Source organism: Moschus berezovskii, chromosome 16, assembly GCF_049115385.1.
Source record: "Moschus berezovskii isolate FMDL1 chromosome 16, NW_MosBer_1.0, whole genome shotgun sequence".
Taxonomy (NCBI): Eukaryota; Metazoa; Chordata; class Mammalia; order Artiodactyla; family Moschidae; genus Moschus; species Moschus berezovskii.
The window spans coordinates 44,472,896-44,537,125 of NC_142475.1; the positions used below are offsets into that span (position 1 = coordinate 44,472,896).

Sequence of the window (64,230 nt, forward strand, 5' to 3'; positions counted from 1 at the left end):
TTCCAAAAATAAAAGCAAAGGGCACACAGAATGGGATGTGGGAGAGCAAGAGATTCTGTAGACCTTCAAAGAGCATCTCCACAACCCACACAGCCTACTTCCCAATAGTGTTAACTCTGCATTTTTACAGCGTAGCATGTGTGTAGTTTTTGGCTATTGCTGGTATTATTATTTTGGTATTACTGGTATTATTTGGCTATTACTGTATTATTCGGGGTGGCTGGGATGGGGTGGGAAAGAAGGGAGATGGGTTAGGATCATTTTTGTTAAAATTTGGGGAAACAGTGAAACAAAGGAAAGAACAACTAATGATGATTGGGTTCTGTGTCCAGAATATTGTATCCTTTCAAAAAATGTCATTGGCAACCTAAATGAGGACTGTGAGAGACTATTTAAAAGCTGTGAATGCCTGAAACTTAGAAGCCAAGGTAGTCCCTGCCTGAGCTTAATGCTGTTCCCAACAGAAGACTAAGAAGCTACCTAAAAGATACATGCATCACAATGCTCATAGCAGCATTATTCACAACAGACAATGGAAACAACCTAAATGTTCATCAACAGATGAATGGATAAAGATGTGGTACATATATACAATGGAATATTACTCAGCCGTAAAAATAAGGAAATATTGCCATTTCCAGCAACGTGGCTGAAACTAGAAATTATCATACCGAATGAAGTAAATCAGAAAGAGAAAGTCAAATATCATATGATATCACTTATATGTGAAATCTAAAAAAAAAAAATATACTAATGAACTTATTCACAAAACAGAAATAGACTCACAGACATAGAAAACAAATTTATGGTTACAAAGGAGAAAAGGGAAGGGGGAAGGATAAACTGGGAGTTTGGGATAAACAGATACACATTATTACATATAAAAAACAGAAAGGTCCTACTGTATCTTGTAATAAACTATAATGGAAAAGAATGTGAAAATATATATATACATATATAGATATGAATCACTTTACTGTGTATCAGAAACTAACACAACATTGTAAATCCACTATATTTCATAAAAATAAATAAATAAAGCATTGAGCCTGGAGCCAGGGAGATCTGTTGGAAGAATAATGGTCCCAGTGAATGATCACAAAGGTTTGAACCAAGCCAGTGGTGTCAGGGATGGAGAGAAGGATACCAAGACATGTTTAGGAACAGAATTGAGAGAACTCAGGCTGAGTGATGAGTTCCTAAAAGAAAGGGCAGAATCAAGAGTGGCTTGGGTAACTGCGTAGAGGCTTTTTACCGAAACTGATTACAACAGGAGCGAGTTGGAGCAGGAAGGAGGGGCAGGTAACAGGTGCCGCTTCGGTCTCGTTTAAGTTAAGATGACTCTGAGACATCCAAGTTCAAATCTCTAGTAGCCCTGGGAGTACAGAAAGATAGTCGAGCCAGAGTTACCTGTTATATCTCCAAAAGCTTAACTAAGGAGATAAGAGAGGATGTACACATGGAAACAATTAGTGAACAAAGAAACGTGGAGCATTTAAGATGCTAAAATTCCTTAAGTGGGATAATCAGGGTTCGAAGAGGAGGGAGAACCATGCCAGCTAGCACAGTAGGAGAAAGGAAGCTTGTCCATGAGGAATGGGAAGAATTTGGAAGAGCAGAGGAAGGACACTTCAGTGGTCAGAACTCACACACACCAAGTCAGAAGGCAGAAGTGGAAACTTAGGCAGAAGTTAGGTTACAGAGTACGAGCATGATGACTAAAAACCTAGGGAAGAGCAGGTTACCAAGGGTCCAAAAGTCAGGAAGAATGAAGTCTCATCATAATGGAGAACAAGAGTCTGTTACACATTTTGAAGAGAAGAATGTCATGATAGAAACATTTAACCACTCAATTCAAATGTAGTCTAGGAGATTCATCCCATGCATTTTCACATCTGTGCCCAACACAAAATTATCATCTCTTCAGGAAAGCCTTTTGATCATCTACATTTATATAAAGAAATCTTAAAATGGAGAATTTCCCAAAGATATAGCAAGGTGAAGAAGCACAGTAACAGTGAAATTTCATGATGCCAAGTATCATTACAATAAATTACTCTGCCTAATGAACACGTCCACGTTCTACAGATGGTCCATAATAACAGTGTTCTGTTGAGCAGCTTATAACATGCCTTCTGTCTGAGAGATCCTGTTTAACACATGCTTTCCTTTATCCTTGACCATGGGGGTCACTTGCAATGGTGACTCTGAAATACTCATGAGCTACCCCAAATCTTGGATCACAGATGAATGACAGGAACAGGAATTCATATTTTCTTAATTAACAGTTGAGTCAAGAATCTAATAAGGGTTTTCCTGCTCCTCTGGGTCGGGCAGTTAGCTTAGGAGTCAGTTTGAATAATAGGGAACCAACTTCTTCCACTCAGTTCCTCTGAGTTGAGCAGACTGACAAAATACCCCTACGAACCATCAAGGCCACTACCTCCATAGCATCACAGGTAGGTATGTGACTAGGGATGGTTGCTGTGATTGGTTCAGGAATGGATACATAACCTGAATTAACCCAGTGAGACACAGGCAGATACTGCCAAGGACTGAAAGAGCCCACCTCTTCTTCCTTGCAAATTAAATTCTGACTTTCAATTATTGGGTGACCTTAGCAATATCCAAGGGTTCATATCTAGCCCCTAGGGGATAAATGTCAATAAGCCTAAAACTACCAAGTAATTGTATTCCCTTTGAAAAGGATTGGTAAAGCATGAGTGTGCAAGATAACTGACCCACGAGACCCAGAGGAGGAATTCTGTAGAGTTTTTCTGCATTCTCAAAAGACACGAGCAGGGACTTACTCTTTCCTACCTTTGGACATTGTTATATGAAGATGTGATATCAGGAGCTGCTCCAACCATCTGAGATTACAAGGAGGAGGCCCACAGAGAAGCTGACCAAATGCCCTCACATGATTGATCCCCTACATCAACTCATTTTGGAACTGCCTCTATCTCTGGGCTTTCTGCTGTGTGAGAAAGTAAGCCCCTTTGACCCAGTTTTCTGTTACTTGTGGCTAAAACCATCCTGAGTGATTCAGGATGAAACCTGGAACTTTTGCTGCCACTCTCAGAAAATGGAAGTTCTTCTTCCACTGATGTGACTAATCAGGTGGGATGTGACCTTGGTGTTCTCAACCTCTATCAGGGAGGCAGTTATCAGAAAAGAAAGTCAACAAGAGAAGCACTGTTTGGAGACAGACAGATGATATTATTTGAACATCTAGGTCCAGTTTTTTTCCATGAAGTTACCTCCAAATTTTTCAGTTACATGAATCAAAAAATTTCCTTTTCCTTTCTTCCTAGTTTATGTAGCTTCTCCTTCACTTGCAATTTAAAGACATCTACATATACACAGGTATGGAGAGAGAAAAAAAACTAATTGAGATAACCTAGAAAACCTCCAGAAGAATGTCAGGTAAGTCGTAGGCAACTGATAACAACAGTGGAACCTAAATCTATGCTTTCTGTACTTCTTTTATCCTTCAGTCAAATCATCACAACCAAGAATAACATCAAGTAAGTGCCAATAGTCTCCAACTTCCTCCACCTCCCCAATTCCAAATGTCCCACAAGTTTGAACTAAGACCCAGCCAAGCATCCATACCAGCCCTGAAAACAAGGCAGAAGATAAAGAAAGCAAGGTGGTCAATTATGTGACCTTTCCTTCCTTCCCTCTCTAAAGAAAGTTCTTTTCATGTATTAGAGTCTTTTACTATAAATGATTCCCAGCTGTTTCATCCTCAACTGCTGCCAAATGGCTGAAAAAATTCCAGCATTTTATCAATCATATCACATTCACAGGTCACATCTGGTTCAGTCCTCTGTCACAGCACATTTGGTTTATATGCTAATGTTTATCTGTGCTCCGAGATTTCAAGTCCCTCAAGACTAGGAAGAGTCTTCTTCATTGAACACTCGGTGCCTAATACAGTACCCTACACACTGCAGGCATCTAATGATACTTACTGATTGAACAGGTGAGTGAATTCCCTCTCAAGTCTCCCTTAATTTATATGAGAAAGTAGGGGTGTTCCTTAAAGATGTGTCAGGCCAGGGAATACAAATACACCAGATTATTTATCAAGAGCAGTTCTTAGCTGTAAGCAGCAGAGGAAACCCCTGACTGATTAATCAGAAAAGAAATGTATTTAAGAGATATTGGGTAGCACATAAATTGTTAGGAGGTCTGGAGAACCAGTGCAAGGCTTACCTTTAAAAACAAAGACTAATTTCACACCACAGAACTGGCCAGTTGAGGAAACCAGTGTCACCAAAAATGGAGGCTCCATTCCCATCATGTTGTCTTACAGTCTTCACATGTGAATTGTAGACTCATCCAGGTGCATCTGATTGCAGAGTCTGGCTTCATATTTGCTTCCTCATGGCAAAAAAGACTTGTAATCTACATCTATTTCTATATCAAGGAGGTAAAAATTCATTATAAGAAAGGTGTCTCTAAATATAGAAAGGCCACCCAAAAGATGAACAGTCATGAATGTAATACATGCTCACTACTTTGGAACTTAGAATTTTAGACACAAAGCCGTCTGTATGTGTCCCACCCATATTTGGACCAAAACCCTGAATGAGGCAACAACTGACCCCAAGTCCCTCAGAGAGGGCTCTTCAGACTGTCCTCCAGGGGTCTGCTCTGCCATCAGCCACTTAGGCTGACCTTAAGGCAGCAAGGAAACCAGAGAGGAATGCAAGAAAAGTGTATGAGTTTAGTTTGAGAAGTGTGTCTCAAACAAGTGTTTGAAAGTAAATGCTAAGGAATTTGGATCCACTAACTCACAATCTTGGGAGGGAGGATGAGAAGGTAAAAAGATATGATACCAGAAGAGAGCCCAAAAGGTTGGAAGGTGTCCAATATGCCACTGGGAAAGAGCAGAGGGCAAATACTAATAGCTCCAGTAAGAATGCTAGGCCAAAGTGGAAATGACACTCAGTTGTGGATGTGTCTGGTGGTGAGAGTAAGTGAAAGTGAAGTGAAGTTGCTCAGTCGTGTCTGACTCTTTGCGACCCCATGGACTATAGCCTACCAGGCTCCTCCATCCATGGGATTTTCTAAGCAAGAATACTGGAGTGAATTACCATTTCCTTCTCCAGGAGATCTTCCCGGCCCAGGGATTGAACCTGGGTCTCCTATACATGAGCCACCAGGGAAGTCATTCCACCATAGTCTGAAGTGAAGTGGCTCAATCCTATTCGACTCTTTGTGACCCCGTGGACTGTAGCATCCATCCATGGCTCCTCCGTCCGTGGGATTTTCAAGGCAAGAGTACTGGAGTGGGTTGCCATTTCCTTATCCAGTAAAAAGTCCATTGGTGAAAGTAAAGTCCAATGCTATAAAGAACAATATTGCATAGGAACCTGCTGGAATGTTAGGTCCATGAGTCAAGGTAAATTGGATGTGGTCAAGGAGGAGATGGCAAAAGTGAACATCCATATCTTAGGGATCAGTGAACTAAAATGGATGGGAATGGGCAAATTTAATTCAGATGACCAATATATCTACTACTGTGGGCAGAATCCCTTAGAAAAAATGGAGTAGCCATCATAATCAACAAAAAAGTCTGAAATGCAGTACTTGTGTGCAATCTTAAACAGGACAGAATGATCTCAGTTCATTTCCAAGGCAAACCATTTTTTTTTAATTTTTTATTTTTATTGGAGGCTAATTATTTTACAATATTATATTGGTTGGTTTTGCCATACATTGACATGAATCCACCCCAGGGGTACATGAGTTCCCCCTCCCGAACCCTCCTCCCACCTCCTTCCTCCCCTTATCCTCCCTCTGGGTCATCCCCTCATACCAGTCCCGAGCATCCTGTATCATGCATCAACCCTGAACTAGCGATTCGTTTCACATATGATAATATACATGTTTCAGTGCCATTCTCCCAAACCATCCCACCCTCACCCTCTCCCACAGAGTCCCAAAGACTGTTCTATACATCAGTGTCTCTTTTGCTGTCTCGTATACAGGGTTATCATTTGCATCTTTCTACATTCCATATATATGCATTAGTATATTGTATTGGTGTTTTTCTTTCTGACTTACTTCACTCTGTATAATAGGCTCTAGCTTCATCCACCTCATTAGAACTGGTTCAAATGCATTCTTTTTAATGGCTGAGTAATACTCAAGGCAAACCATTTAATATCACAGTAATCCAAGTCTCTGCCCCAGTCACTGATACCGTAGAAGCTGAACAGTTCTATGAAGACCTACAAGACCACCTAGAACTAACATCAAAAAAAGACATCCTTTTCATCATCAGTTCAGTTTAGTTCAGTTGCTCAGTCGTGTCCGACTATTTGCGATCCCATGAATCACAGCACGCCAGGCCTCCCTGTCCATCACCAACTCCTGGAGTTCACCCAACCCATGTCCATCGAGTCGGTGATGCCATCCAGCCATCTCATCCTCTGTCATCCCCTTCTCCTCCTGCCCCCAATCCCTCCCAGCATCAGAGTCTTTTCCAGTGAGTCAACTCTTCGCATGAGGTGGCCAAAGTATTGGAGTTTCAGCTTCAACATCAGTCCTTCCAAGGAACACCCAGGACTGATCTCCTTTAGGATGGACTGGTTGGATCTTCTTACTGGAATACAAAAGTAGGAAGTCAAAAGACACCCGGAGTAACAGGAAAGTTTGGCCTTGGAGTACAAGGTGAAGCAGGGCAAGGGTTAACAGAGTTTTGTCAAGAGAACATGTTGGTCACAGCAAACACCCTTTTTTAACAATCAAGAGACAACTCTACACATGGACATGACCAAATGGTCAATACCAAAATCAGACTGATTAGATTTCCTACGGCCAAAATGGAGAAGTTCTACACAGACAGCAAAGCAAGACCTGGAGTTGACTGTGGCTCAGATCATCAGCCTCTTATTGCAAAAATTCAGGTTTAAATTGAAGAAAGTAGGAAAAACCACTCGGCCGTTCAGGTATGACCTAAATCAAATCCCTTATGATTATATAGTGAGGGTGATGAATAGATTCAAGGTATTAGATCTGGTAGACAGAGTACCTGAAGAACTATGGACAGAGTTTCATAACACTTTACAGGAGGCAGTGACCAAAACGATCCCCAAGAAAAAGAAATGCAAGAAGGCAAAACGGTTGTCTGAGGCTTTACAAATAGCTGAGGAAAGAAGAGAAGTGAAAAGCAAGGGAGAAAGAAAAAGATATACTCAACTGAATGCAGAGTTCCAGAGAACAGCATGGATAAGAAGGCCTTCTTAAATGAAGAATGCAGAGAAATAGAGGAAAACAATTGAACGGGAAAGACTAGTGATCTCTTCAAGAAAATTGGAGATATCAAGGGAATATTTCATTCAAAGATGGGCATGATAAAGGACAGGAACAGTAGGACCCAACAGAGGCAGAAGAGATTTAGAAGATGTGGCAAGAATACACAGAAGTATACAAAAAAGCTGAAACTGCAATACTTTGGCCACCTCATGCGACGAGTTGACTCACTGGAAAAGACTCTGATGCTGGGAAAGGTTGGGGGTGGGAGGAGAAGGGGACGACCGAGAATGAGATGGCTGGATGGCATCACCAACTCTGTGGACGTGGGTTTGAGTGAACTCCGGGAGTTGGTGATGGACAGGGAGGCCTGGCGTGCTGTGATTCATGGGGTCACAGAGAGTCGGACACGACTAAGCGACTGAACTGAACTGAACTGCTGCTGCTGCCAAGTCACTTCAGTCGTGTCCGACTCTGTGTGACCCCACAGACGGAATCATTCTCCGGAATCACCGGAGTGGGTTGCCATTTCCTTCTCCAATGTGTGAAAGTGAAAAGTGAAAGCGAAGTCGCTTAGTCATGTCCGACCCTTAGCGACCCCATGGACTGCAGCCTACCAGGCTCTTCCATCCATGGGATTTTTTAGGCAATAGCACTGGAGTGGCTTGCCATTGCCTTCTCCGGAACTGAACTGAACTGATACAAAAAAGGTCTTAATGACCAAGATAACCACAATGGTCTTGTCATTCACCTAGAGCCAGACATCCTGAAGTGTGAAGTCAAGTGAGCCTTAGGAAACATTACTACAAAGTTAGCAGAAGTGATGGAATTCCAACTGAGCTATTTAAAACCCTAAAAGATGATGCTGTTAAAGTGCTTCACTCAATATGCCAGCAAATTTGGTAAACTTGCAGTAGCCATAGGACTGGAAAAGGTCAGTCTTCATTCTAATCCAAAAGAAGGGCAATGCAAAAGAGTGTTTCAACTACCATACAGTTCAGTCACTCAGTTGTGTCCAACTCTGCAACCCCATGGACTGAAGCACACCAGGCTTCCCTGTCTATTACCAACTCCCAGAGCTTGCTCAAATTCATGTCCATCGGGTTGGTGATGCCATCCAACCATCTCATCCTCTGTCATCCCCTTCTCTTCCTGCCTTCAGTCTTTCCCAGCATCAGGATAACTACCGTACAAGGGCACTCATTTCACATGCAAGCAAGGTTATGCTCAAAATACTTTAAGCTAGGCTTCAGCAGTACATGAACCAAGAACTTACAGATAGATGTACAAGCTGGATTTTAAAAAGGCGAAGAACCAGAGATCAAATTGCCAACATTTGTTGGATCACAGAAAAAGCAAGGCAGTTCCAGAAAAACATCTATTTCTGCTTCATTGACTATGCTAAAGCCTTTGACTGTATGGATCACATTAACAAACTGAGGAAATTCTTTAAGATATGGGAATACCAGACCACCTTACCTGTCTCCTGAGAAACCTGTATGTGGGTCACAAAGCAACAGTTAGAATCAGACATGGAACAACCAACTGATTCAGAATTGGGAAAGGAGTACAACAAGGCTGTATTTTGTCACCCTGTTTATTTAACTTCTATGCAAAGTACATCATGTGCAATGCCAGGCTGGATGAATCACCAACTGGAATCAAGACTGCCGGAGAAATATCAATAACCTCACATATGCAGATGATACCACTCTAGTGGTAGAAAGTGAATAGGAACTAAAGAACATCAAGAAGCATTAAGAAGCGAAAAAAGCTGGCTTAAAACTCAACATTCAAAAATACTAAGATCATGGCATCTGGTCCCATCATTTCATGGCAAATAAATGGGAAAAAAGTGGAAGCAGTGACAGATCTTATTTTCTTGGGCTCCAAAATCACTGAGGATGATAACTGGAACCATGAAATTAAAAGACGCTTGCTCCTTGGAAGCAAAACTATGACAAATCTAGACAGTATATTAAAAAGCAGAGACATCACTTTACCAACAAAGGTCCATATACTCAAAGCTATGGTTTTTCCTGTAGTCATGTACGTATATGAGAGTTGGACTATAAAGAAGACTGAGCATGAAAGAACTGATGGTTTCAAATTGTGGTGCTGTGGTGCTTGTCTCCCTTGGACAGAAAGGAGATCAAACCAGTCAATCCTAAAGGAAATCAATCCTGAATTTTCACTGGAAGGACTAATGATGAAGCTCCAATCTTTTGGCCACCTGACGTGAAGAGCAGACTCATTGGAAAAGACCCTGATTCTGAGAAAGACTGAAAGCAGAAGGAGAAAGGGTTGACAGAAGATGAGAAGGTTAGATAGCATCACTGACTCAATGGACCTAAATTTGAACAATATCCAAGAGATAATGGATGACAGAGGAAACTGGTGTGCCTCAATCCATGGAGTTGCAAAGAGTCGGACATGATTTAGTGACTGAATAACAGCAACAACATATCAAAAAATCAAACAGCAAAGAATGCTGTTCAACAGGGATGGAACACCATTGCTGACCCAGCTCCATACCTCCCCCACCTCTCTGATGGACCCCATTGCATTCTGACATTTTTAGTTTTAAGTCCTCTGGCACTTGTGTATTTAAACCTTCTCAGCTAAAAAACAAAATATTTTTATTTATCTATCTTTCCATTTTCCAAACGTTTATTATGACAGATTCTCCAAAAATGCTTCTTGAACAACACAACACAGACTTTACAAAAGCTTTAACTGTCTATAATCTCTGCCTTTATTGATTTGAACCCCATGTATCACAATTGCTGAGAAAGACTTGTTTCCTGTGAAATAACTTCGATAATTACAGCATGCCACATAATACATATAATGCTCTTTAACCAGCATAACTACATTTACCCTCATAGGCACTCGTTTTCTGTAATTACTGCTTATATGAAAATAAACCTCGGCTGAAAGCAAGGGAAAAAAAATCAATGTAAAATAACACCTCTAACTTGCCAACCCTGCAGAGATGTTTACCAATATGCACACACCATTTCTGTGCGCTGCCCACTGAGACAGCACCAACAGTTCACAAATTCCTCTAAGAATAAATCTTATTGACAAAGGCAATGAAATGAAATTGAAAAGTGCTGTCAGCTCAGCGATTTGCTGACAAATTATCCACAATGATCAGTAACTCCTGACTTCAGGAGTTCTAGAAAAACCCACTACAGTGAATGCTAACTGTGTTTTTGGTGTCCCATAGTGAGGACATTATGCATTATCATTACCTTTTGTCTTTAATGGAAGGAAGCTGTTGTTATAGCAAGACACAGGCATGAATTCTGGCTCTGTCTCTGGTTATCTGTTGGACTTGGATAAATGATTTCACCCCTCCTGAACCAGAGATCAAATTGCCAACATCCGCTGGATTGTGGAAAAAGCAAGCGAGTTCCAGAAAAACATCTATTTCTGCTTCATTGACTATGCCAAAGCCTTTGACTGTGTGGATCACAATAAACTGTGGAAAATTCTGAAAGAAATGGGAATACCAGACCACCTGACCTGCCTCTTGACAAACCTGTATGCAGGTCAGGAAGCAACAGTTAGTACTGGACATGGAACAACAGACTGGTTCCAAATAGGAAAAAGAGTACATCAAGGTTGTATATTGTCACCCTGCTTATTTAACTTATATGCAGAGTACATCATGAGGAACGCTGGGCTGGAAGAAGCACAAGCTGGAATCAAGATTGCTGGGAGAAATATCAATAACCTCAGATATGCAGATAACACCACCCTTATGGCAGAAAGTGGAGAGGAACTAAAGAGCCTCTTGAGGAAAGTGAAAGAGGAGAGTGAAAAGGTTGGCTTGAAGCTCAACATTCAGAAAACAAAGATCATGGCATCTGGTCCCATCACTTCATGGGAAATAGATGGGGAAACAGTGGAAACAGTGACAGACTTTATTTTTTGGGCTCCAAAATCACTGCGGATGCTGATTGCAGGCATGAAATTAAAAGACACTTACTCCCTGGAAGGAAAGTTATGACCAACCTAGACAGCATATTAAAAAGCAGAGACAGTACTTTGCCAACCAAGGTCCATCTAGTCAAGGCTATGGTTTTTCCCGTGGTCATGTATGGATGTGAGAGTTGGACTGTGAAGAAAGCTGATCGCCGAAGAATTGATGCTTTTGAACTGTGGTGTTGGAGAAGACTCTTGAGAGTCCCTTGGACTGCAAGGAGATCCAACCAGTCCATTCTAGAGGAGATCAATCCTGGGTGTTCATTGGAAGGACTGATGCTAAAGCTGAAACTCCAATACTTTGGCCATCTCATGCAACGAGTTGACTCACTGGAAAAGACTCTGATGCTGGGAGGGATTGGGGGCGGGAGGAGAAGGGGATGACAGAGAATGAGATGGCTGGATGGCATCACCGACTCGATGGACATGAGTTTGAGTGAACTCTGGGAGTTTGTGATGGACAGGGAGGCCTGGCGTGCTGTGATTCATGGGGTCGCAGAGTCAGACACGACTGAGGGACTGAACTGAAGCCTCTATTTTCCTATCTTAGAACTGATATATATATCAGGATTTTTTGAGAAGGCCAAAATAGGCATTCACAAACAGGAAATTAATAAACATTAATATATTTAACATAAACTCACAGTGTAAATTTCCAGTAGAATTCAGTTATAGGAGTAAATATTACTTGCCAGATACACTGATGTACTTTCTTTAAACTGGGCTAGTCTGCTTTGTAATAGACCAGGAGGTAATCAGATCAAGATTGCAAACTAAGAACACGCTTCTCTCATCTCAAATCCCCATAAACAGTAAGAAAATATTTTAAATTGAAAACAGCATAAAAAAAGACTTGGTGCCCTCAATAGATCAGAAATTATAATAAAGTTCCTAAAATATTAAAGGCAGAGGAGTTTATATTGAAGGAAGAAATAATGGCCAAAACACACAAAAGAGAGAACTGACGAAGAGCGTGAGAGTATCTCAGCTTGGGCTTCAAGCTGAAAGAAAACAGATGAAAAGAGAGGATCCAGGGTCAACCAGCAGGATGACTTGCTGAGGCAGAGGCATCCAGGAAGGCCGAACCCTTGGACCTTCTCCTTGTGCCATGCAGGATCAGGAGAGATTTGTGTCTGTAGACAGAAGCGATGCACAACCAGGAAGATGTTTCTCCTGGTAGTCAGGGCTTGGGTCAGAATTCACTGCCACCCAGAAGAAAGGGGAAGCCTCAATAATTGAGGAGGCCACCTCACTGCCTGGAATTCTGGAAACAAGCCAGGTAATCACATATAGCATGAGACAGACTAACCTAGGAGCCCAGATCCCATATAATCATGCAAACCCAGCAATTTTTTTTTTCTTTTTTAGACTACACCATGTGGCATGTGAGACCATCCCCAAGCAGAGATGGAACTGTGACCCTTGCATTAAGGAGCATGAAGTCTTAACTGCTTGACTATCAGGGAAGTCCCCAAACCCAGCAAATATTTAAGGAAAAGTAACTCTTTAAAACCTTAGTGTGGCTCAATGGGAAGAATTCACCTTCTAATGCAGGAGATGCAGAAGGTCCAGGTTCAATCTCTGGGTTGGGAAGACATCATCTTCTGAATGAAAGGGACCATAATCATTATATGGATAAACTAATATCCAAAGAAACAAAGTTAAAAAATGAGATTTTTTTTTAAAGTATGTATGGTACATATGGGGCTTCCCAGGTGCAACAGTGATAGAGAATCTGCCTGCCAATGCTGGAGACGCCATAGACGAAGGTTTGATCCCTGGGTTGGAAAGATCCCCTTGAGTAAGAAATGACAACCCGCTCCAGTAGTCTTGCCTGAAAAATTCCATGGACAGAGGAGCCTGGTGGGCTTTAGTCCATGGGGTCACAGAGAGTTGGACATGACTGAGCACATTACATATGATTAATATCCTAAGAGGAAGAAGAAGATAATGTCCGTTTTAATAGAAACATATTATAAACAACTGGGGATCTTCAAAAGGAAGGTTGTAATTATTGAAAAAGTCTGAAAAACTCAATAAATGTGCTGAGTAACAGAAAAGATATAACTAAAGGAAGATTACTTAGCTAGAAGATACAACTTAGGATCCTCCTAGAACACAGCTCAGAAAGGACAGATAAAAAGGTGAATATGGGTGGGAAAAAAATTCAAAGGTTTCAACATTTGCCTAACAGGAATTTCAAAAAAAGAATAGAGAAGAAATATTGATAGACACGAGAAAAAAAGATTTCCAGGAAAGATAAAAATCCTCAGAATAGATGGGTTAAACCAAGGTCCACAATTTGCAGATACAGAGGACAAACCAGTGGTCAACAAAGGGGACAGGGAAGTGGGGAGAGGCTTAGAGGAATAGGGGGTTAAGAGGCACAAACTATTAGGTATAAAATAAGCTCCACAGATATATCGTAGGGGCTTCTCTGGTGGCTCAGCAGTAAAGAATCTGCCTGCAATGTAGGAGACTGGGGTTCGATCCCTGGGTCAGGCAGATCCCTGGAGAAGGAAAGGACAACCCACCTCCAGTATCTTTGCCTGGAGAATTCCATGGAGAGAGGAGCCTGGTTGACTGTAGTCCACAGGGTCTCAAAAGAGTTGGACACGACTGAGTGACTAACACTTTCACTTTTAAGTATATATCATAGAACACATGGAATATAGTCAATACTTTATCCTAACTATAAACAGAGTATAACCTTTAAACACTGTAAACAAATCATTACATTATACACCTGAAATTTGTATAATATTGAATCCCAGGGACGGGGGAGCCTGGTGGACTTCCGTCTATGGGGTCACACAGAGTCGGACACGACTGAAGTGACTTAGCAGTAGCAGTAGCAGCGGTGAGTCAACTATGCCTCAATAAATAAAAAGTTTCTCTACTTCTTTCTTACTGACAGACAATATTATCAACCCCCAGCCCTCCAGAGGCTCAACTCCAATGCCACAGAATTGGAACCCTTTCTCAATGGCTGAGTGACATCAGCATGTTTTCAGAACGCTTACTGAACAGAGTTCAGATGCCGATATACTGGTTAATGCTTCCTGCAAGCTTCCTTTGCGAACTTGATCTTTGTCTTCTGTCACCCAATGTTCTGTGCCTTCCCTTAGGACCAATTTTCACCATGTTCCACAGTCTACAAAACTTATCCAGGCACGGAGTGGTCTTTGAAATCAAAGGCACACCATGCTCAGACCTATTCTAAATGCTGGATGAGTTTCTGATCCAAACTTTTGATCTGCCATTTGTTTTCTCTTCCCTCCCTCCTGGAGTCCTGGTCCAGATGGCACTTTTCACTGGTGCTGTGCCCCATTCCTGTCACAGAACAACAAAGGTTTTAATTTCCAAATATGGAAGCAGTGTTGCAGGACTGACGGTATCTACCACGTAAAGTAATTGTCTCCCCAAAATATTTCCAAGGTTTGGATGGCTGTTACCACAACTGATCATTCTTCAAGTCTGTGTTTGTTGACTAAAATATAAATATTTTAGCAATGGATTCACTCATGTTTTAAAGACACTATGCACTTATGAAAACACAAGGCTCATTATCCATAGAATATTTCACGTAGCTTAGGCAAAATACTTCTACATGTAGTAAGGAAATACAAAAAGGTTAACAGATGGGATGTATTTGCATTAGTGTCTTACTCATAGAAGTGAGGAGGTGAAACCTTTTTTTCTTTGGAAGTTACTTGGCAAAGACCTTGGCAAATAGATTAGAAATTATAATGCTGAGAATTCAGTAGCAGAATTAGAGCCAATGCCCATTTAAGTGCCTCCATGCAGTCTCATTTACATGAGGGGATGGAGGGCATGGAGGAGGGGGAGAGAGAGAGAGAAGCCTAGTAGAAAGAAAAACTTGTGAACTTACTATAACAAGTGACACAATATGCAGCGACTTCCCAGTGGTCCAGTGGCTAAGACTACCCTTCCAACACAAAGGGCCCAAGTTCAATCCCTGGTCAGGGAACTATATCCACATGCCACAACTAAAGATCCTGCATGGATCTTCTCATTGGTGCATATTGTAACTAAAACCCAGCACATCCAAATAAATAAAATAAAAATAAACATTAAAAATAATTGATACAATATGACTAACCATATTTTCAATTAAAAGTCCAAGCCAAAACAATCTGCATGATAAATTATTGAAAGGGGCTGTCCAAGGTACCAGAAGAGATATAAAGAGTAGCCCATTTCCTAAAGATATAAGATAACTCCTCTGCTTAAAAGAATTCAATACCTTCCTCCACCAGGGTTCAGTGGGCCCCCATGACCCAGACACTGAGCACATCACCTTCACCCCATAATCCAGGAATACCAATGACATTAGTATTTTTTTTTTTTGAGAATAAAATCACTTCATTTATTTTCAAAAGCGCAGAGTTGAGGAAGCAACATGATAAAAATCAAGGTCAGTTCCCTATGGATCCATTCTGCCTCAGGGGAGGGATAGTGGCTCTTTGGGCTTGTGTGTTTGGGCTGGTGTGTTCTCAGTGGGAGGGCTTCAGGTGGTCCGATCCCTCGTTGCCTTGGCAACCCTCAGGTCCATCACCAGCTAGAGCTGGTCCCTCCTGCCCCACCCTCCCCTGGAGCTACCTACTGGTTAGTGGGTTAATTTCCAGATGCGGCAGCTCTGGATCCTCCTAGTGGCCGCCAGGTTCCCCACCCTCTCACTTTCTGTCCCCTCAGCTGTCTGGCCTTCAGCCCCAACCCCTCCTTGTCCCATTGGGTACCCCCACCACCACCAAGTCCCCGGCTTCTCAGGGTCACCCTCCTCTGAGACTCCTTCCCTCTGTCGCCTGACAGTCAGGCCATGAAGGCCTCAGTGAGTGAGCCCAGCTCAGCCCATTGTGGGGCCTGGGGAGGCTGCAGAGGGGGTTGGGGGTGGCAACAGGCAGATCGTCCCAAGGCCCAGACCCACTGCCACCCCTGGCAGAACCCATCCTGTAGCAAAAGGTTAAAAAATAAGTAAAAGACACAAGAGTGTGAGAGACCCAGAAAGAGCCAGTCCACGCGGGCAGCCAACGTGGGGAGGGGCTGTGATTAGCTTCTGGGCTCCAATGCCCACTTGCAGCCTGTAGGGCTTAAGTCCGCAACAACCAAGTAGCCAGGAACTGGCTGGCACTGCCTGGCAGTAACCGAGCACTCTGGGGGAGAGTTCGATTGCTCCAGAATCGTGCTTCTCCCAACCTGAACAAACATCTGAGCCTACAGGCCGGCTTACCCCTGGCCTGGCCATTGCTTCCACTGAGCTCATCTGTGGCCCTACCCCCGTGGACCCAACGTCACAGGCTCTAGACTTGGGAAGTGGTGGGATGGAACTGCTAGAGCCCTGGGTCAGAGGGCTCCTGTGGGGCCAGGACGTTTCCCTGGGCTCAGAAGCCTGAGATGGCTGCAACACAGGCGAAGGGAGCCAGGGCCCTGGACATCTGAAGAGAAAGTGGGGCCTGCAGGGGCGCCCCCAGTACCGACCCAGTGGTGGGAAGGAGACCCGGGGAATCAAGCACATCACCCCACAGAAGGGCAGAGGGTGGGCGGCAGTCCGAGGGGGTGGGGCCGGCCTGCCGGCTCATGGGGCTGTCCCACCTGCCAGCTGGGACCCAGCCCTGTGGACCCCAAGAGCAGGTGAGGGAGAAAAAGAGGGTGGTGTGTGGCCTGGAGGCCAGGCTGCAGGGGGCTCATAGGCCGCACCTGAGCATGTCTGGCAGATGCTTAAGGACAGAGGCTGGAGGTGGGGCTGACTCGGCAGGACCCAGGAGGGAGGGTGTCTAAAGGAGGCATGAAAGCCTGGGAACCAGACAGCAAGAAAGGAAAGACCAAGCCTGAAGTCTGTGAGCCATGCACCACAGCCTCCTGACGCCCCCTCTGAACAAAACCCCACCCTCCCCTTCGGCCACCACCCCCACCTGCTCCCCCCTCCACTGTCCCTGAGGGCTGCAGCTTCATTTGTGGAGGTAGGCGTCCAGCCACAGCTGCCCAGACTTCCTCAGGGACCCGATGATATCTTGCAGGGCCCGAAGCAGCGGCTTCTCCTGGTACTCAATGCCGTGCTTGGCACACAGGGACCTCACCAGCGGGGCGATCTTGGGCAGGTTGTGCCGGGGCATGGTGGGGAAAAGGTGGTGCTCGATCTGGAAGTTGAGGTGCCCACTGAACCAGTCGTTGAAGAAGGACTGCTCCACGTTGCAGGTGGCTGCCAGCTGGCTGCTGAACCAGTCGCGGTAGGGTTCTCGGTCAATCTCCATGACAATGTGATTCATCTGTGTGACCCACACAAACCAGTGGCTCTCCAGGAACCTGATGAAGTTGAGGAAAAGGATGGCTCCCAGGACACCATAGAAAGGGATGTAGGTGATGAAGAAACGGGTATAGTAGCTGATGACCCAGGCCAAGTCCACCCAGTCCTTGCGAAGGATCATGGTCCTGATGTTCTGGTACTGGAAGTACAAAGGGATGAGCAGTGGCGGCCCAATCAGGAAGAAGTACTCATGCTGGTGGTTGTAAGGCAGGTATTTCAGTTTCTTCTTGCCGTACTCAATGGGCTGCCACTTGCCCAGGACAAACATATGCAGCATGTTCACATCCGGATCCTTGTGGAAGATGTTGGGTTTGGCATGGTGCTGGAAGTGGCGATGGTTCCACCAGTTGGCAGAGGCACCCTTAAAGTGACCGATGATGAACTTGTGTATGATATGGTTCCACACGGACTTCTTGTAAACAGAGAGGTGGCCGTAATCGTGTTGTAGCCATCCAGCCTGGGCCTGAGAGATAGCAAGGATGAAGGCCGTCACGATGGTTGGAATCCAGCCGTTGCCAAAGTAGAAGAGAATGAACCAGGTGACGCTCTCCATGGCGATGGTGTGGGCCAGGTGGAGAAGGAAGAAGAGCTGGTTACTCTTGAACAGGTTCATGTCCTCAGCAGTCTTCCTCAGGGCCCGGAAGTCCTCGGTGATCTGGGAATTCTTGCCGCGGTCCTGGCTGGGCTCCTCAGGGGCCAGCTCACCAATCAATAGGGGCTTCATGAACTTGCGCACAAAACCAGGGTTGCGGTGGAAGGCCAGGAAGGCATCCGTGGCATCTTCCCCAGCGTAGTGCCCGATGACCCGCTGGCCCCCCGGGTGCCGGCTGGACCATTTGGTGATGTTGTAGACCTTCCGATTGATGACCAGCCACTTGTCTGTGCGCAGGTTGTGCTTCTGAATCTCCTCCCAGCGGAAGGTAGGCATCGGCGCCTCAGGCTCAGTGGCCCCCTCGCCCTGGTTACCCTCCTTCCCCATGCTGCGTGCTGACCCGGTGGGGTGAGTGCGGTCCGGGCCCTTCTCGCTTTCGGCTTTTGTCTCCTCCTCCTCCTCCTCCTCCTCCTACGACGTCCCCTCCCCCAGCCTCCTCACCCTGCCTTTCCTCTCCGCTTCCAAGTGTCCCCAAGCAGGATCTTCATTGCAGTACAAGGGTTATCTAGTTGTGGCCTGCAGGCTTAGTTGCCCTGGGGCATGTGAGATCTTAGTTCCCAGGCCAGGGATCAAACCTGCATCCCCTGCATTGGCAGACAGATTCTTAACCACTGGACCACCAGGGAAGTCCCCTACATTAAGACTCTGTTAAGTCACTTTTTCTTATCTATGTGCATGTTGTTCAATAGCTTGTCTACCCAACCAATAAGTATTAAGTCGTTCTTCAAAATCTGACTCAGCACCTCTCCTGTAAGAGAATTTGCAGGCTGCTGCTGCTGCTAAGTCACTTCAGTAGTGTCCAACTCTGTGTGACCCCATAGACGGCAGCCCACCAGGCTCCCCCATCCCTGGGATTCTCCAGGCAAGAACACTGGAGTGGGTTGCCACCTCCTTCTCCAATGTGTGAAAGTGAAAAGTGAAAGTGAAGTCGTTCAGTCATGTCTGACTCGTAACGACCCCATGGACTGCAGCCCACCAGGCTCCTTCGTCCATGGGATTTTCTAGGCAAGAGTACTGGAGTGGCTTGCCATTGCCTTCTCCAAAGAGAATTTGCAGGAGATACCTTCAGTTGGTACCACAAATGTGCCTTCAACAAACCATGCCCTCTTTTATCAATAATGACTCTTCATTTGAAAGGCAGCTCTTGGCTTATTCCCAAGCCCTGGTAGAGGGTGAAAGCCTAGACCATGTAGCATCAAGTGATATTGCAATTTTGAACTATCATGAATTAGTTGTTTATCTGATCCACCAAATCACAAAGTTGACTATATACAGCAGCATTCCATCATAAATTAGAAATTGTAGAATTGTAGGGACTTCCCTGGTGGTCCAGTGGCTTAAGACTCTGAGCTCCCAATGCAGGGGGCCTGGGTTTGGTCCCAGGGAACTAGATACCACATACTGCAACTAAGAGTTCACATGCCGCAAATAAAGAACTCACGAGCTGCAAAGAAAACCCAGTACACAAATAAACCAATGAGAAATTCTACAGTACAGATCAGACTCAGCATGTCTGGAAAGGACATCTCTCCCCCGAATCCCAAGGGGTCACTGGGAGTTTCTTGTGATCAGTTGCTGCTGCTGCTGCTAAGTCACTTCAGTCGTGTCCGACTCTGTGTGACCCCATAGACGGAAGCCCACCAGGCTCCCCCGTCCCTGGGATTCTCCAGGCAAGAACACTGGAGTGGGTTGCCATTTCCTTCTCAGTTAAGAGAGGAGAAAAATGCCTGGTCCTGGTAACAAATAAATCTCCACCATATGCCCTTCAGGTCACCCCTGCAAAACAGTGGTTAGTGTAAACCCTCCCCACAAGGAAAGCTTTGGGTTGTTTGCTTTGTGAGAAAGGAAAAGCCACTGAGGTCTAGATTGACACTGACTCATGGGCAAGAGCTAAGAGTGCTGGCTGGCTAGTCACAGACTTGCAATCAAAATTGGGAAATGGATGGTGAAGGTGAGCGGGGGAGAGAGATGTGGGTGGACTCAGAATGCTCATGAGGTATGAAGACATTCGCCACGAGGATCACTCTGAAGGAGGCTCTCAATCATGTAGACAAAATGACCTATTTAACTTCTGACAGTAGCCTCTTTCCTTAGCCTCTTCAGTGTTTGCTCAGTGGGTCCATGCAAAGAGTGCCATGGGGGACCTCCCTGGTGGTCTAGTGGTTAAGACTTTGCCTTCCAATGGAAGGGGTGTGGGTTGGATCCCTGGTCAGGGAGCTAAGATCCTACACACCTTTTGGCCAAAAAATCAAAGCATAAAACAGAAGAAATATTATAACAAACTCAATAAAAACTTTAAAAATGATCCACATCAGAAAAGTCTTAAAAAAAAAAAATAGTGGCAATGGTAACAGGGATAAAGGCTAGGCATTAGCTTATCAAAGCTCATCCAGCTACCACATCTGCTGAGTGTCCAGTGTGCCAACAGTAGAAGCCAACACCAAACCCCTGACATAAAATTATTTTTCCCCCAAAATTAAACATATAAAATGACTTTCCCAGAGGTCCAGCCAGTCACCTGGACTTACACTGGCCTTCCTCTGTGATGGAAGGGGTGAAAATTTGTCCCCACACCTTAGACTCATATTCTGGGTATACATTTGTCTTTTCTGCCTAAAGTGCTTTTTCCAGCCCCTCCATGTGGACCTACAGAATGCTCTAACTATGGCCATTGGTGTCCCACTCACATGCTCCATCCAGAGGAAATATTCTAAGGTAAAAAAAGAATAGTAATGGTCGTGCATATATAGAATTGATTGGTCTTCCCCTCCAAAGGTAACTGGCTTGATAATAGAATGGCCTGTTTAAATATTATCTACTGCACTAGCTAAGAGACCACCGGGAAATACTATAAGGTTGGGGTGCCACCCTATAGAATACAGTACGTGCCTTAAATCAGTTTCCACAACATGGTTCTATGTCCTCCAGAGCCAGAGTTCATGGGTCCAGGAACCAAAGGGAGAAGGTAAAAGTACTCCCTCTCACTAGTGAATTTTTTCATCTTCCTCTCAACTCAAAGAAATTTTGTTTCCTATCAATGTGACTTTGAGCTCAGTGGATTTAGACATTTTAGTGCCCAAGGGAAACACAGTCGCTGTTCTGATGAATTCTGAGGCTGACCTCTGACCTTTCTGCAATTCTCATGCTGCTGAGTTGACAGAGGAAAAAGGTTTCTCTACTGGCCAGGGAAATTGATCCCAATTACCAGGAGGAAATTGGATTGCTGCTGCTATATAACAGAGGTATGAAGGACTCTATGTGAAAGACTAGAGCACCTCCTAGAACTCTGGTCAATGGAAAACTGACCGATAGCCCTGATCAATGAAAAATTGCAGCAACTCAATTAAGACAGACAGCCAAGGATGCAAATCCCATGGGAATGAAGGTTTGGACCACCTCACTAGGAAAAGCACACTATCTGGGTGAGACATTAACAGAGGAAGCATTGGCTTTTTGTTCAGGATTGGCTCCTGAACAAAAGCAATAATAGCTACCAGTTAACTCTTGCGGCAATCTACAGAAGTATTAATATTAATAGAAAACATAGCAGCAATATTTTATATTATTTTTCCCTTTCTCCCCCACATTCTCATGATTTTACAGGAAGAACACTGGTGATTGCTAACATTTTCAGCTGAGAGTACAACCAAATTGATGACATACATGTCAATGATTAACCGATGGGACAATGTTTCCTCTACTGGGACACAAACACTTACCTGAGTGAAGGGTAAGAGTGGACACAGAGGGAGGTAGAGAAATGGACTCTGCCCCCCAGAACTAGTCTCCCCTCTCCTCCACCCTATTCTCTGCTTCCAGAGGTCCCTGCTGACCTCTAAGAACCACATCAGTTGACTTCCTTGCTTCCTGATGTCTGGTTGAGGAATATCAGGAGATCAGAGGACATAAGTAGAGCAAGATGAGATGTTATTCTCTTTACCCATTTAGTCCCTACCTGTATCCACCCATCTAAGATTTCAGCTCCATCCAGGAACCCTGACTGTCTCTTTTTCTCTAGGTTCCAGTAACTGCTTCCTTCCATGGACCCTTCTGAAGCCCTGCACTCTCCCTAGGGGTGCCCTAACCTCCCTAGGGGAGTGCCCTAACCCTGTCCTGTGAAGATCTCATTATTGTTGTTGCTGTCATTTAGTCACTGAGTCGTGTCTGATTCTTTGGCAACCCCATGGACTGTAGCCTACCAGGCTCCTCTGTCCTTGGGATTCTCTAGGCAAGAATACTGGAGTGGGTTGCCATTTCCTTCTCCAGCGGATCTTCCCGACACAGGGATTGAACCTGTGTCTCCTGCATTGGCAGGTGGATTCTTTACCACTATTGGATCCTCTTCAATTTACTCAATAGCTATGCCTTCTGTTTGCCTCTGTGACACTGACACAAGCCTCTTTCTCACCCACTAAGATATGAATTCCTTGAGGACGGGGGCTGAAATACAGTCTACACAGAGTTGGCACAGAGCTATGTGAAATGAAAATATCTCCTGCCATATTAAAAAACAAGAAATGTCATGGCCATCAGCGATTTCTAGCACAGCCATCAGCGATTTCTAGCCTCCAAATGTGAATGAGGGCTCCCAAAACTACAATTCAGAGGATGCTGCCAACCCCCAAGGTAATTGCTGAGGAGCTGGGGGAACGCAAGAAGCAAGGATGAACAAGGAAACAGGATTGGCCCCAGACAGCTGAGGTGCATATGAAAGGAATGAATTCAGTGAGCCCAGAGGCTTGCATCTTCCCATACAAAGAGTGCTAAATTCCTTAACTCAGGATATCTGATCTTTGATGTTCAGACTGCCTGCTCCCTTTGTTGCAAACATATATATATAGCCTGACTTCTCCTCCTGCCTCCTTAGAGCAATTTTCTCAGAGCTACTGAGATGCTGTCTCCTAGGCTTGGAGTCCTAAACATCCCACCAAATACAATGACTCTTTACTCAGGTTGTGACTATTTTTTTAGCCCACAACTGTCTCAGCCTGACCCAGAGAAGGGCTACCTTTTACAGACTTAGTCCAGCCAGTGAGGTACCTCTTGATAATATGCACAAAGAGATGGTAACTCCCCACAGGTAGTCTTGTGTAAGAAAAAGAAATGACCTAAGCAATTTGGGGCAGTAAGAAAAAATGTTTATAACAGCTTGGGGACAGAAAGAAAGACTTCAGCTAAAGGATATCTCATGATTACATTTATCATGAGATAAAAGCATTGCTATTTGGTTTTTATATGATATTTACAATATTTTAATATCCTATAAGAACAAGACAGGGTATTTTTAGATAAGGCTACATAACCCCAGACAAATAATAGGATCTTTTTTTGTTTTTTTAACTCCAGGCCAATTAGTTGAGGGCTAATTTAGTAATGGAAGATGCTTCCAAATACTTAACACATGACTCAGCTGTATAAATAAGTGGTGGCAAATGAAGCTGAACAAATTTCTCATATGTTCTGATTTGGTCATTGGTGTACACACACAGATTTATACAAAGCTTGAGTTCTTTCCGTAAAGAAGAAAAAGGAAAAAAGTCCAAAACCAATAAATTTTTTAGGTTACTAAACCAATATCTAAATACTGTGAGATAAATAATTGAATACATAAATAACAACGCTATGCTTTACTTTAACTCCATCTGATAAATTTAAATAATAGCTCATCTGATAAACTTAAATAATACCACAGAGAAATAATGCCAAAGGCTCAACTCAATTGCTATCTGTCAGACAGATGAGGGACTAAATCGACTGAAATACTTTGCTTTATTCGGTATATCTAGATTCATTTCAAACAGCTGTAGGAAATACTGAATCTGATTTTGAAATGATAATTTAAACAAAACCTCTGTAATGGACTAAAATGCTCTAGTAATAGCATTTGTGAGACTCTCGAGTCCTTAGTAAAACTAGGGTTTGGGGTTCAATGAAAGGAGGATAGATGCGCCTTCACATTCATAAAAAAGGAGTTTAAGATTTCTATGGCAAAGTGGATTATTCAATAGAGAACTCACACATTTTTATGGTTATATCTGACCAGTCTTATTGGCAAACAAATAAGGCACTTTTGTTACTACTCTGCCATCCTGAGTAAATTCAAACCACACCTGTTTAGAAGGTGCCTAGAAAATTTCTACAAGTTTTGACCTGCATCTCCTCATTCAGAGTAAGCAAAAATGTGTTTCTATATCATATTTGTATCTCAGGTTTCAAAGCCCTACTCAGGGGAGTAAAGTCAGTTTGCTATTTTATGGGTCACTTCGTGGAGTGAATGTCTTCTTTTACCTTCTCTTCTGCCTTTTTCCCCCCTTGTATAAAGGAAACGACATTAAGTCAGGCTGTTTGATTCAAATTCTATTAATAATATTCCCTTGATTTTAACTATGTTTTTAATGCTAAGATGCTCAGTTTCCCCATTTATAACATTGGGCTAAGAATAACTGTTCTACACAGTTGTTATCATGTATATAAAAAGTGCATAGAAAGTATCTATTTCAACACCAGGTATTTAATAAGTGGAAGCAGCATCATTATCCATGTTATTATTATCACAAGTACCCCATCAGGACTTCTAAGATACTAATTTGATTTTGAGAACCTGCAGTAGTTAGGAAAACAATTATTCAAAATTATTCAGGAAGGCAGGGTGAATCACTAGTAAGTCAGTTGTATTTTATTCATTGACATGTACCTAATGATGGTAAGACAGGCTTCTTCTCCAGGCCTTTCTACCATATGAAATGTCTGTATCCTAAGCAGAATTATTTTTGAACGGCAATCAGAGAGCCAGTGGAGGTGAAAATTTAAGTGAGGTCTGCAAAGTCTAAGATACTCCCAGAGCACTCAGAATTCAGAAATGAGTTTTTCATTTGTCAATGTTGGTCCAGATTTCAGCATCCTCTGTGAGCAATTAACAGCTTTTGCTATTGCCATTGTAATATAAAACCTCCATGAAATGATTTTTGCCATTTTTCTTGCTATAATTGTTGCCATTGTCCATTTAGCCAGCATCTATATCTCTTCTGTCCGATAAATAAACAAAATGTTCAAATCATTTGACAGCTATCCATGCAGGTCCTGGATAAGTAGTACGATAACAGAGATGATTTAAGCATGAGACTGTAAATCCTCAAGTTCCAGCCATATTATAATATCAGTGTTGAAATTTTTCACCTAAAGAATTAGAGAACCTTTTACAATGGGATTAATACATCACTCATTTAACATCTACCTTTCTTCACCTGACCCCGAGACCATATCTAACAACAAATAATTTGCCCCATTCTTTCAAGGTGTCAAATGTCTTTTTTCTGTATTTGAATTATTTGATCTAAGAGAAGTAGCTTGGAAAAGCATTAGGAGTGTCAGGTTTTATAACAAACCATGTGGGTGGAGGGTTTTGTTGGGTTGATTTTTTTTTTTTTTTTTTTTGGCTGACAGCAAACAAGTCTATCTGAAAACACATAAGCTCCAGCAGGTGCCCAGAGCTAATTTTGTTTGACACTATTTTTAAAAAGCACTAGCTAAGTTTTATAACAAGTCATAGTGAATGGCTGTATTGTTTCTCTGTCTTCTGCAACCCAGGGACCAGTTTTAAAATAGGACCCTAAGCAGAAGGCCATGAATCTAAAACACCCAGCTTCTTAAATCTTCTCCTAGATCCCTAGAAACAAAATGCTTAGAGGTTTATACTTGACTTTGCACTTCACACCTTCCACCACGAAATCGAAATCGCTGCACTTCCTGTCAGCAATTTTCATTTAAATCTAGTGAGTTTCAGCTCTGACCAGCAAGGATGATGTGAAATGCTTGCCGGCAGCCAGACTCAAGATGGATTTGTCGATCCAACCACCTGCTGACAGCATGTGTTTGGCTCCCAGCATTCACAGTGGATATTCATCGTGATATTCACTCTCCCTATGGACTCTCACAGCAGACACATCAGTCGGCATCTCCTACTAATACTCCCAGCTTAAACGCCCACTTAGGTGTGGTGTTTGAAGAACCCTTCATTTTTAATCTCTCTGATACAGGCGGTTAGCCTGGTCTTTCCTCTCTCAAACACAGAAGTCCTATTTGGATTAAGATACAAAGATTGGATTTGGAGAGTTGTTTTTCGTTTGTTCTGTCTTTGTCTGTCCAAGCACAGAACTCACTAATTTACTGCCGAGGGTCAAAATACACATTTCTACTATTGAGTTGTAAGGTACAATGTTAAGAGTCAGTCAAACTTGGATTTGAATTCCAGCAAGTTCACCTGGCAGTGTGTCATCTTAGGCAAGTGTGTCATCTCTGACAAGATAGAGATATCAGTGAAAGTGAAAGTGAAGTCGTTCAATCGTGTCCCGACTCTTTGCGACCCCATGGACTGTAGCCTACCAGGATCCTCCGTCTGTTGGATTCTCCAGGCAAGAGTACTGGAGTAGGTTGCCGTTTCCTTCTCCACTACCTCCAAAGATTGTTAAGAAGATTAAATGTGATAATATATGTAAAATGCCTAACATTAAGTCAGGTTTGTAATAAATGCTCAATAAATTCTAGTGGCTAGAATTCTAGTTTTTAACTTTTTATTTTATACTGGGGTATAGCCAATTAACAATGTTGTGATAGTTTCAAGTGAATAGCGAAGGGACTCAGCCATACATACACATCCATCTATCTCTCTGCAACTTGCCCTCCCATCCAGCCTGCCACGTAACATTAAGCAGAGTTCCAAGTGCTCTACAGTGGACTCCTGTTGGTTATTCATTTTAAATACAGCAGTGTGTACCTGTCTATCCCAAACTATCCCTTCCCCCAATTCTCACTCCTGGCAACCATAATTCCTTCTCTAAGTGTATGAGTCTGTTCCTGATTTGTAAATAAGTTCATTTGTATAATTTCTTTTTAGATTGACTTTAAAAAAAAACAGTGAAATAACTCATCTGACTCTCAGATAGCTCTGTAACAGGATAGGGGCAGCCGGCATTAGCCTCCTCTTGCAGACTGGAAAATGGCAGTGTAAAAAGGTGAAGCAATTCTCCCAAAGCCTTACAGGAGGGAAGTAGAGGGCCCAAACTAGACCCTAGATATCTAACCCTAAATCCAGTTCTTTTTGTCCAGTTTTATTGTTTGTGGTTTGACTTTGTTCAACACCCTCTAAGTTATTCAGTGGAAACCGACTCTCGATAGTCTCCATTCTTGGCAGACACAGTAAACCGAATTGTGAGTCTATGATGGGGACAATGACAAGCCGTTTGAGTCATGTCCACCCTGGTCCTGCCGGTGCAGCCAAGGATCAAACTGGGGGAGGACATGGCTGCCTTCCATGCCATCAACTTCAAAAGACTGGGGTATTAGGGCCACAGAGGACCAGGCAGGGCAAGTGGTGGCCTCGAGCCAAGGTTAAGATGTGATGAGTTCAATGCTGACATTTTGAGGCTGAAGAGACAATAGGACTTGTTGCCTGGCCCACTCCACCCTCATTCAAAGGGCTGGCTCTGTAACACGCAGTCCTCTTGGCAGCCCTGGGTGGTGCAGAACGGAGTTACCATGGTTGGCTGTCAGCCTTGTACCCCAGACTCCCAGGTCTCAAAAAAGCTGCCCAGTGTCTCATAATTTAAAAAAAAAAATTTTTTTATAATACTCACATTTTCCTATTTCCCTTGACTTTCACAATCATACTGGACTGTAGACAAATCAAGTATTTTGTAAGGAGCCTGAGGTTCAGACATGACAGCTGGTAAGAGAGGGCACTGAAGGGGAAGCCAGGCCACCTAATACCTCATCCCGAATTCTTTGCACCACCTCCTGCCTTCTGTCGTAGCCATGGGAACTCAGCCACTCTGCCTCTTGGTCTCCCACTAGGAAGCATAAAGGGGATTCTACAAACATTTGCTGAATGGATGGTACAACAAAGGGATAATGAGGAGCTATGTGTTCCCGTTTCTACACATTCTGCCTCTCTTTCATTGTGAGTGAGACGCCCAGCAAACACAGCTGAAATAATCAACTCATTTTTGTCCTGTCACACCAGTTTGTCATGTTACCACCAGCCAAAGCAGTAATGACCCAGGTCAACACACCCAGAACACTCCTGTGGAAGAGATTCTCAACAAGGGAAGGTTGCATAAAACACCCTGAAAGGACAAAGGAAAAACCCACAAAGCTAAAAGACCACAAAATTAGTGTATCCCATCTTCGTCTAGCAGGCACTTCCAGTCTCTTTCTCTGCTGATGACCTATTGTTGCTGCTTTTGTTCTTTGGTTGCTAAGTTGTGTCCAACTCTTTTGTGACCCCATGGACTGCATCCCACCAGGCTCCTCTGTCCATGGGATTTCCCAGGTAAGAATACTGGAGTTGGGTTGTCATTTCCTTCTCCAAGGGATCTTCCTGACCCAGGGATTGAACCCGCAGTGGAATCCCCCTGCAGTGGAAGCACAGAGTCATAACCACTGGACCACCAGGGAAGTCCATGTAAATATAATTATAGAGCACAAAGGTCATGAGACCGTTTGGTCAGCTCAGTTAAGACGTCAGACTCATCAAGTCTGAAAAGCTGGAACATGAAAAATCTAAGAAAGAAATTATGAGAGGTCTGGAAAAGCACAAGAGAAAAAGATGGGGAGAGAGAAAATGGGTCCAAGGACTATGCCAAGGATAGCCAGTAGTAACAGAGCATGTTCCTGTTAGAATGTCCATCCAAACTTGAGTCAACAAAAACCCCTCAGATCAAACAGAACTGCCCTTAAGATTCCTTAGATTGCATTGTTATTGTTTATAACAGATTCATTAATCAGGTGATCAAGGCCCTCTTTTGTCAAAACATCCTTGATCACTCAGATTAACAGCAGTCTGGTGCTCCACTACTGGACTGCTGGTCACCCAAGCACTTGTTTAAAACATTTCCTGTTTCATTGTGACAAGACAGTGATCGCTTAGGCAGCATATATGCTAAAATTGGAATGATACAGAGAAGATTAGCATGGCCCCTGTGCAAGGATGACATGCAAATTCGTGAAGCGTTTCATATTTTTTAAAAAAAACAAAAACAATGTAACAAGACAGCCTTCCCAAATCAGACCTCCCTGTTATCTGATCACATTTCTGTTCCAGATTTCAATCCTCATTCAGGAACCCTCAGTGGCAAAAACTTTTATAGTATAGTTAAAGACACCTGCAAAATTTGATGGGGAAAAAATGTGTGGAACATTTAGAGCCTCAGTATGAGTTCTAGGAAACATCTCTTGTCTTTCTGATCTAATTGAAGGGGATGTTAATCTCTGTATTCAACCCCACAAAGTGGTCAGTTGGGTAGGTCGTGCTATTTGATATTGTTCTCCAAAACCTCAAATCAACACATTATGTATCTATGGAAGTAGAAAAGTCTCATGGGTCGCAAGACCTATAAGATGCAATAGAGAATTCTAAAGCAAACAGGTGAGGGATGACAAAATTTCCACAGAATGCTAAGAGAAAAAAACAATATATGGGCTGCTGCTTTATTTATTTATTTTTTTGATGGAGGGCAGCAATCTGTGCTTATGAGAAATCTTAAAACAGTGCTTCTCAACCAATGTCACCACCTCTGGGCACGTTTTGGACATTTGTGGGGGTTATTTTATTGTCTTCATGGTAAGAGGACCCCAAAGCCATCCAGTGGCTGCAGACCAGAGATGGCAGATGTCCTGAAGTGAGCAGGCTGGTGCCATGGAGCAAAGCACTCTGCTATACCCTAGGCGATATCATATACATCCAAGGCTCTTGCCCCACATTCATGTAGGTGAAACCCTATTTACAATCGTCTAAATCCTATGCATGTTTTAGATGCCACATCAACTTCTTCAATGTGTCCTCTCGTGAAGAAGTACCAATGTATTCACATACTGAAATGCATATTACTTTTTTTTTATAAATCACTGTTCTTCCATTTCTCTTACAGTTGAAATTATGTGTCTGTAGGCTCTATAAATCATCTATAAAATATACTGTAGGACAGTAAAGTGAGTGTCGCACATAATCTGTGATAAAATCCATTTTAATTTTCTGTCTCCATCATTTCATCTACATTTATTAATGACATGACGGAATTGGGAAAGTATCTGTAGATGCTAGCATGAGTGGGTGCAAATTTACTATCAAACAGGAGAGTTATGCAGTTGTAAAGCATCTCCTCACAAACTGTTTAACAGCAAAGAGAAAAATAGTACTTTACAGTGGCAAAGCCTGGCAAACACCACCTTAATCAAATGATCAAGGCTTAGAAAAATATATGTAATATTTGTGTGTGTGTGTGTATATATATATAGAGAGAGATATCAAGAAAGAGAAGCAGAGGGGAATAACAGGAGGAGGAAGGGGAAGACAGCAAGAGGAGGAAGCAAAATAAAAATGAAATGAAAGGTAAGAACTGAAGTAACAATTTTTAAATAGTTATGATTCTGTGTGTTATATAAACAATTAATGTTAATTTTCTATTTCATAGGTATAGACTCACAGAAATATCTAAGAAGAGAACAGTGGGAGAAAGCAGTGTGAAAGAAGAAAAAGAACAGTACAAATGTAATAAGGGTCACAGATTTTAAAGACAAATGGGGGTGTGGACATACATTAACATATGTAACTTTATCCTGATTTACAAAACTTTCATAAATTCAGTGTGAGATGTGAATATAAGAGAAGCTGATAGAATTTTATACCAAACAAACAAAAGCAAATCAAACACCTCACTCCAACCCTTTTCAGTCCACTGTACGGACCCTCCCAGCAGTCGCTGACTGCAGCTTTGCATGTGTCCCCAGACAGCAGCAGAGAGTTTTTTTCTGAGAAGCTAAGCAACAGAGTACGTTCTTTATGTGCCCATAATCATATGCTCCCACGTACAAAATGTTAAGTTAATGATTAACCTACCAAAGCACTTTTTTGGAAAGATGGGCAGACTTCAAAGATTTCAAAATATTTCTTGTAACCCCTGATCTGGCCTACATCCTGGGAAGAGGGGTACAGGGTACAAGGAGGGGCATTTCCCTTTGTGGGAGCCCAGGAACCTCTGCACAGCCCAGCTGTCCACCCCCACCCCAGCCAGGATGGTCAGAGCCCAATGCAGTGAGCATGCAGGAAAGGGTTATATCTCCTTTGCAAGCAGTTGTCTTTTTCCTGGCAAACAAGCCAGGTGCCAGAAACTTTACCCAGACGGGGAGGAAAAGACAGGAGAGGAAGCAGAAGGGGAGGGGGAGGGCATGAAGGAAGAAAATAGAATCATCAGGAAAAAAAAAGAAATGAAAGATGAGGTCAAGATGGTTACAGTTTGAAACAACTTCAGAACAGTTACATATTTTTTCAAAGCATTTAAAGCCTCTCAAAGCTCTCAAAAGGTACAAGCCTGCAGGGAGGTGACTTCCCTCAGCCTTGAAATCTTTCACTCAGCTGTACAAAAACAGAAAAGAGATCTCAGACTCAGAAGTTACAGAAGTACATGTGCAAGCACTATTGCTGGTTGGGTTTCATTTCTTTGTCTAAACAGAAACTCTTCTTGCAAGTTACCACCAACCCCAGGGACGCCTTGCCAGTGTACTTCCCAGGGCTTACATCATCCCATGCTTTCATTACACCTGTTTCTTTCTATTTGTCACACATTCCTCTCCCTTTCACCTGAACAACGGAGATACCGTTTCCAAGTTCCTTAATTAAATCTTATTTTATCTTGCAACTATCAGGAAAAAAACAAAGTCATCCAGGGTCATCTCTTCAAGGTTGAGAAGCCTGAGCCACCCACCTGCTCCTGCTCGTCAAAATTAAATCTGCCAAGTGCTGAGTTGCTTGAAAATGTCCTGTTAAGTCATTTAAAGACATAGCTCTTCATATATCTAGAAAGGCATATCTTAATTTGAGACATACGCCTTGCCATGATCACAGAACCTCTCCACCAAATGTTTTCTTTAGAAAATGCAATAAGTTCCCATCTGAAAATATTATTATCCATGTTTCATCTTCATATTTCTTATTTCCTTAAATAAAGCATTCTTGCACCTAATGAACCATGAAATCTTTCTTAACAGAAAAGGATGTTTTTTGAGGAATAACTGGCATAACATTGTCTAGTTTCAGGTACATAATGATTTAATATTTGTATATATTATCATTTTTATAACAGCCATCCTGATTAGTGTGGGGTAGTGTCTTGAGGAGCTTACCACCTGTTTTCTTCCAGGAGTTTTATGGCTTAAGGTTTCACATCCAAGTCTTGAATCCATTTTGAGTCAATGTTTGTGTATGGTGTAAGATAGTGGTCCGGTTTTTCTATTACCATTTACTGAAGAGACTATCCGTTCTCCACAGCATATTCTTGGCTCCTTTGTTTTAAATTAATTGACCACATAGGCATGGGTTTTTTTCTGGGTTCTCTATTCTGTACCATTGATCTATGTGTCTGTGCTTTTGTTTTGTTGCCAATACCATGCTGTTTTGATTACTGTAGCTTTGTAGTATAGCTTGAAATCAAGAAGCATGATACCTCCAGCTTTGTTCTTTCTCATGATTGTTTTGACTATTTGGGAGTCTTAGTAGTTCCATACAACTTTTAGGATTGTTCTATATCTATGAAAAACACAATTGAAAGTCTGATAGAGATTGCATTGAATCTGTAGGTTGCTTTGGGTAGTATGAACAGTTTAACAATAATTATTCTTCCAATCCAAAGCATATATTTCCACTGATGTGTACCTTGAATTTCTTTTATCAGTGTCTTGTAGTTTTCCTACAATGAGATATCACTCACACAGGTCAGAATGGCCATCATCAAAAGGTCTACAGACAATAAATACTGGAGAAGATGTGGAGAAAAGGGAACCCTCTTGCACTGTTGGTGGGAATGTAAATTGATACAGCCACTGTGGAAGACACTATGGAAATTCCTTAAAAAACTAGGAATAAAACCGCCATATGACCCAGAAACCCCCCTCCTAGGCATATTCCCTGAGGAAACCAAAATTGAAAAAGACTCATGAACAATAATGTTCACTGCAGCACTATTTACAATGGCTAGAACATGGGGGCAACCTAGATGTCCACTGACAGATGAATGGATAAAGAAGCTGCGGTACGTATATACAATGGAATATTCAGTTCAGTTCAGGTCAGTCGCTCAGTCGTGTCTGACTCTCCGCGACCCCAATTACTCAGCCATAAAAGTGAATGCATTTGAGTCAGTTAGAATGAGGTGGATGAACCTAGAGCCTATTATAGAGAATGGCGTAAGTCAGAAAGAGAAAGACAAATATCGCATACTAACACAGATATATGGAATCTACAAAGATGGTACTGATGAAATTATATGCAGGGCAGGAATGAGACACAGACATTGAGAACAGACCTATGAACACAGAGTGGAGGGGAGAAAGGAGAGGCTGGGATGTATGGAGAGAGTAACATGGAAACATACTGTAAAGCAAATACCCTTCAATTAAAAATAAATAAACGTTAAAAATATGTTTTCAGAGTACAGATCGTTCGCCTCCTGGATTAAATTTATTCCTGGCTATCTTATTCTTTTGATGTAGTTGTAAACAGAATTGTAAATTAATTTCTTTGATTGCTTATTATTAGCATATAGAAACACAACCGATTTTTTAATTTGGTTTTGTACCCTGAAAATTTACTGAATTTATTAGTTCTAACAATTTTTTGATGGAATCTTGTGGGTTTTCTACATATAATATCACGTCATCTTCAAAGAGTAACAGTGTTACTTCTTCCCTTAAAATTTGGATGCCTTTTATATCTTTTTATTGCCTGATTGCTCTGGTCAGGACTTCTAATAGTATAGTGAGTAAAAATGGTGAAGAGTGGACATCCTTGTCTTGGTCCTTAGAGAGAAAAGTTTCATCTTTTCACCATTAAGTACGATGTTAGCTGTGGACTTGTCATATATGACCTTTATTATGTTGCAATCAGTTCAGTTCAGTCGCTCAGTCGTGTCCGACTCTTTGCGACCCCATGAATTACAGCACATCAGGTTTCCCTGTCCAACTCCCAGAGTTCACTCAAATTCATGTGCATCAAGTCAGTGATGCCATCCAGCCATCTCATCCTCTGCCATCCCCTTCTCCTCCTGCCCTCAATCCCTCCCAGCATCAGACTCTTTTCCAATGAGTCAACTCTTCGCATGAGGTGGCCAAAGTATTGGAGTTTCAGCTTTAGCATCAGTCCTTCCAATGAACACCCAGGACTGATCTCCTTTAGAATGGACTGGTTGGATCTCCTTGCAGTCCAAGGGACTCTCAAGAGTCTTCTCCAACACCACAGTTCAGAAGCATCAATTCTTCGGTGATCAGCTTTCTTCACAGTCCAACTCTCACATCCATACATGACCATGGGAAAAACCATAGCCTTGACTAGACCGACCCTGGTTGGCAAAGGTAATGTCTCTGCTTTTTAATATGCTATCTAGGTTGGTCATAACTTTCCTTCCAAGGAGTAAACATCTTTTAATTTCTTGGTGTCAATCAGCTTCTGCAGTGATTTTGGAGCCCAAAAAAATAAAGTCAGCCACCGTTTCCACTGTTTTTCCATCTATTTCCCATGAAGTGATGGGACCAGATGCCATGATCTTAGTTTTCTGAATGTGGAGCTTTAAGCCAACTTTTTCACTCTCCTCTTTCACTTTCATCAAGAGGCTTTTGAGTTCTTCTTCACTTTCTGCCATAAGGGTGGTGTCATCTGCATATCTGAGGTTATTGATATTTCTCCCAGCAATCTTGATTTCAGCTTGTGCTTCTTCCAGCCCAGCGTTCCTCATGATGTACTCTGCATAGAAGTTAAATAAGCAAGGTGACAATATACAGCCTTGACGTACTCCTTTTCCTATTTGGAACCAGTTTGTGTTCCATGTCCAGTTCTAACTGTTGCTTCCTGACCTGCATACAGGTTTCTCAAGAGGCAGGTCAGGTGGTCTGGTATTCTCTTTCAGAATTTTCCAAAGCTTATTGTGATCCACATAGTCAAAGGCTTTGGCATAGTCAATAAAGCAGAAATATATGTTTTTCCGGAACTCGCTTGCTTTTTCCATGATCCAGCAGATGTTGGTAATTTGATCTCTGGTTCCTGTGCCTTTTCTAAAACCAGCTTGAACATCTGGAAATTCATGGTTCACGTATTGCTGAAGCCTGACTTGGAGAATTTTGAGCATTACTTTACTAGGGTGTGAGATGAGTGCAATTATGCAGTAGTTTGAGCATTCTTTGGCATTGCCTTTCTTTGGGTGGAATGAAAACTGACCTTTTCCAGTCCTGTGGCCACTGCTGAGTTTTCCAAATTTGCTGGCATATTGAGTGCAGCACTTTCACAGCATCATCTTTCAGGATTTGAAATAGCTCAATTGGAATTCCATCACCTCCACTAGCTTTGTTCGTAGTGATGCTCTCTAAGGCCCACTTGACTTCACATTCCAAGATGTCTGGCTCCAGGTGAGTGATCACGCCATGGTGATTATCTTGGTCATGAAGATCTTTTTCGTACAATTCTTCTGTGTATTCTTGCCACCTCTTCTTAATATCTTCTGCTTCTGTTAGGTCCATACCATTTCTGTCCTTTATCGAGCCTATCTTTGCATGAAATGTTCCCTTGATATCTCTAATTTTTTTTGAAGAGATCTCTTGTTTTTCCTATTCTGTTGTTTTCCTCTATTTCTTTGCATTGATCGCTGAGGAAGGCTTTCTTATCTCTCCTTGCTATTCTTTGGAACTCTGCATTCAGTTGCTTATATCTTTCCTTTTCTCCTTTGCTTTTCGCTTCTCTTCTTTTCACAGCTATTTGTAAGGCCTCCTCAGACAGCCATTTTGTTTTGCATTTCTTTTCCATGGGGCTGGTCTTGATCCCTGTCTCCTGTATCATGTCACGAACCTCCGTCCATAGTTCATCAGGCACTCTGTCTATCAGATCTAGTCCCTTAAATCTATTTCTCACTTCCCACTGTATAATCATAAGGGATTTGATTTAGGTCATATTACCTTCCCTCTAACTCATTTGTTGAGTTTTTTTTATCATAATGAATATTAAATTTTGTCAAAACCTTTTTCTGTAGATATTGAGATGATTTTTATGTTTCATTTTGTTAATGTCTTGTGTCACATTAATTGATTTGCAGATGCTGAGCCATCCTTGCATCCCTGGGATAAATCTCACTTAGTGGTGGTGTATGAGCTTGTGAATGTACTGTTGAATTCAGTTTGCTAATACTGTGTTGAGAATTTTTGCAGCTATATTCATCAGGATATTGGTCTGTAATCTTTTCTTATGGCATCTTGTCTGATTTTGTTATCAGGGTTACACTGGCCTCATAAAATGGATTTTGAAGTGTTCTTTCCTCTTTTATATTTTATATATTTTGAATATTTGGGAGAATTTACCAGTGAAACCATCTGGTTCTGGACTTTTGTTTGTTGAGAGGTTTTGACTACTGATTCAGTCTCCTTACTAGTAATCAGTATATTCTGATTTTCACCTTCTTCATGATTCAGTTGTGGTAGGTTGTACATTTTTAGAAATTTACACATTTCTTCCATGTTTTCAAATTTGTTGGTGTATGATTATAATATTCTCTTATGATTGTATTTCTGTAGTATCTGTTATAACATTTCCTTTCATTTCTGATTTTGTGTCCTTTTTCTTGGTGAGTCTAGCTAAAAGTCTGCCAATTTTATCTTTTCAGAGAATCAGTTCTTTGTTTCATTAATCTCGTCTATTGTCTTTTTAGTCTCTGTTTCATTTACTTTTGCTCTGATCTTTGTTATTTCCTTCCCACAGTAAGAGATATTTTAAAGTTAACAGATCACTTGCAACTGCGGTGCCTTATAACAGGTTTCTATCCTTCCTTCCTCAGCAAGCATGTGGGATTACCAGAATTAGCATTTTAATCGTTTCAAGTTCAAGAACTAGGCTGTCAATCTCTCCATCACATCACTGACACAATCATTCATTTTCCTCTTTTCCTGAGAGCTGCTGACTTGTCAGTGTCTTCTCTGGGCATCTCCATCTAATCCACTTGCCTTAAAAACCCACACCCCTGTCTGTCAAATAATCTAGGATATAATATTACCCTACAATCTAAGCCTTGAATAAATGACATTGTAAACTGTGCCCTTACCAGACTGTGATTGCTAAGATTTTTATCACATTCTTTTTCAAAATGACTTCCAAAGAATCATTTTACAAAATAAGTTGAACATTATCTGTGTGTGTGTGTTAAGTTGCTTCACTCATGTCTGACTCTGAAACCCCCATGGATTGTAGCCCGCCAGGCTTCCCTGTCCATGGGATTTTCCAAGCATGCATACTAAAGTAGGTTGCCATGCCCTCCTCCAGGGAATCTTCCCAACCCAGGGATCAAACCCACGTCTCCTGAATTGGCAGGCAGATTCTTTACCACTAATGCCACCTGGGAAGACCTTAACATTATCTACAAAGTTCTTACTGTGTTTCTGGAAACTGTACTGTTCTAATTATTCATTCTGCCAGGTGAACTCAGTTTGGTTACCTTCTGCAAAGGCAGGAGCTTTGTAGGTTTCCTGCTCACTGTGGCCCTTTGTTCTGTAAATACAGTATCTCAGTTCAGTGAGGAAGGGCCCAAGCTCCCACTGTGAGTCCCCTTGATCCAAACCAGATGGATAAGTCAGTTTCTTCAGACATCAGTTTTCGCATGTAAAATTAGGGAGTTCATTACATGATCCCTTAAATTCTTTATGAATCTAACTCCTGCATCTCTGGGGGGGTCATATGACCATGACTCAACAAGGACCCCTTGATAATGGTTAACCCGGCTCTCACTCTTAAAGGCTTTGCATCTTCCAGAGCTTTGTCTCATAATCTACCTCACAGAATTTTAATAACACTCCCATGAGGCAGCACTGGCAGTTCTTTCCTCACTTTGCTAATATAGACCCTGAGCCTCTGAGAGTGACCTGCCCAAGGTGTAACAGCCACAGATAAGCAGGATCTTGATTCAACCCCCAACTCAAAGTTTTAAATTCCCAGCCAGGTGCCCTTTCTACCACATAGAAATGTTCCTCAAAGTTTCTGTAAACCACCGCTAAATCAGTTGTACAGAAGACTCTCATTCTTTACTATATCCTTCCAAGTAAATTAATCTGGATACTATCACATGCAGGTGTCTTCATTCTGAGATTTTTGTCCTGCACAGTTAATATTATTTCCCTTAGGAAATGTGACAGACCAGCACCATTTGTTTCTTGCTTTTAAAAATTTTTTAATTAAATGATAATCACTTTACAATATTATTATGGCTTCTGCCATACATCATCATGAATCAGCCACAGGTATACATATGTCCCCCTACTCTTGAACTTCCTCCCACCTTCCTCCCTCCATCCCACCCCTCTAGGTTGTCACAAAGCACCAGCTTTCAGTTCCCTGTGTCATACATCAAACTCCCACTGGCTATCTATTTTACACATGGTAATGTATGTTTCAGTGTTATTCTCTCAAATCATCCCACCCTTTCCTTATCCCACTGTGTCCAAAAGTCTGTTATGTCTGCATCTCTTTTGCTGCCCTGCAAGTAGGATCATTACTATCTTTTTAGATTTCATACATATGCATTAAGTGAAAGTGAAGTCACTCAGTCGTGTCCGATTCTTTTCGACCCCATGGACTATAGCCGACCAGGCTCCTCAATCCATGGGATTTTCCAGACAAGGATACTGGAGTGGGTTGCCACTTCCTTCTCCAGGAGGTCTTCCTGAACCAGGGATTGAACCCGCATTTCCCACAATGTAGGCAGACGCTTTACCATCTGAGCCACTAGGGAAGTCCAGATATGCATTAATACACGATATTTATCTTTCTCTTTCTGACTTACTTTGCTCTATTTAATAGGCTCTAGGTTCATCCACCTCTTTAGAACTGACTCAAATGTGTTCCTTTTTATGACTGAATAATATTCCATATTATCTGATCTCCAGCAAGAAGATCAAACCAGTCAATCTTAAGGGAGATCAACTCTGAATATTCACTGAAACAACTGATGCTGAAGCTGCAGCTCCAGTATTTTGGTCATCTGATGCAAACAGATGACTCACTGGAAAAGACCCTAATTCTCGGAAAAGATTGAGGACAGGAGGAGAAGGGGACAACAGAGGATGAGATGGTTGGATGGTATCACTGACTGAATGGACAAGATTTTGAGCAAGCTCTGGGAGTTGGTGATGGATAGGGAGGCCTGGCATGCTGCAGTCCATGAGTCGAACTCAACAGAGTGACTGAACAACAACCCTCTCACTGTGTACCTGATGTGGCCTATCTTCTATGTGTACAGAGACAGAGAGCTCTCAGGTGTCTCTTCCTCTTCTTATAAGGACACGAGTCCTAATGGATTAGGGCTTCACCCTTACGACCTCATTTAACCTTAATTATCTCCCTAAAGGTCCTACCTCCCTATACAGATGCATTGAGGGTTAGGGCTTTAAGATATGAATTTGAGGGAATACAATTCGGTACACAGTAAATAATCTTAGGCCAAACCAACATGAGTCAAGACTACCAACTAGCCCAAGAAGTTTGACCTCCATTTAGTTGCTGGTAGAAAGATGTTGGAAATCTCAGAAGTGGTCATGGACATGTTTTCAAAAAAGGCACCATCCTTTTCATTTTTCTGGCCTATAAAATAAGAGCTATTTTCTAAGATCCCTTCCAGACTAGTAGACCATGATTACTGACTGCATTTTACAAGATTAATCTTTTAGAATTTGTTGCTCTCTCTGATATATAGCCTATGAAGCAATTATGTCACTGAACGATAGATCATTTTAAGGGCCATTGTTTTTGTTCTAAAAAGGTTAATGATTACTTAAGTAGAGTAACTTCTACCAAAAGCATCCAAATCCTGCTGGTTCTTAGAGTGCTGTCAAACAAGACATTAAAACAGTAAGATGCACCTGGGAGATTTAGAAAAGACCAGTCCCTCTGGCATGGTTAGCTTGCATCACAAGAGTATTTGTGAACATTTTTCCAAGGCTGTACTCTTATCCACTTTCCAAAAGAAATCCTAGTCTTTTAAAACTCCTTATCAGTAAAGAATCTGCCTGAAATGGAGGAGACTCAGGTTTGATTCCTGGGTCAGGAAGATCCCCTGGAAAAGTAAACAGCAACCCACTCTAGTATTCTTGCCTGAAAAATCCCATGGACAGAGGAGCCTGGCAGGCTACAGTCCCCGGGGTTGCAAGAGTCGGACACGACTTAGCAACTAAACCATCACCATTCAGTAAAACATGAACTGATGAGGAACACCGGATTCCAGGCCAGAGCGGGCAGGTTGCTTCTGAAATGACTCGTTTCTGACTTTCACATCAGATGAGGACACTGAAGCCCAGAGATGTGCCATGAAGGGCCTGGGATCCCACAGGTACTTATTAATACTAGAAAAGCTTGCCTGACACAGACAAGAAGTATGTTTCTAACTGGTCCAAAAGCTGAATTGCTCCAAAACAAAAGCAGCACCAGGTAGTCTTTGGTTGTCCCAGCCAGTGTTTGAAGTCACTGTTTCTGGGACATCGGTGTGCACAGAAAGACCTGGGGAGCTTGTCAGAAAGCAGATTCGGATTGGGCAGCTCTGGGTGGGGTCTCGGAGTCTATTACTGACCAGCCCCTCAGGTATCACTGATCATGCTGGTCCGAAGATGACAGGGGACAGAAAGGTTCTAAGAGCAAACTCTCATTTCTCCAGAATAACCCTGTTTCTGTGACAGATCCAGGTACTCTACAGGCACTGGTACTATTGCCATTTGACAGAGGAGGAAACTAAGCATGAGTTCAGTGAATTGCCTCATGTCACACAGCTGGGAAGGGCTGGAGCCAGGATCACCCAGAGAACCAAACTGGAGCCAGTCCTCTTAACTGTTATCTTACCCTTAGGTTCTTAAAAGCAATCCAAGGAACTTCCCTGGTGGTCCAGTGGCTAAGACTCCATGCCCCTAATGCAGGGGGCCCAAGTTCAATCCCGAGTAGGGGAACTCGATTCCACATGCTGCAACTAAAGATCCTGCATCCTGCATGGAAGCTCGAAGACCCTGCATGCCATAACTAAGACCCCATGAAGCCAAATAAATAAATACTTAGGGCTTCTCTGGTGGCTCAGTGGCTTGAAAAAAAAGAAAAGAAAAAAAATCCGCCTGCCAATGCAGGAGACACATGTTCTATCCCTGATCCGGGAAGATCCCACATACTGTGGAGCAATTAAGCCCTTCCTCCACAATTACTGAGCTCCAGAGTTCAGGAGCTGCAACGACTGAAGCCCTCCGGCTTGAGCTCCATAACAAGAGAAGCCACTACAATGAGAAGCCTGTGCAAGGCAACGAGAGAGTAGCCACCACTCGCCACAACTGGAGAAAAGCCCTCGAGACAGTGAAGACCCAGCACAGCCAAAAGTAAATAAAAATAAAATTATTTTTTAAAATAATGAAAGCAAGAAACATTTTAAAAAATAAATATTTAAAAGCAATCCAAGATCACCTCCATGCTTACACATGTCAGCTTTTAAGGCTGAGTCATTAGGACCATATTTTAAATATGCAGCTATTAAAATATATTTATAAAAAGCAGAAAAGAAAAAGTGGGGCAAGTACTCATGTGATAATGTTAAGTAAAAACATCAGAATACAAACTATATCAGACCAGGACAGGCCCGCTGATTACTCAAGCTGATATAAGCCAAAGCCTTATGGCAATAGCAGGAAAGGCTTTCCCTTCTTTTTTTTCTCCTCCTCCCAGAAACCATCCCAAGGGAGACTTCACTCTAGCTCCAGCTCCCACAACAAACACTTCAGAAAGTGGGGCCTTAAGGGGAAAAAGGCTTGACACAGAACAAGTCTCAGTACATGGGAGAAAGTCAGCCCACAGCTCCCAGCATCCACAATTTTCTCTTATGCATTCATTCAGCACATAGCTACTGAGAACTTGTATCATCAACCACACCAGACTTTAGGACACAAAACAGCCAAAAGCCCCTGTGCTCATGAAGATTGCATTCTAGTAGGAGAAGCTGACAATAAAAAAAAATAGGGCTTCCCAGGCAACTCAGCGGTAAAGAATCCATCTGCCAATGCAAGAGACACAGGTTGGATCCCTCATCCGGGAAGATCCCACATGCTTCGGAGCAAATAAGCCTGTGTACCACAACTACCAAGCTTGTGCTCCAGAGCCCAGGAGCCTCAACTACGGAGCCCAAACACAGCGACTACTGAAGCCCGAGTGCCCTACAATGAGAAGCCCACACACGGCAACTAGAGAGCAGCCTGCCCAGCAGCAGAGACCCAGCACAGCCAAAAATAAAGAATTATTCTTAAAAACAAGCATAGTAAATAAGCATACTATATAGTATGTTAATAGATGATCAGTGTTATAGAAAAATAAGAAGGGGATGAGGAGTGCTGGGGTGGAACAGACTGCAGTAGTCATTAGGGTCAGGAAGAAGGAGGTGACACTGGAGAAAGGGCTTGAAATGAAGGAGTTAATTACACACATGTCTGGGGAAAAGACATTGCAGGCAGATGGAACACCAGGTGCAAAGGCCCTAAAATGGAACAGATCACATCTGGAATGTGTAAGGAAAAGCAGAGGCCACTGTACCTGCAGTGAAGGATTTAATAAGAGAGGAAGCCAGGGAGGTAATGGGTAGGCAGAAAGGTCAGATCTTACAGAGTCCCTCAGGTCTAGAGAAGGACTTTGGCCTTTAAGGGAAACTGGGAGTCACTGAGGGTTTGGAGCAGAGAAGTGACGTGATCTGACCGATGTACTGAACAACCTCACACCAGTCACACTCTGAGCCAACTGAGAAGTGGGCAGAAGCCTGGAGACCAGTTACAAGGCAGCTGCAATAACCCACGCAAGGGGCACTGGTGGGTCAGGCTAGAAGGGTAACAGTGAGGTGGTGAGAAGTGTAAGAAGACCTGGGTCTCATGACTTCTCAAAGGCTTAGAGGTAGAATGTGAGGGAAACAGAGGAGTCAGGGGTGTTTCCTGCACTTGGAAGAAAGAAGCTGTCCTTAATTGATACAAATAACTCCAAGGGAAGACGACTTGAAGGCCAGATCCAGAGTCTGCATTTAGACAGGTGATGATGGAAGTGTAGACACACAAAAGAGATGAGTGACTGCATGGGTCTGGAATTCAGGGACGTGGGCCAGAGACGTCCACGTGGGAGCTGTGAGCACATGAGACCAGATGAGGTTTCCGGGGAAGGGAGTCAAGTTGAGAAGAACAGGCGCTGTAGGGTCTGAGTCCTGGGCGCATTCACGAAGAGAAAATGAAGCAGCCAGCGTCTGGGAAAGAGTGACCAGTGAGTGAGGTCAGAGGGAAACCAAGGATCTGTGAAGGCCTGGGAGTCAAGAGAAGGAAGTATTTGCTAGAAGAGAGTCATCAAGTATGTCAACTCTGCTGAAAGGTCAAGTTAGACCAAAGCAGAGAGTTGAGCTTTAGATTTAGCAAAGTGGAGGCCATGGGTAATGTTCACAGCAGTTTCAGGGGAGAAAGGAGAGGAAGTTTTACCTACTGAAAGGATAGGAAAACGTCAGTGATAAAATAAGGAAAGGAAAGAGGAAAGAAGTGATGGCGCCTTTGGCATTTAAGGCACAGTTCTGTGTGTGCACAAGCCTTTATTTTCTCATGACTCAATAGACTACACGGCTCTTACTGACTCTTCGTTCTCTCTTCAACTCTGTCCTGAATACAGCTTAATCTTTTAAGTGGAAGAAAAAAAATAATAATAAAAGGTCACCTACCAACTATTAAGCCATCCCTCATACGAAATCAGGACTTAATTCATTACCTGAAAGCCATGCTTGCAACATTCATCTTCAACTTGAGGTATATTATTCCAACAATGGATTTTTGCTTTTGATATTGTTGCCACACCTTTGGAACAATATGGGGAAACACACACTGTTCTTTCTCAGTATTGGGTCCAAAGAGGCCAGATTTCTACGTTTAAGGCCAAGCGCACTCCTATCACACACACTGTCTCCCGTAAAATCATATTGCCAATATTCCTGCCAAGTTACCCATTTAGAACCATGTTGTTCTTTTTCACACAAAGCCATATGTGGAATGCAGAAGAGATGATCTACCTAATCCCATCAGAATAATTTCTTTTTATTTTATTTCAAAGTCTGAAACTTTATTTTTTTTTCTTTTTTATTAGAGGCTAATTATTTTACAATATTATATTGGTTGGTTTTGCCATACATTGACATGAATCTGCCCCAGGTGTACGTATGTTCCCCTTCCTGAACCCCCCTCCCACCTCCCTCCTCCCCTTATCCTCCCTCTGGGTCATCCCCGTGCACCAGCCCCGAGCATCCTGTATCATGCGTTGAACCTGGACTGGTGATTAGTTTCACATATGATAATATACATGTTTCAATGCCATTCTCCCAAATCATCCCACCCTCACCCTCTCCCACAGAGTCCCAAAGACTGTTCTATACACCTGTGTCTCTTTTGCTGTCTCATATACAGGGTTATCATTGCCATCTTTCTAAATTCCATATATATGCGTTAGTATACTGTATTGGTATTTTTCTGTCCGGCTTACTTCACTCTGTATAATAGAGAATAATTTATCTCAAAAACAGAAGGTCACCTCACAAAAGTCCTGAATAGTACCAACTTATTAGCAATTACCAATTGCTTATTTTTCCAGTTGGATCAGAAGATGAAATATTTTCTAGGAAAGTACCTAAGACATGATTATTTATACTGCTTATCTTCTGCTTCGTTTCAACTTGATGGAAAGAACTATCATTAACTTCTATGGCTAAAAAATAGGAAAATTTCAGTAAAGCCTCATTATTTCAGATCCAACTGCTTTGAAAATAACAGTAATTAAACCTTGATTGAAGAGTACTTTTGTAATATGTTTGAAAAGGGAGCACTGCAGAGAAAATTAATAACATAAGCAGTGTTCAGGAAAGTCATCAAACTCACTTAAAACATAATGTGTTTCAAATATTATCTATTTGTTAAAGGAGACCTACCTGTACACTAACAGTGCAGAAAGGCAGTATATATGTTTACATATGATGGATGTGTATTCATGAGTTATGTCATTTCACCGTTTTTCTAAACTTAAGAGGTTGTAATTTCTGATCTATACACACACACACTCACTCACCTACAGTCATATAAGTATATACAAACAACTCACCAACCCACACACTTTATCTGCCAATGCACACACCCACGAGCAAGTAGGTTTCCCAGATTAAAAAAATAAAATCACCAATTTTTTTTGGGGGGGCGATCCACAGCTCCCTCTATCCCCGAGTTTTAAATGGACTACTCCCCAAACTGCTTTTTCACAATTATATAATTGCAATTTTATCTGTGTGAAATTAAAAGAAAAAAATGTTATTTCTTGGCTGACTAAGAACTAATCTATAAAAGATACCTGCCTCTTCTCCATGCCGGGTAGATTTCCTTAACCAGGGCAGATATGATCAGAATCCATGCTTAATAAATCCAATACACCAAGATTTATTTACTCAACTGGAAATAAATAATAAGCTTTCTTAAAATATTACTTTTAGGTGGGTTGTACAAGAAACCTGCAGAAGATGAAAATTGAAGGCAGTCCCTCCCAAGATGCTAGGTTTGAGAGGCACATGTTAGGAATCTTCCCAGCCCCGGTCCAGCAGATGATGAAACCTGACAGATTGGCTGGCATTATCTCCCCCATTCTGGGTGCCTGTCTCATGCAATCTGCTCCCACGGGGCTGAACCACTGCCTTGTTCTAAAAACACCAACCAAACACACACGCCACCTCCAATCCTGGAAGCTGAAGAGCTCTCCACTGCAGTAAACACTTGTTCTCTGAAGTTTTCTTAACTGAACTTTTGGGATACATACTGACCACACATGTACCAAATGCACGACATTCAGAAAACCTCCTCCACCGCTATCCCACAGGAGTTAAAAAATACTTGTTTAACAAACATCTTGGGAGCACCTGCTATGATGATGCCAAGCCCTACGACAACTATTAGAGATGTGAAGCTACATCACAGGCTGGTTCTCTCTTAAAGGAGATGGATGTGAAGGTGAAAAACAACATCACAAATGTGATACCAACAGTATAAAAGGGGAAAAGGCAGTTGCATGAAACAGTTTGAGAGAAACCACCCTGGAGAAGTTATTTTTGACCTGAGTCCATAGGACAAGGAGGAGGTCACTGAGGGAGAAAGGCAGGACAAGTGTTCCCAACACAGCAAAGCCCTGAGATCTCTCTGGGAAACTGGAGACCTTGATCGGGAGGGCAAGAGCACCGAGCAAATGTGATTAAAGCCACGGGTTGGGCAGGGTGCAATTCGAATGCCATGCTTCTATGTTATACTGAAACAAGGAACCATGAATGTCTTTTAGTCAGGGGTGAACAATCAAGTTACATAAAGATAACTGCGGCAGTTCGGAGGATGCACTGAAGTGGAGTGAAGAAATCAGGAATTGAAGGGGAACTCATGCTTGTGTTCATGCTCAGTCATGTCCGACTCTGACACTGAGAACTGTAGCCCGCCAGGCTCCTCTGTCCTCGGGATTTCCCAAGCAAGAATACTGGAGTGGGTTGACATTTCCTACCCCAGGGGATGTTCAAAACCCAGGAATCAAACCCAAGTCTCCTGTGTCTCCCGCACTGGCAGGCAGCTTCTTCACTGCTGAGCTACCAGGGAAGCCCTGAAGGGGAACCAGGTCTGTGCACAGGGAAACGAGAAGGCGAGGTGAGAGTTATCCCCAAAACAAGATGAATGGGACTCGGGGACCTTTGTGTGATGGAGGTCAAAGAGATGCAGGAGCACAGGATGAATCCAGTGATTCCAATGACAGCGACAGATGAGACAGACTTCCAAGACTCACATGCAGACGTGCAGGAGCAGGAAGAGGGCAAGCTTGAGTGACGACGTCTGCCCAGCACTGGCTCTCCTGTGGGTCACCTGAGAGCAGTAGGTGAGGGAGGAGCCAGGGGTGAACAGGTGATCAAGGTCAAGCAACTAACGCTAAGGCCAGGAGTCACCGATGCTGCAGTTAAAGGCAGCAACAGAGACAGGAGGGAGATGGTCACCCAAGAGTGAGTGGATGCGATGAAATGACATGGATGTTCACATGTTATGGCAGCCTGTGTAGAAGAACATGATCTAAGTGGAGAGAGTGGCCCTTAGGGCAGATGTTTGCAGGTGGCTAAGTCAGAAGCCCTAGTGGCTCAGAAGGTAAAGAATCTGTCCGCAATGCAGGAGACCCAGGTTCCATCCCTGGATCAGGAAGATCCCCTGGAGAAGGACAAAGCAACCCACTCCAGTATTCTTGCCTGGAGAATCCCATGCACAGAAGAGCCTGGCGGGATACAGTCCATGGGGTCACAAAGACTCAGACACAATTGAATCGACTTAGCACGCACATAGATCACAATACATCATTCACCTTACTTCATCTTACTTATCATATAGATGTTTTATTCATTTCACATCATCACAAGAAGGGTGAATAATACAATAAGACATTTTGAGACACAGAGAAAGAGAGAGACCACATCACAAGTTTTATTACAGTATATTGTTATAACCACTCCATTTTATTATCCATTACTGTTATTAATCTCTGAAATATGTCTAATTTATAAATTAAACTTTATCATAGGTAGGTATATAGGCTTCCCCAGTGGCTCAAATGGTAAAGAATCTGCCTGAAATGCAGGAGACCTGAGTTTGATCCCTGGGTCGGGAAGATCCCCTGGAGAAGGGAACGACAACCCATTCCAGTATTCTTGCCTGGAGAATCCCATGAACAGAGGAGCCTGACAGGATACAGTCCAGGGGGTCACAAAGAGTCAGACATGACTGAGTGACTTTTACTTAAGTCAGGAACCATTCCCAAACATCTTCTTCCCAAAACTGGACCCTCATTTTCCCAGTATTGCTTTTAGTTTGAAGTGGTGAAACAGTGATGGGGAAGTCCACTGGGAGCCGATGGTAAAGCCCACTTCTCTGATGACAGAAACAGATGTAGCTGGAGCAGCCCCCTCTATTTGCCTTGAATGAGGACATGAGGCCTAGAAGTTCTTAAAGCCAGTCTGTCACCCATAAGATGGCAAAAGGATGTTAATGATGGAGTGGGGGGGATGAAAAGATAGGATGCTGTCTGGCCCTGGATTGTGGGAAACTCTTAGGCAAGAACCAAACACAAACAGTACTAGAAGAGGAAAATCAGACTACAAATGAGTCCAGAGGAGAGACACATCAAGGCATATGCCTGGCATATGGTAGGCTGTGAAGAACATGGTTCCATCCTTGGAGGGTCACAGCTCCACTAACACCCAGGGACTCTCCAGGGGACACCAGCCATCTTGGATGCCTGACTCAGGAAAGCCATGGGTTCACTGGAATCTTTCATCATCTGACTCTTCAAGTCTAACAAGACAGGGATTTCAGAATGCCTGACTTCAGCCAGGTTTCATCCGGAATGACCAACTCCCATGGCAGGAAGATGGGCACAGGATAAGAGGAACCAGTCAGCTTCACAGCTCCAGGGGAAGTAGTCTTGCAAGGTTGTATGGCCTCAGCAAGCTTTCTGGGTGAAGAAAAATGGCCCAGCAGCTTAGAAGGCCCACAGCTGGAGGAAACTTGCCATCTGGAAAGTGCTCATAGAATTTCCCATGATACCCCGCAGTTTCCTAAATTTTACTGCAGGCTCATCGTCTCCTGAATATCCCTTCCCTACACCATCCCTTTCTGTACTTCCACCTCCTTGCACAAATTCAAACTGGAAAATAAATCTAATGATATTTTTTGTGGTCTTAACAAATAACAGCCCCCTCAAAATATATATGTGTGGCTTCCCAGGTGGCACCAGTGGTGAAGAACCCGCCTGCCAATGAAGGAGACGTAAGAGATGGAGATTACATCCCTGGGTTGGAAAGATCCCCTAGAGGAGGGCATGGCAACCCACTCCAGTATTCTTGCTTGGAGAATTCCATGGACAGAGGAGCCTGGCAGACTACTGTCCATAGGGTCACAAAGATTCAGACATGACTAAGGTGACTTAGCATGCCCATATATATGAAATACATACATATACCAAAATCACATGGGAAAAGACAAAGCTAAATTGCCATCAAGTAGTGAAGGTCTCACTACCCTTATGGCAGAAAGTGAAGAGGAACTCAAAAGCCTCTTGATGAAAGTGAAAGAGGAGAGTAAAAAGGTTGGCTTGAAGCTCAACATTCAGAAATCAAAGATCATGGCATCTGGTCCCATCACTTCATGGGAAATAGATGGAAAAACAGTGGAAACAGTGTCAGACTTTGTTTTTTTGGGCTCCAAAATCACTGCAGATGCTGATTGCAGCCATGAAATTAAAAGACGCTTGCTCCTTGGAAGGAAAGTTATGACCAACCTAGACAGTATATTAAAAAGCAGAGACATTACTTTGCCAACCAAGGTCCGTCTAGTCAAGGCAATGGTTTTTCCCGTGGTCATGTATGGATGTGAGAGTTGGACTGTGAAGAAGGCTGACCGCCGAAGAATCGATGCTTTTGAACTGTGGTGTTGGAGAAGACTCTGGAGAGTCCCTTACACTGCCAGGAGATCCAACCAGTCCATTCTAAGGGAGATCAATCCTGGATGTTCATTGGAGGGACTGATGCTAAGGCTGAAACTGCAATACTTTGGCCACCTCATGCGACGAGTTGACTCACTGGAAAAGACTCTGATGCTGGGAAAGGTAGGGGGCGGGAGGAGAAGGGGACAACGGAGAATGAGATGGATGGATTGCATCACCGACTCTGTGGACATGAGTTTGAGTGTACTCCAGGAGTTGGTGATGGACAGGGAGGCCTGGCGTGCTGTGATTCATGGGGTCGCGGAGAGTCGGACACGACTGAGCGACTGAACTGAACTGAGTGAAGGTCTCTGTAGTGTGTGAGCATTACTGTATTTTCAACATTGAGATGAATTTTCGATTCTTTATATAATATCTAAGTATTCCACTAAGGAAGAATGACATTTTTAAATGATAGTCTTGTACATATAATTTCAAGAGAGTCTTACCAAATTGTTGGAGAAGCTAATCTAATTATCTATAGACCAAGTATAAAGTTCAGTTAAAATTGCATTTAACATCAACCTTATTACCAGAGAGGAAGGGTAAAGAGAGAGAGAGTTAGGGACTTTGGAATCCACATGTACACACTGCTGTATTTAAAATGAATAACTAACAAGGTCCTACTGCAGAGCACAGGGAACTCTGCTTAATGTTTTGTGACAGCCTGGATGAGGAGGGAATTTGGGGGAGAATGAATACATGAATATGTATGGGTGAGTCCCTTCACTGTTCACCTGAAACGAACACGACATTGTTAATCAAGTATGCTCAGATATAAGATAAAAAAGTTTTAAAAGAAAGAACAGAGAATAAAAAAGAACTCTTATGAAAACAAAACACTCTACCTCAGTGGCCTTGCACAGATGACCTGGTGGAAAGGAAGCCCTAACAAGATACAGTGTCACCTACAGACCACACACTAAAAATAGTCTTACTGTCAATTTTAAAAGCATGTTCAGGCAGACAGGCTATATCGCCTTGATACATGTAATTTATTTCATCTGAACTGACCTTTAACATTTTTGAAGATTTCATTGAAGCACAGTGGGGATAAAATAATTCTAAAACACTGGCAAGGCATCCTGCCTCTTTTCATTCTTTAAATATATCTTACATCTCTATTATATGAAATTGTGTTAAATTGTATTCACTCAACTCATTAAATACTTATTTGTTGGGCACCTACATGGGCCAGACCATCTGTCTGGCAATAGGATTAAAGTGATAAACAAGTCCAACCTGGCCCCTTGTCCTTTTAAGATTACAGTATTTCTAGAATCTGGCCATTTTTCATCACCTTCACCAGGAGCAGCTTAGTCAGAGCCACCTGGGTTATTACTGCAAGAACCTCCACACTGGTCACTCTCACTCTTCTGTCCCCACAATCTCTTCTCAAGGGAGTACAGAGGGAGCCCTTTAACCCAGCAGCCCCCAGCCTTCTCAGCACCAGGGACTGATTTTCATGGAAGAAACCAGTGCGGCAAAGGGGAGGGAGGAGATTTATTATGCACAATTTCTATTATTATTACACCAGCTTCACCTCAGATCATCAGCCATCAGATCCTGAAGGCCAGGGACCCCTGATTTAACCCAAGTCAGATGACTTGCTCTAAACACCCAAAGCTTCCATCTGATCCAGAGTAAAATCCAGAGTCTTTAGTGCACCTCCCTTTTCCAACTGCACAGCCTCCAAACACCCATCAGCCATACCGGCCATGCTGCCCTCTTGTTCCTCCTCAAATCTTACAGGCCTCAGGGCCTCTGCACTTGCCAGACCCTCTGCCTGAATGCTCCCCTTCTCAAGTGCCTGCATGACTCACTCCCTCCAGGCCGTTACTCAAATAGCCCCTCTCGACCACCTCTCATAAAATCGCAAGACACCATCCCTTCACGTTGACACCCATCCTCCCGCCTTGCCCTGTTCTACTTCTCTCCAACGTACTTGTCACTATCCAACACACTCCTGCTGTCCTCCCCAATTAGGTTTCAAGCCCCATGAGGACAGGACTTGTTTACTGCAGAATCTCCAGAGCCTCAAACAGCGTATGTCCAGTATTTGTGGAGTAAAATCTCACACACGCTCCCCCACATATCTCTCTCACTCTCCAGGACCCCGGTTCCTGGGGACAGGAGAGAAGTCAGATGTGGGATGCCCTCACACACATCCCCTGGGTCAGGACAAGGAAGAGTTTTTCCTTTGTATGTTTGGGGCAGAGACGACATCATGGGTATGTGACCTGCAGGCTAGTCACAGAGGGCTCCATGCTCAGAGGGGCCTTGTGCTTGGTTCAATGCTCTGTGATCACTGATTTGAAGTTCTTATAGTCTTTGAACAAGAGGACCTACATTTTTATCTTGCACGGGACTCCACAAAATATGTAGCTGGTTCTGAAAGATGGACAATTCCCAGAATGCACAACCCTTGGGGCAGGTCATGGTCCCCAGCTATCCCATCACTACTAATGCGAGGACAGGAACTTGGTCCCTGAGGCACATGGGATCTTAGCTCTCTTCAGACTAGGACAGCGAAGCCCTTTGGCAGGTCATGGGATTGTTCCAGGAGTTCTCCCCTCTGCACCTTTCTCACCCCCAGGTCCCCCTGCCTCCAGGCCACAAGCTGGAATTCCCCACCACTAACGTCAATGTCAGTGAATGCCAAGAGAGAAGCCATAGCACACTCACTTGGATAAAACTGTAAAATTAACAACTGTAGAACTTCAAATTTAAAATAGAACAGCTCCATTCCAGCGGGGGAGAGAGATGGTTTATGGTGTTGACTTAGATGCTGATGGGAAAGGGTACTGAACCCAGGAAAGGGTGAATGCTTAGGGATATGCGGTACAAAGTGGAGGGCAGTGCCAAAAGGTAGAAGCACGTAAAACATCTCCGAAGACTTAGCAAGGGCTTTGTCTCAGCTCAGGGAACCAACAAGTGCCTCCTTGTGCCGTCCTGTTCTTGGCAAGAGAAGTGGCTGGAGCAGCCAGTGTTCCGGCTGACCCCTGCTGGCTCTTGAAGGAAACGTCCATGTGCACAGGGCTGGCAAGGCCTCCAAGAGTGTTCCAGAATGATGGATGCACACACAACAAGCCAGATTCCTGGGTGTGTCAGGTGGGGGCAGGCGAGGTGCAGGGGGTGCTAAGATAAGGGTAAGGAACACTTTCCATCCTATTTCTCTTACCAGAGTAATGACATGGTGATCCATATAGACACAGGAGAACAGAGCAGCCCATATTTTAGAGGGGCTAGAATGTAATATCATCATCTCTTGAGACACTGAAGCAGTGACTGCAGAGCTACAGTTTGAAATGTGAAACAGAAAAGCATCAAACTTTTAGGATGCTAACTTTGCTTCTCAGTTTCCTTCTCTCCTCCTTCCCTGAGTGAAGGCAGTCACAAGAAATTGCCACACAAAAAGGCACATTTTGCATTCAAAGTAGTTACCAGCAACACAACATTGTAAATCAACTATACTCCAACCACAATTAAATTTTTTTAAAAATGTAGTTACGAGTAGAGTAAATTCTCTCTCTAGTCAGACCAGCAACATTAAACACAGGGTGAAACTTAGATCTCATTTTCATTAGAGCCAAAGAAACGTATCTGGACAGATTTTTGCAGAAAACCGTTTAAACATTTTTAGGATGGAACAAGAAAATTTATATAACCTTATCTATGACACAGAAACTCATTTTCAATTTCTTTCTAAAGTTTTCTGAAAAGCCCTACTTCATTTACATCTAAAAACCACTATTTCATAAATACAAATTTGGTACTGCCTTACTACTAAACTTGAGGAAATAAAGGCATAAAGATTTATGCTCCTAGGTAAGACCTGCTTTTTAAACATATTAGGTAAACTAATAAGTCTACATCTGCCAAAAATCTATTCTCTAAATATTTATCAATATAAACCAGAAACTTTGTAATGTTTCCTCTCTGGGAAAGAGGAAAGGAACTTTGCTCCTTCAAGCTGGGGCAATTATACTGAACCCACCTGCATCCAATGCCATCCTTCTGCAATTTTCACCTAAGGATCCAATCAACCTGCCCTCAGGTGTTTACCAAGCACTCAAAAGTAGCTTCAGGCTCTTTGTCTTCAAATTGATTCCACAGGAGAATACAATTAAGTACTAAAGACTATCTGTTCTGTTCTGTTCCGTCGCTCAGTCCTGTCCGACTCTATGAGACCCCATGGACTGTAGCCTACCAGGCTTCTCCGTCCATGGGATTCTCCAGGCAAGAATACTGGAGTGGGTTACCGTTTCCTTCTCCAGGGGATCTTCCCGACCCAGGGATCGAACCCGGGTCTCCCGCATTGTAGGCAGATGCTTTAACCTCTGAGCCACCAGGGAAGCCCACTAAAGACTATAGTACATCTATTTTGGGAATTCAAGGGAGGAAAAAGACCTGTGGTAGAGAGGACTTAAGCGGATGAAGACAAACTTGAATTTGTTCCTGAAAAATGAGGATTCAGACAACCAGGGGAAAAAAAGAGAAATTAGTGTTAGGGGGAAACCTTTAGAGAAAGGCCCACAGAAGAACAAACACAGGAGAGTTGTCTGAGGCCAACTACTATTTTGAATATTAAACAACGTTTACATCAAGGTGAAGATAAATTATGCCTTTTCTCTGGTAATGATACAGAGGCAGCATCTAAAAAAGCAAAGGAGGTTCTTGACCAGGGGAAACCTCTAGCAATGTTTGGAGATATATCTTTGGTTGGTCAGGAAGTCTCACTTTTCACACCCCTGTGCAATATAGTAATCACCCTACACATTCCGAGAGCATGTCTGTCAGCTCAATTTGCTCTGAAGTCCAACAAGGTTAGACTAGGTACCAAGTGGCTACATAGCGCTGTACTCCATACAGTATACTTTATAAAGTACACAAAAGCACCACCACTAGTAGAGGATTCACACACGTGACAATGGAAGCCAGACACATGAAAGTGAAAGTGAAGTCGCTCAGTCGTGTCCAACTCTTTGCAACCCCATGGACTGCAGTCTACCAGGCTCCTCTGTCCATGGGATTCTCCAGGCAAGAGTACTGGAGTGGGTTGCCATTTCCTTCTCCAGGGGATCTTCCCGACCCTAGGATTGAACCCGGGTCTCAGGCATTGTAGGCAGACGCTTTACCGTCTGAGCCACCAGGGAAGCTCCCAGACACATGAACTACCCTTTAAAAGTTCGCAACTTAAAGGTTCATACATACAGGACTAACTGTAGAAAGTAAGCAGTCCAGAAACAAAAAACACAGCGTGAAATGGCAATGTGATTGAGGCAACTTCCCTCAGGTGCCTCAGGATAAGCAGGCTGTGGTAAAGTCCAATCTCACTTCTTAAAGACATGCGTGAGCTTCTGTCAACTCTATGTGACTCCATGGACTGTAGCCCGCCGGGCTCTTCTGTTCATAGGATTCTCCAGGCAAGAATACTGGAGTGGGTTGCCATGCCCTCTTCCAGGGTATCTTCCTGACTCAGGGATGGAACCGGAGTCTCTTACATCTCCTGTCTTTACCACTAGCGCCACCTGGGAAGTTTTTTCTTAATGACAGCGGTTCTTCAACTTAATGGCAAGTAGGCTACACCTGAGTACTTGTCAAAATGTAGCCTGCAGGCCCCACCCCCAACATATTGATTCAGCAGCTCTGATTGTGTTTTAGTTATCGGCATTTAAACACCTTCTCCCGCCCCATCCCACCAGGTGATTGATACAGATGAAGCTAGGACTATACTTCGCACTGCTCTGTGAACTGTCTCCCAAGCCATCGTTTAACTCTGAGCAAACTCATCCATTTCCAATTTAGTTTTGTAGACCATCAAGTTTTCACCAACCAACTTTGGGAGAATGTCTGAGATGCTTCCATCTTTCATAGTTTTCTTCCACCAAGAAGCACTCAAGGTTTCCATCAAAAAGAATCTTAGAGATGCTATTATGAACTGAATGTTTACGTCCCTGCAACGTTCATACGCTGAAGTCCTAACATCCAATATGACAGTATCTGGAGGTGAGATCTCTGAGAGGTAAAAAGCTTTAGTTGAGGTCATGAGTGTGGGACCCCCATGATGGGGTTTCCTACCTTATAAGAAGACTCCAGAGCTCCTTCTCTCTGCTTTATGAGGACACCACAAGACAGTTCACACCAGAACTGAATTTGCTGGAACCTTGATCTTGGATTTCCAGCCTCCAGAACTATGAGAAACAAATGTCTATTATTTAAGCCACCGGTCTAGGTATTTTGTTATAGCAGCCCAGCTGACTGAGATAGATGCCACATTTCAAAACTGAAGAATGAGATGGCTGTGCTATAAAATGTGGCCTAAAAACATGTTCCCCCACCTCTGTCCTTTTCCCAAAACAATTTATGTCAGAGGAAACAGACTAGCTCAAGCAAACAGGTTTCACTTAAAATATGAATCATCTTGGACCTCAGCCTAATTCATAACTAAATAAATCTGGCTGTTTGTGTTAAACTATGGTTTTAAATACAAAAGGCAGAAACCTTTGACTTTCTAGATGGAAGAGTAGATTATAACAGCTGCGGCAGTTCTGGTGATTAATCGGAACCAGTGGTGATGGATTTGGGCTATGGAGGCCTCCACTAGGAGGCAATGAGCAAAGGATGCCTGAACTGACTCATTTGTTCAACAAAGGCGAAATTTCTGAGTGCCTACCACGTGGTGGGCTCCAGAGTCCCAGTCATGGACAAAACTGGCCATGTTCTCCCTACATTCAGGAAGCCAAAGAGGGAAGGTACTTTTCAGTGGTAATAAGAGCTAGAAAAGACCCTGAGAACTGGGAAACAGAGTGATTGGGGGGGTTAGGGAGTGGCTTCTTTAGAGAGGATGTCAGTCTCTGCAAGACTGACATTCAAACTAAGACTAAACGTCAAGTAGATAGATCCAGGGAAAGAATAGTAGATGTGAGATAAGCTGGGACCTGGCACTCTTTGCTGCAGTGCTTGCACCTGGACATATCTCTTCTCCAGCAATAAAATACAGAGAAACTATATGTTCGTTGAGACTGCAGTGCAGGGAGACGCAGTCGGTCTGTACAGTAAGTCCTGCAGGGTATAGACCCTCTGCACGCCCAGGGACCACTCCGTCCCATCCTGCAAGTAGGGGTCATAAAATAGGACGCTGAATCCAAAGGCTTTGGCTCGAACAGCAACCGCCTGCCCCGAAGCCAATGAGGCCCAGCGTCTCCCCGCGGATGCGCGCGGCCCCCGACGCCACCTCCCGGATCTGCTCCACGCTCTGCACCCGCGTGCCTTCCCGCAGCGCCTGGTACAGCCAGGTGTTCCGCCGGTACAAGTTCAGGATGTGGCAGAAGGTCGAGTCCGCCGTCTCCTCCACTGCTTGCACACGGCGATCCCGAGTTCACCGGCAGCCTTGATGTCGACGGTGTCGTAGCCGCTGCCTATCCTGCACGATCACTCTCAGGGCCTTGAATTTCTCCAGGTCCGCCCTGGTGAGCCTGACGGTGTGGTACATCATTGCGCCGACCGCCTCGTTTAACACCTTCTCGTGGATCTCCTGGGTGGACTGTGCGTCGCAGAAGGCCACGGTGGCCAGGTCCTCCAGGATGGGCATCTCCACGGTGCAGTCTCTGCCGTCGAGCAGCGCCACCAGCGGGCAGGGGTGCAGGGGGCCGTTCATGATCTGGGGGCGGATACCTGCGCAAATTCTGCTGAATCGCTGTCGCTTGACTTTGTGCTTATCCACAAGGGCCATTCTTCATCGAACTTTGCACCTCTCTGATTCAAAAGGCAAAGCGGTCCTCTAAGAACTTAGGGGCCCTCGCAGGAGTCTGCGGGCATTACGCCACTACGCGCCCAACATAAATTTGTCCACAAACTCTATAGTTCACACGATAGGCTGTCCGTCTTTTTTAAGAGAATCCAGCTTCATTGGTTCAAAACCATTTAGGGCGATGTGAAACCCTCGTCCCGGGCCGCCGGCGTCCACGGCGAAGGGCGCCCACCCCGGGAGGCGGCGGCTGTGCGGGCCCCCCGGGTCAGCGCGGCATGGCTCCCGGCTCCGTCCCTCGCTCCTCCGGCCGCCACCGGCTCCTCTGGGCCGCTCCCGGGCCACCTTAAAATGACACACGCACACAAGGACACACACACAAAAACTTAATCTCTCCCCGCTCCCCACCCCAGCCCTCCCCGCCCCTTCCTCAGGATTTATATATTTTCACAGTGTTTAAATTCTTTAAAAATTATTAATAAAAGAATCCAGCCTTTATTTCCCCATACAAGTACAGTTCAGAGTAACCAAATGTTGATGAGAGAAGTTTCTCTTTTCAATAAAAAGTATTCTAGTTAAGCCATAAGAGATGATAGAACTAAAATATTACCATTCAGCAACCTCTTCCCAGGTGGCTCAGCAGTGAAGAATCTGCCTGCCAATGCAGGAGATGCAGGTTCGATCCCTGGGTTGGGAAGATCCTCTAGCGAAGGAAATGGCTACCCATTCAAGTATTCTTGCCTGGGAAATCCCACGGACAGAGAAGCCTGGTGGGCTACAGTCCATGGGGTCACGGAGTCAGATACAACTTAAACAACAACCACAAGCTAATGGGTGGAGGTAGTGACCATGAAGGGCTGCTCATGTCACAAAGAGAGGGAAATATTTTGTGCCTCCTGATAGAGGTGTCCATGCCACCACTTATGAGGCATTTCTGCCCTAAACTCGAGCCTAAAACATTTAGCTCTATCAGTTTTAAGGAACTATAGAGAATAGAGGAATATGTTAAAAATCTAGGGGAAGCAAAATCCAGGCTATCAAAAACCCTCTTGGGAGAGGAACCCAGTTTCTTCAACAAATAAATTGTGTGGAAAAATAAAGAACACAAGGGTAAACCTACATATTAAAAAATAGATTTAAGAGGTACCTCAACATAAGGGCTTATCAAAAGATCCTGATTCAACAGTAAAGTTGCAGGATATAAAATCAACACACAGAAATCCCTTGCATTCCTATACACTAATAATGAGAAAATAGAAAGAGTAATTAAGGAAACTATTCCATTCACTGTTGCAACAAAAAGAATTAAATACTTAGGAATATATCTACCTAAGGAAACAAAAGACTTGTACTTAGAAAACTATAAAACACTAGTGAAAGTAATCAAAGAGGACACTAATAGATGGAGAAATATACCGTGTTCGTGGATTGGAAGAATAAATATTGTAAAAATGAGTATACTACCCAAAGTAACATTCAATGCAATCCCTATCAAGCTACCAACGATATTTTTCACAGAACTAGAACAAATAATCTCACAGTTTGTATGGAAATACAAAAAACCTCGAATAGCCAAAGCAATCTTGAGGAAGAAGAATGGAACTGGGGGAATCAACCTGCCGGACTTCAGGCTCTACTACAAAGCCACAGTCATCAAGACAGTATGGTACTGGCATAAAGACAGAAATATAGATCAATGGAACAAAATAGAAAGCCCAGAGATAAACCCACGCACCTATGGACACCTTATCTTTGACAAAGGAGGCAAGAATATAAAATGGAGAAAAGACAGTCTCTTTAACAAGTGGTGCTGGGAAAACTGGTCAGCCACTTGTAAAAGAATGAAACTAGAACACTTCCTAACACCATACACCAAAATAAACTCAAAATGGATTAGAGAGCTAAATGTAAGACCAGAAACTATAAAACTCCTAGAGGAGAACGTAGGCAAAACACTCTCTGACACAAATCACAGCAGGATCCTCCAAGACCCACCTCCCAGAATATTGGAAAGAAAAGCAAAAATAAACAAATGGGACCTAATTAAAATCAAAAGCTTCTGCACAGCAAAGGAAACTATAAGCAAGGTGAAAAGACAGCCTTCAGAATGGGAGAAAATAATAGCAAATGAAGCAACTGATAAAGGATTAATCTCCAAAATATACAAGCAGCTCCTGCAGCTCAATTCCAGAAAAATAAATGACCCAATCAAAAAATGGGCCAAAGAACTAAACAGACATTTCTCCAAAGAAGACATACAGATGGCTAACAAACACAGGAAAAAATGCTCAACATCCCTCATAATCAGAGAAATGCAAATCAAAATCACAATGAAATACCATTTCACACCAGTCAGAATGGCTGCTATCCAAAAGTCTACATGCAATAAATGCTGGAGAGGGTGTGGAGAGAAGGGAACCCTCTTACACTGTTGGTGGGAATGCAAACTAGTACAGCCACTATGGAGAACAGTGTGGAGATTCCTCAAAAAACTGAAAATAGAACTGCCATATGATCCAGCAATCGCACTCCTGGGCATACACACCGAGGAAACCAGAATTGAAAGAGACACATGTACTCCAATGTTCATTGCAGCACTGTTTATAATAGCAAGGACATGGAAGCAACCTAGATGTCCATCTGCAGACGAATGGATAAGAAAGCTTTGGTACATATACACAATGGAGTATTACTCAACCATTAAAAAGAATGCATTTGAACCAGTTCTAATGAGGTGGATGAAACTAGAGCCTATTATACAGAGTGAAGTAAGCCAGAAAGAAAAACACCAATACAGTATACTATGGAATATACATATATATATTCGCATATGTATGGAATTTAGAAAGATGCAAATGAGAACCCTGTATACGAGACAGCAAAAGAGACACAGGTGTATAGAACAGTCTTTGGGACTCTGTGGGAGAGGGTGAGGGTGGGATGATTTGGGAGAATGGCATTGAAACATGTATATTATCATATGTGAAATGAATCGCCAGTTCAGGGTCGATGCATGTTACAGGATGCTCGGGACTGGTATGCGGGGATGACCCAGAGGGAGGATAAGGGGAGGAGGGAGGTGAGAGGGGGGTTTGGGAGGGGGAACTCATGTACCCCCGGGGCAGAATCATGTCCATGTATGGCAAAACCAACCAATATAATATTGTAAAATAATTAGCCTCCAATAAAAAAAAAATTCCCAAAAAAAAAAAGATCATGATTCAGAGACACCACCTGTAAAATTAAAAGCTGATGATAAAATCAGAGAAATTTGACTGAATATTTGATAATGTTAAGAAATTATTGTTCATTTTTAGGTGTGATAATGGTATTGAGATTATTTTTTTAAGAGTCTTCATCTTTCAGATATATATAATGATTTATATATATTTACAAACATATTTTGTGTGAAATACATTTTAGAATATCTAAGATTTGCTTCAATTAATCTGGTAGAGGGGCTGTTTTTTTTTTTTTACTAATAACATGGTAGTAAAGTCATGCTCAAAATCCTCCAAGCCAGGCTTCAGCAATATGTGAACTGTGAATTTCCAGATGTTCAAGCAGGTTTTAGAAAAGGCAGAGGCACCAGAGATCAAATTGCCGACATCCACTGGATCATGGAGAAAGCAAGAGGGTTCCAGAAAAACATCTATTTCTGCTTCATTGACTATGCCAAAGCCTTTGACTGTGTGGATCACAAGAAACTGTGGAAAATTCTGAAAGAGATGGGAATACCAGACCACCTGACCTGCCTCTTGAGAAACCTGTATGCAGGTCAGGAAGCAACAGTTAGAACTGGACATGGAACAACAGACTGGTTCCAAATAGAAAAAGGAGTACGTCAAGGTTGTATAGTGTCACCCTGCTTATTTAACTTATATGCAGAGTACATCATGAGGAATGCTGGACTGGAAGAAGCACAAGCTGGAATCAAGATTGCCGGGAGAAATATCAATAACCTCAGATATGCAGATGACACCACCCTTATGGCAGAAAGTGAAGAGGAACTCAAAAGCCTCTTGATGAAAGTGAAAGAGGAGAGTGAAAAGGTTGGCTTGAAGCTCAACATTCAGAATACAAAAATCATGGCATCTGGTCCCATCACTTCATGGGAAATAGATGGGGAAACAGTGGAAACAGTGTCAGACTTATTTTTAGGGGCTCCAAAATCACTGTGGATGCTGATTGCAGCCATGAAATTAAAAGACGCTTGCTCCTTGGAAGGAAAGTTATGACCAACCTAGATAGTATATTAAAAAGCAGAGACATTACTTTGCCAACAAACGTCCGTCTAGTCAAGGCAATGGTTTTTCCCGTGGTCATGTATGGATGTGAGAGTTGGACTGTGAAGAAAGCTGATCACCGAAGAATTGATGCTTTTGAACTGTGGTGCTGGAGAAGATTCTTGAGAGTCCCTTGGACTGCAAGGAGATCCAACCAGTCCATTCTAAAGGAGATCAATCTGTTCACTGGAAGGACTGATGCTAAAGCTGAAACTGCAATACTTTGGCCACCTCATGCGACGAGTTGACTCACTGGAAAAGACTTTGATGCTGGGAGGGATTGGGGGCAGGAGGAGAAGGGGACGACAGAGAATGAGATGGCTGGATGGCATCACTGACTCGATGAACATGAGTTTGGGTGAACTCCGGGAGTTAGTGATGGACAGGGAGGCCTGGCGTGCTGTGATTCATGGGGTCGCAGAGAGTTGGACACTACTGAGCGACTGAACTGAACTGAAAATAAGAAAAACTAAAATCAGAAACATATGCTTCTGCTGCAACTTTATCATTTTCCTTAAGGTTCCTGTTCTCTACACACATTTTACTGGTAACCAAGGGCTCTGGGAGTTAGAGGCATTAAAGCTTTAGATGTGGGGCATGATAACAGTAATAGTGACGATGACTAACATTTCTTAATAATCTATACATTTGACTAAAACCAGTCCAGGAACATGCTAGGCAAAAAAACTGATGCAATCACCCTGGGAGAAGGGGAGGAGGGCCCACTGAGGACCAGAAAGAAGGTAAGGAAGGAGTCACTCATGTGAGCTGCTCACATTTCTGTTTCCCCCAGATCACTGTGAGCTGCTGAAACCAGGGAACCACGTTTTATTCATCTACCCCTTCCCCGGTCCAATTACCATACCTGGCAAGGGCAGCATCACTAATTGAGGAGGAAGGCAAAACGCAGAGGTACAGAGTAAGGGAGGGATTCTGATACCTAAAACTGGGAGAGGGGAGCTAAGACCAGTCAGTTTAGACTTGCCACAGAACAGCAAAGGGACACGACTCCCCTCAATCTACTTGAAGAAAACCACAAACCAAAAATGTACGAAAATCCATAACCAGAGGAGGTGGTCTGTGACTTGAAACAGGTTTCATCTCGCTTCTGCTCATCCCCAGGTGAGTCTGGGCAGTGAAGGACTGTGATGGAAACAAAATCTACACCCACAGGAGGCAGCAAAGAGCTAACATTCTAAGAGATCAGTAAGGTGGGGCCTCAGCACTTCCTTCTGGGAACTTCCAGCCTTGGCTTCAGGGTTTAGCTCTCACAGGATAACAAAAAGTGCCTAAGTAGCTTTTTGGAAGAATGTTGAAAAGCAGTAAATCAATAGCAGTGTGGGAGGGATAAGCTCTGCTGTGATGAAGTGATAGCGGATACAGTAGAGTATCCCGAGTGGAAAGTTTTTCATATAAACATCCTGAAAACTTACACTTAGCTAAACCTCATGCCAAAGTACTCTGCAGGTTCCCTCTCAACACATGCTCAAAGCCATGTACCTGCCTTTTAAAGATTAATTCCTAGCCCCACAACTGCTCAGAGAAATCACCTGAAAGCACTTTAAGTGTCATTTTATTATTGAAGGTCTCCTCCCTGGATTCCTTAATGATGTCTCCAACCCAGGCCATCAACAGCAACAAGAACAAAAAGTCTTCTTATGAGACACTGAGGCCCCTGGGAATAAACCAGTGTTGATCAAGTTAAATGCAGAGCCACTTAGGAACAGACCTTGCAGCTTGCTTTGAAACCCTGAGCCCCGTCCCAGGCAGATCCAGAGCCCTCACCCCCCACCCGCTCTGATGCAAGAAGGGCCTGCTTTCATACAGACTAAGTTGGCTTGAGCAATACTTCTGACATCATCTGCAGAAATGGGCTTTCCCTTCACTTGAGGTGCACACCCTCCATCCCTTCTCATTGTCTGTAAATAATGATGAGCATGAATTTGAAGAGACCTGCCCTCCTTGATTTTTCTCTTGCGGTTGTCCCTAGTTGTCCTCACATCATAGCCCACACCTCAAGGTAAGACGCACCTGGGACCCTTTGCGGCAATCCTTGCACCTGCACACATCTCTGCTCCAGCAACAAAATACAAAGAAACTATATGAGACTAAAAATAACTGCGTGCATGTGTAGTTGGGGCAAATTCTGGACCCAAAAGATACAAAGAGACCCCACACACACACACACACACACACAAAAACGAAAACCCAACTGAAACTTTTGAAGAGCCTGGAGCAAAAAACAGTGTCAGGAGCAAAAGCAAAAAAAGGCAACAAGAAACGGAAAATGCTTCCAGAGAAGAGGGAAACCTCACAACTTTT

At 43.2% G+C, this 64,230-nt stretch overlaps 1 non-coding gene and 2 pseudogenes across 1 annotated transcript; 1 reads left to right on the plus strand and 2 right to left on the minus strand.

Moving 5' to 3' along the window:
* Window positions 1-17,220: 17,220 nt before the first annotated feature.
* On the minus strand, window positions 17,221-18,566 carry LOC129560310 (acyl-CoA 6-desaturase pseudogene; annotated as a pseudogene).
* Window positions 18,567-29,151: 10,585 nt separating this feature from the next.
* LOC129560560 (U6 spliceosomal RNA) lies at window positions 29,152-29,258 on the plus strand. The gene has a single exon (XR_008686793.1). It is a non-coding gene; the product is annotated as a U6 spliceosomal RNA (small nuclear RNA).
* A 14,075-nt stretch (window positions 29,259-43,333) lies between these two features.
* LOC129560002 (C-terminal-binding protein 2 pseudogene) lies at window positions 43,334-57,607 on the minus strand (annotated as a pseudogene).
* Between the last annotated feature and the right edge of the window lie 6,623 nt (window positions 57,608-64,230).